Source organism: Pangasianodon hypophthalmus, chromosome 13 (assembly GCF_027358585.1).
Source record: "Pangasianodon hypophthalmus isolate fPanHyp1 chromosome 13, fPanHyp1.pri, whole genome shotgun sequence".
Classification (NCBI taxonomy): domain Eukaryota; kingdom Metazoa; phylum Chordata; class Actinopteri; order Siluriformes; family Pangasiidae; genus Pangasianodon; species Pangasianodon hypophthalmus.
This window is the reverse complement of record NC_069722.1, coordinates 16524423-16595981: the sequence shown is the minus strand read 5'-3', so window position 1 is coordinate 16595981 and position 71559 is coordinate 16524423. Positions and strand designations below refer to the sequence as shown.

The 71559-nt window shown below is 38.9% G+C and overlaps 3 protein-coding genes across 8 annotated transcripts; 2 read left to right on the top strand and 1 right to left on the bottom strand.

Moving 5' to 3' along the window:
* Positions 1–16889: 16889 nt before the first annotated feature.
* Positions 16890–21047, bottom strand: LOC113527936 (uncharacterized). Of its 6 annotated transcripts, none has more exons than XM_026916132.3 (4): positions 20909–21047; positions 19974–20646; positions 18171–18311; positions 16890–18072 (listed from the first exon to the last, which is right to left on the bottom strand). In XM_026916132.3, exons 2-4 carry the CDS (start codon positions 20586–20588, stop codon positions 17200–17202), a joined length of 1629 nt encoding a protein of 542 aa, XP_026771933.1. In that variant the 5' UTR covers positions 20589–20646; positions 20909–21047; the 3' UTR covers positions 16890–17199. The 6 variants fall into 6 exon arrangements, with proteins under 6 accessions (XP_026771933.1, XP_026771934.1, XP_026771935.1 ...); XM_026916133.3 differs by having other exon boundaries at positions 19974–20599; XM_026916134.3 differs by having other exon boundaries at positions 19974–20599; positions 20901–21037.
* On the top strand, positions 21037–28288 carry LOC113527963 (RNA-binding protein with serine-rich domain 1). The gene is made up of 7 exons (XM_026916166.3): positions 21037–21148; positions 22778–22933; positions 23136–23327; positions 23924–24029; positions 25336–25489; positions 27411–27552; positions 27771–28288. Coding segments are annotated over exons 1-7 (858 nt in total). The 5' UTR covers positions 21037–21146; the 3' UTR covers positions 27877–28288.
* A 149-nt stretch (positions 28289–28437) lies between these two features.
* LOC113528411 (arf-GAP with dual PH domain-containing protein 1) lies at positions 28438–68012 on the top strand. The gene is made up of 11 exons (XM_026916944.3): positions 28438–29876; positions 45081–45211; positions 50852–50943; positions 53095–53177; positions 59682–59794; positions 61939–62085; positions 62387–62470; positions 62699–62761; positions 63007–63078; positions 64433–64661; positions 65620–68012. Exons 1-11 carry the CDS (start codon positions 29777–29779, stop codon positions 65646–65648), a joined length of 1143 nt encoding a protein of 380 aa, XP_026772745.2. The 5' UTR covers positions 28438–29776; the 3' UTR covers positions 65649–68012.
* The last annotated feature ends 3547 nt before the right edge of the window (positions 68013–71559 follow it).

Here is a 71559-nt window from a genome sequence, read left to right as displayed (position 1 = left end):
ACTAAATCCACTAGATTCCTGACTGTCTGTTATGCTCCAAAGAATACTAATCATCTGTTGTTCATCATTCCTTCCTGCTTTTCTCTGTATTCTTCATGGGCTCCACCCAAATATTATTTATTGAAAATAACTTGGGAAACATGAGCTAAAACAAACAAACAAAAAAAATCTACATTAAAACACTGATATAACAAAAGCTTGTACAATTATATCCCTCATTCTAAAGAACCTACTACAAAGCTCCCTTAAATGCCAACCCTTATTCTCTTAAATTTGATCACTTATGTCAAAAGAGATAAAGAACCTCTATTAGGGGAGATGCAACAATCCTTCCATTCTCATTGATCCTGTCAACCATGGCCTTGAATTTAGGATCTTCAAAGTTAAATCTGCTTCCATAGACGATGGCACAGATGACATTGCAGAGAGTCGCATTAACTGGATGCATCATTGCAAATGGCTTCCCTGTAACAGTACAACACATGAATACGAACATTTGTTTGGCATATCTTTTTGTTTATGGCTGCAAAAAGACGAGAGTAGCCTATCAACCTGATGGTACTTGGTTATAATCTGACCGAAGAATCTACGAATAATTTTATTTAGGAATTGGATTGACCACTGAAAGACAGGGAGTGCTTTTGGCTAAACTAACATTTTAAATGGAATAACTCTAGAAGATCCTTATGGCTTGGTGCCCTGTCAGTGGCTAAATGATCCTAATCTGTGGCCTAGCCTGCAATGCTTGGACTAAAACTTCCATAGAAACATACAGGTCTCTTGATGCTTACAAATTTAGCATCAAGTGTGAACATTCAAGAAGTGATGTTTTACAATTGAGGATGTTGTTGCACTGAAAGCCAAGGTGCTACCCAGGCATAAACTCATTTTTAAGCTGAAGAAAGTTTAAGCTAGCTAAATGTGTCCATTATAACCAACTCCTCAGAAAAAAAACTGACCTAGTTATCTAGCTTTAGATTTTAGGTGATCTATGTGGGTTTATTATAAATTATATAAATTATATACAATATAAATTGGTCATGGTAGCTAACTAGCAAGCTAAGCCTGTTAAAGTCTTAGTTAGCAAGTCAACTTCAGTGATATGATAGTTACCAATTATCCCTCCTAATTGCCTGTAACCACAACCGTCTTCTGGAAAGGTGTCTGATTCAATAGTATGCTGTATAAACAATAGTACACTTACATTTACATTTATGGCATTTGGCAGATGCCCTTATCCAGAGCGACTTACAAAAATGCTTTGAGGTCTATCAAAAATACATTCTGATACTGGCTCACTAGGCCACAAACTAGGAATACCATCAGTCCAAAACTCTGTTGGGGAGGTAATAGACAAGCGCTCAGACAATACTTTTTCTTTTTTGGTTTTGTAAGTGCTAACTCAAGTACTTTAGGAAGAGGTAAGTCTTTAGACATCATTTGAAGACTGCCAGTGACTCAGCTGTTTGGACATCTAGGGGAAGTTCATTCCACCACCTTGGTGCCAGAACAGAGAAGTCTTGATGCATGCCTTTCTTGTACCCTGACAGATGGTGGGACCAGTCGAGCAGTGCTAGAGGATCGGAGGGAGCATGGTGCCATGCGAGATGTGATAAGTGCTTTGAGATAAGTTGTTAGCTACAGGAAGCCAGTGGGGGGAGTGTAGCAATGGGGTGGTGTGGGAAAATTTAGGAAGGTTGAAAACCAATCGTGCAGCGGCATTCTGGATCAGTTGCAGAGGACGAATGGTGCTCAGAGGCAGACCTGCCAGGAGTGAGTTGCAGTAGTCCAGTCTTGAAATGACAAGGGACTGAAGAAGCACCTGTGTGGCCTATGTGGAAAGAAATGGACGAATTCTTCTGATGTTCTAAAGGAGAAATCGACATGAGCGTGTCAGATTAGCAATGTGAGAGGAAAAGGACAGTTGATTGTCCATGGTTACCCAAGGTTGCGTGCAGTAACCTGAAGGCGAGATCAGGGAATTGTCTAGGGAGATTGCAAGATCCTGAGATGGGGATGAATCACCTGGGATGAACAGCAGTTCAGTTTTGCTGGGAATAAGTTTCAGCTGATGAGCTGTCATCCCTGATGAGATGTCTGCCAGACATGCTGATATCTGAGCAGAAACATGAGAGTCTGAGGGAGGGAAGGAGAGGATGAGTTGAGTGTCATCCGCATAGCAGTGGTATGAAAACCCATGTGAGGATATGACCGCACCAAGAGATCGAGTGTAGAGGGAGAACAGGAGAGGACCAAGTACTGAGCCTTGTGGGACACCAGTGGAGAGTCTGCAGGGAGCAGATATGGATCCCCTCTATGTCACCTGATATGACTGACCTTCCAGGTAGGAAGCAAACCACTGCCATGCTGCACCACGAATTCCTAGGCTCATGAGGGTGGACAAGAGAGCCTTGTGGTTTACTGTGTCAAACACTGCTGAAAGGTTAAGGAGGATGAGGACTGAAGACAGTTTGGCTGATCTAGCGGCATGTAGCTTCTCAGTGAAGGCCAAAAGGGCAGTCTCTGTGGAGTGTGCTGGTTTGAAGCCAGACTGATTGGGATCTTGAAGGTTGTTCTGTGAGAGATAGCAAGACAGTTGATTGTAGACACTTCATTCAAGGGTTTTAGCAAGAGAAGAGAGAAGTGATACCGGTCAGTAGTTGCTGATGTCAGAGGGATCCAGAGTGGGTTTCTTCAGGATGGGAATAACCCTTGCTCTCTTGAATAAGGTTGGTACATGACCAGATGTTATTTTTGCAGGATCTCTTCTGTTGCTAGTTTGGAAAACTGTGCCAGCGAATGAGAAGGAGAATCCTCAGTGTGCAGTGTAGGAGTTGGGGTAGGAGTGAATGTCTGGCAGATTTTTTTCAATCTTCTCATCATAAAAAGTGGCAATGTCTTCAGCAGTCAGGGAGGATGGAGCAGGAGGAGCCAGTGGGTTGAGTAGTGAAGAAAAGATGTTGTGGAGCTTGTGAGGATCTTGTGCAGAGGATTACAGCTTTTCCTTGTAGAAGGCAGTCTTAGCAGAATGAAAATTTGAACAGGAGCACAGTAAGAGGCAAGATCTGTGTCGAGTTGCGATTTCTTCCACTTTCTCTCTGCTGTTCTTAATTCTCTCCAAATACTGCGTAACACATCCGATAGCCAGGATAGAAGGGCAGGAAATCTTCCTGGGTTTAGAAGATAGCGGGCAGAGGACGTCCATGGATGAGGAAAGTGAGGAGAGGAAAGTGTCAGTGGCTAGCTCCATTGGTAAGGAGGAAAAGGAGTCAGGGTCAGGAAGGGATGATAGGGTGCAGGAAGCTAAGGAGGAAGGGGAGATAGAGTGGAGGTTTCTATCAGTGGGAGAGAAGTATTGATGGCTGGTGGTTTAAGGCAGGATAGGGAGGGTGATGGTGAAGGATACCAAGAGATGATCAGAGATGTGGAGTGGGGTAGCACTAACGTCTGTAGCAGGAAAGGTGTGGCTGAAGACAAGGTCCAGGGTGTTTCCTCCTTTATGTGTAGGAGGACAGCTGTTGAATGTTAAGGAGAAGGAATGCAGAAGAGAGAAAAGGCAAGAGGACTGGAGCTTGTCGGCAGGGAGGTTGAAGTGTCCGAGGACAGTAAGAAGGGTGCTGTCAGTAGGGAAAAGACTGAGGAACATGTCCATTTCTTCAAGGAAGGCCCCTAGGGGACCAGGAGGGTGGTAGATGAAAACAATGAGAAGGTTGAATGGAGAGGTAACTGTAACTACATGGAATTCAAAGTATGAGATGTTGAGATGAGACAGTGAGAGCGGTGTGAAGCGCCATCTCCGAGACAACAGCAGACCTGTACCACCACCCCTGCCAGCTTCTCGTGGAGTGTGTGAGAAAGCATAAGCAGAGGATAAGGCAGCGGGTGTAGCTGAGTTCTGAGGAGAGATCCAGGTCTCAGTTAGTGCCAAAAAGTCAAAAGAGTAATGGGACGCTAAAGCTGAGATGAAATCAGCTTTCTTTACAGCAGACTGGCAGTTCCAGAGCCCACCTACCACCACTGTTTCAGACTGAGACAACAGAGGAGATTAGATGAGGTTACTGGTAGTGTGGCCTCTGGTTTGTGGATGAGAGTTTCTTGGTCTATGAGAGGCAACAGCAGAAATGGGTTTGAGGCACATGTCTGCAGCCTAGTCAGGAGTGGGGTTGGTGAAAATAAGACTGAGAGGGAACTTGTAGCACTTAACTAAGCAAGAAGAATATACACTATTAAACTTGACACTTTCTAAATTTGTGTGTCTAACTGTTGCAAATTATGCTTCTGACGCTAGTGTCTGTAGCAGATAACCTTCAATATATCTTAGTAAGCCCTGGCCACAGTTCACACCTTAAGGAAGACTGAAACTACTCTTGATTAGCATAGACTACCTGACACTTCCAAACAACACAACAGAATCAACAATAATATACAATACAACAATTCTAGTGGCAAGAATCTAGATCCAACTGAGTCAAGTAGATAGTACACAAGTCAGAAACCTACCTTACCAGTAGAGAACAAATTCAAGATAGAACAACTTAAAGTATGCAGTGTTTATGAACATTTCTGATTCTGATACCCAACAGCATAACGCATTTTAGAAAACAAATTCTGGCTTGCTTTTAACTATCACTATAGTCTCCAATCTTGTTTTTGCATCCAGGAAGGACAGCTGACATGAGTGACATGTTTCACTTAGGGGTCTATACTTGGGCTTGATACCACCCATTGTAGGTCATGAAACTATTAGTTTATAAGATATAGTGATTTCAAACTTCCTATTGGTTTAACCATATATGCAGTATATAAAAATATGTCAAGTCACTGGATATTTTTATTTCTAGCTTAGCTATTTGTTTGTCATATATTAAGGTCCAAAATATAAATACGTTATGATTGTTGTAAAATACTGCCAAGAATATTGAACAAAGAGGCAACAACCCTGAACCTATATCAATACTCCATATTTCTAATGGTTATACTGATATTTTGCATATGTAGGTATTATTTATTTTTCATATTCTGAAACTGAATCTGATTTGACTTTAGCCAATTAATGATCACCAACATTACTGCTCAGCCAATTTCAAGTAGCCTTTTCTCTTTAAAGAAAGGTGCCAATGGTGGCCAGGGTGGCCACTGATTAGGGCTCTGAGCTATGGGACAGAAGTCCCTTTGGATAAAATGTGCCTGCCAAATTAATAAATGTTATCAAAGTAACAAGGTGTGAGCAATATTATGTTGCTTTGGAAAATGAATGAATGTAAAATGTGGTTAGTAATTTAAAGTTAATAATGTGGACTCTCAGAGAGTGACTGTTCACCAGTTGAAGGTGCTTAACTCTCAATTGCTTGGATTGTATCTTCTGTCTTTTTGGATTAAAGTATATGCCAAGTGAAAAATTTGTTTTGAGTCATAGAATCAATTAGGACTCTGTCTAAACTAGAGATGGCACTGATACAATAGGCAGTGTGACCTTTACTGTGTTGATATCAGCAGAAAGTGCTGGAACAGTTATCAGAGGGAAAAAAAGAATGAATCCGATCCAATACTGTTAAAAGGGTAGTCTGAAATAGTACTTGCTTGTAATGCAACCTAACATAATAATAACAGTTACCACAGTAGATATGTAAGTTATTTGCCGTTGCCTGGTGGATAAGGGGCAGTAGGCTGCTGATATAGCAATCATCTGCATTATTGTTTCTCTTGTCCAATAATCAGACATGTATAGATATACAAAAGGTATGTATAGACTGGTGACAAGTTAAATGGAAAAACAACAGTGTCTTACTAAGGTGTTGGGCCAACAAGAGCCAACAACAGCTTCACGGTGCCTTTGGGTACATTCTACAAGTCTCTGCAACAGTACTGGCAAGACCATTCTTCAAAAAGATATTCCATTATAGGTGTTCAATTGGGTTGCGATCTGGTAGTGGCCAAAGCATATGACTTATAAATGATATAATTTTCAAACTCATCAAACCATATCATAGGATAAAGATGATCATTTAGATTAACTTTATACAGATTTGCAGTGACCCTTCCCTCTAAGATGGAAAATGAACACAAACCATGTCAAAATTGCCATTAACAGCATAAAATAGCCATCAGTTTTTGCCTTGTCACCCATCTGCATGTTAAAACTTAATGCACTGATGTGATGCACCTCAGTGATGGAACTATAGCACACACTACAAAATGTTGCCCAACAACTTGTTAACTTTTCTTCAAGAGTGCAAAGAAAAAGTCTGTCTGGGGATTTATGTCTTTGTGATTCCTTATTATACAACAGTTAGTTCCACTTCACTAATCTGATTAGATGAGCTGCATTCTAAGAGTGCTTATATTTAGTATAACCACACTGGGATGTTTCACTATGTATATCACTCTGCTTGTTCACCATGTAAAATTTCCATTCTAGCAACTGTTAACTGAAACCATTACTATAGTAGAGTTAGCAACATCATCAGCAGATGATGGCAAAATATACATTTTTCATGAATATAACTTTTGACTTAAGCAAAGCAAATTTCACACTTTAAGAAGAATGTACAAATCAATGTGTGCCCAATGAGCAGCAAGCTAGCCAACTAACCGACAGGCTGTCAGTGAGTGCAGATTCTTCTACCTATAGTGGAACAAAAATGTCTATTTCCGGATTCACAGCCTTGTTGATATTCAGTATAACTGGACTCTTGCTCACGCAATATTGCTAAATTAATGCACTTAGCATTACGGGTATTAGCATTGAAGGTAGCTTTATCAAACATCATACTACCTTGGTTTTACCTTGGTTTTACTATAGTGCAATAGTAAGACATCAGGTGTCAGATATACAGGACTGTGCAAAAGTCTTAGGCACATGCAAAGAAATGCTGTAGAGTAGATGCCTTCAAAAATAATGAAATTAAATGTTTCTACATTTAAAAAAATACTATAAAGAGCAGTAAACAGTAATAAATGAAACAAAGTCAATATTTGGTGTGACAATCCTTCGCTTTAAAAAAAAGTATTCTCAGGTACAATTTGTGCAATTTGTGGTTTTACATGGTAACCATTTTACTACCATGGTTATACTATGGTACTTCAGGGTAACCATGATGCTACCATGGTTTTACTGTGGTGCTTCAGGGTAACTATGATGCTTGTATAGTGAAAAATAGCACAAAGATCAGTGAGTTAAAACAGACCAGTGAGCATACGTTTCAGCCCATAGCTTTCTTCAGTGCTCACCTAGCAAACAACAGTTCATCCCTTTTACAGACACATAATTGAAGATTGAGACCAGCTGAGCTTGACCAAGGAGAACTCCTAGTTACAGAGCTCAGTTCCAGAAAATATAATATAGAAATACACCACAAAAACACAAAAACTAAAAAGAATTAAAAAGCCAAACTTGATGATATTTAAAAAAAAAAAATGCCCTCAATAAATTGTGTAGAGATGAGGACATTGTGAAAAACTGCAGATAAGGGAGGTGGTCTGGTGATTTTGCCCAGAGAACTCCACAATCAGGAGGTCCTTCAACAATTACAAAATACCATTTACTATAGCGTTCTTCCATCAGACCCTACTACACAATTTCAAAAAGAAATCGAGACGTTTCTCAAGACAGCACATTCGTATACATTGATCTCTGACAAAAAATTACAGTGCCTTGTTAATCACTTTCCCACTAAGCCCATTTTCTATATTTTGCCCAAAGTCCATAAGGCTTTAACTAATCCTCCTGGAAGACCTGTAGTGGCTAGTAACAACAGTCTTATAGAACCACTTTCCAATTTTGTTGATTTTGTCCTGAGACCTTTAGCCACATCTCTTACCTTAAAGACACAACAGATTTTCTTGTTTCAGTGTTTGTCAGCTATTAACAATCTAGATAAAAGTTAAACTTGCCACAATGGATGTTACTACTTTATATACAAACATTCCTCATACTGAGAGTCTTTTTGCATTAAAGCATTTTTTTTAACTATGCACTGATGACAATGGTTTGTTGACTGAATTTATTGTCAAAATGGCTGAACTTGTTTTGACTAAAAATTATTTTCTTTTTGAAAACAAGTTTTATCCACAAATTGAGGGTGCAGCTATAGGTGCCACTGTGGCCCCTGATTATGCCGATTTATACCTTGGTTACCTCAAGGACAAATATATCTGGAAAAATAATCATCTTGTTTAAACCATATATTGATGATTGTTTTGTCATCAGATTTTATATAGTGATTTTAGGTCATGTGGATACCCACCAACTGGTTGGACACTGCACTTCATAGAGTTCGTTCTTCATCCATGCCAGAAAAGACCAATCAGAGCCCTAAGAACAAAAAGAATTTTTCATGTGTTTTTAAATCTACATTTAGTCCTTTGAATTCAGAGATTAAAAAGATCATTTATAATCACTGGCATATTATTCAAAGTGACAGTGGACTGATGCATCTATCCACTGATCCCCCTTTGTGTATTTATTCTAGGAATTCTAACCTCAGAGATAGATTGGTGCATGTTGATACCTCCATCATTTCCTCTGCAACCCTCATTGATGCCCAGGGGAATTTTCCATGTAACAATTGTACTTCCCGTTCTCATTACATCAAATGTAAATCTTTTACACACTTATAAAATTACGCAATTGATTACTTGCAAAAGTACACTTCATACATATAATAATGTGCCCATGCTCTTTGTTGTACATTGGCAAAACAAAGCGTATGTTACGTACGAGAATTATTGAACACATGGGTGCTATCAGGAGACAAGATCATACGTCTCTTGTGTTCCAATGTGTTTGAATCAGCTAAACATTCTTTTACAGATTTCAAGTTCCTGGGCATTGAGAGGGTCCTTCCTCATAGGAGAGGAGGGATCGAGACAAGAAATTATTGCAAAGAGAGGCTTTTTGTATTTTCAAACTAAACTCTTTAACCCCTAAGGGCTTGAATGAAGAGTTGGATTTTTCATGTTTTCTTTGATTTTTTTTTTTATCTTGTGGTGTAATTTTTGTGTTTTTGTGGTGTATTTCTATATTATATTTTCTGGAACTGAGCTCTGTAACTAGGAGTTCCTCTTGATCAAGTTCAGTTGGTCTCAATTTTCAATGTGTCTGTAAAAGGGATGAACTGTTGTTTGTTAGGTGAGCACTGAACAAAGCTATGGGTTGAATCATTTGCTCACTGATCTTTGTGCTTTTTTCACTATGCAAATTTAAAATAATAAATATATATTTTGATAGACCATTGTGGTCTGGTTTTCATTCAGTGTGCAGGCAGCCTTTGCCTTGGATTTTGAACACTTTTGTGTTTCACGCACCTGAGGATATATTTATCTCATTTGAGTGCAACTATTCCTCTTCCTAACCATGATGCTTCCATAATTTTACTATAGTACTTCTGGGTAACCATGATTCAGGGTATGTGAATATGCCATGGTCTTCATGTTGGTTTATCCTTTTTTTAAAAAAGAAAATCTTCACAGGCAAAACCCCGGGCTCATACCAAGAGTAGACATTCAGAGCTATTAACTGTCTAAACAATAAATCTAACAGGGCATACCTGGGTAATACCTGTCAGTCACATGTTCCAATATTTTTGATCTTGCAAAAATGCCAAAAACCACAAAATGCCATTAGTAATGGCTGACATTAACCTTTCACAGAGTTTGACCTAGGTTCTGACTGTGGTGGTTATCCAGAATTCATAGAACATGGTTACATGCGTAACTTAATGTTCTCTTCCACCCCTGCTAACTGCGAGGGGCGGTGTGTCGACACCTGGATAACCTATACCAGTAGGTCACGAGGAACAATCTCACTGACATAGTTATAGAAATACTCTAACCAGCACGTCTGGCACCAACAGTCATGCCACGGTAAAAATCACTGAGATGACATTTTTTCTCCATTCTGCTGGTTGATGTGAACATTACCTGAAGCTGCTGGCCTGTATCTGCATGATTTTATGCATCACACTGCTGCCACATGACTGGCTGATTACAAGTGTACAGGTGTTCCTAATAATGCATTCTGTGAATGTAAATGCATGAAATAAGCAGCAATATCTGCCAGTGGAATAAAACAATTTCAAGCTTGAAATTAGTAAAATAAATTTAGAAATAGGCTTAAATATAATTATTATATAGAAATATTAGTTAAATGTGCCTATATTCAAGATATTTTACTTGTTACACTTGCTTTTATAGTTTTAAAAGAGGTAATACTGTAATAATAAACCATATAATATCATAGTAATATCATCTTATCATGCATTACATTGCTCCCATTCAGCATGATTTTTTCAGCAAAGTGCTGGTTGTACTTATCCACTGGCTCACTCTTTTTGTGATGACATTCAACCACCTTTTGCCAAAATACAGCAGACCCTAGGCTGTAATGTAAGCACCTCTGCATTACAGTCTTACACTGCTTTAAGAGAATGGGGCTTCTCAATGCTCCTAGTGTAATATGAAACATTTATCTTAATTTTAACTGGCATCAGTACTTGAGAACACACCGATATGACATCTAAAGCATGTTTAAATTCATTTGCAAGCTGATGCATCTCCTCTGGATTCAGAGGCTCTGATTAGTTGTTACCTTAGCTTCCTTATCTTTCTTTGACTTAGCTTACTTGATTACTACTGGAGCTGCTCCAATAAAACTATGATCGAAATCAGCATAATCAGAACTATCATCACTGTCATCACTCTAGGTGGAGTGGGATATATTACAAGTATGAAATGAAATATGCTACAAGTGCTAATGTGAGGTAGGTAGGCTATAGTGCAATAGTAAGACATTAGGTGTCAGATATACAGGACTGTGCAAAAGTCTTAGGCACATGCAAAGAAATGCTGTAGAGTAGATGCCTTCAAAAATAATGAAATTAAATGTTTTTACATTTAAAAAAATACTATAAAGAGCAGTAAACAGTAATAAATGAAACAAAGTCAATATTTGGTGTGACAATCCTTCGCTTTAAAAAAAAGTATTCTCAGGTACAATTTGTGCAGTTGTATAAGGAGATTAGCTTGTAAGTTTTACTGAGCAACTTGCAGAACCAGCCACAGTTCTTCTGGAGACTTTGACTGTCATACTTGCTTCTTATTTTTTCAGCAAAACCCAACAGCCTTCATTATGTATTTTTGTCTGAAAAGTTGTCTCTTATGTAATATATTGCTTTCTTTACTGACATACAAACATTTTTCTGTAACATTTAATTTTGCGATGGAAAACTAATGTTTGGAAATCTAAAATGTTTAAAAAAATGTTTAAAAAAATCAATAATATAAAAGTAATAAAATAAACATCTTTAACAAAGTTTGTACTAAAAAAATAGGGGGCCTAAGACTTTTGCACAGTGCTGTATATATACTGTATATATAAACATAGTGCAATTATAGACCAGTGCAAGAGGCCATGAACAAAAGGTGTTTTGTGCAAAAATGTGCAATTTTGCAAGGTTTGATAGCAGCAGTATGTTCCTTAGCTGTGTGGTTCTTGACTCTACCTGATGGTAGGAGAGTAAACAGGCTGTGTCAGGGGTGGGTTCTGTCCATGATGATATTGTGGGCTCTCCTGGTGAGCCTGGTGTTGTAAATGTCTACTAGTGATGGGTAGGCTGCTCCTGAGATGGTTTGAGCAGTTCCAACTACTTGTTGAAGTCTTGCAGTCCTGAGCAACTTCCAAACCAGACTGTGATGCTGCTGGTAAGAATGTTCTCAGTGATACCCCTGTGTAGTTGCTAAGAATTTTGGTTGGCATCCCAAAATTCTTTAGCCTTCTCAGGAAGTATAGATGCTGCTGGGACTTCCTTACTAAATGTGTTGTGGGAGAAATGTGTTGAAAGTGTTCAACCTCTCCACTTTTCACAGTCTCACTTATGTGCAGTGATGCATGCTGTTTCCTCATCTTGCGTGGGTCAACAATCATCTCCTTGGTTTTGTTGGCATTTAGGGAGAGATACCATGCCACCAGATCAGCCACCTCCCTTCTATACGCTGTCTCATCACCTCCATTGTTCAGTCCAATGACTGTAGTATCAGCTACAAATTTGATGATACTGGTGTTGTTCTGGGAGGCAACACTATATGTGAAGAGAGTGTAGAGCACAGGATTTAATACACAGCCCTAGGGGGTCCCTATGCGGGAGTTGTGGTTGCTGATTCTGACTGACTGAGGTCTGCGTGTTAGAAAATCTAGGAGTTCTTCACACAATTTGCATGGAATAACTATATTCAATGTCAAGCTGCAATCAATAAATAGCATTCTCATATAGCTGCCCGTGCTCTATAGCTGTGAGAGCTATGTGGATTGCAGTGTTGATGGCATCTTCTGTGGACTGGTTTTGGTGATAACAGGAAAACATCTGGTTCCTGAGGTTGGGCAATTCTGCTTCGACCCAGAAATATCCTGCCTGTTTATCATGTGTACTAGAGAACTACTAGGAATTTGTGTGCCCTAGAGAAAAAAACTACTACAATTGGTATAAAGTGACATTTTTAGAAATAAACACCTAAAATTTGCCCATAGACCAAGACAATTTCATCCTTGAAATTAGCAAGTCTAGAAACAGGTATAATAATCTTATATTCAGTTTATTGAAATCTTATTATAGGAAATACTAGATAAATTCAGGGTGTCATGTGAAACACTACTAGAGCTTCATATCCTTGTGTGGCCTAGAGAAACGTTATAGATATGTTGCTAGCCAGGGAACTCTTACCACTGCTACTAATCTACGTTCCAACAAATGGCATTGTCTAGGCTCTATACTAGCTAATTAACTAAGGCATACTAGGGCTGTGTGTCACAGTCTAGAGAAACACTACTAGGGGTTCATGTGTCCTAGACAAACATATGGCCCAGAGAAACACCATTAGGTCTTTAATAATACTGGCTCTCTTCCCTTTAGCACTTTTTAACTTTTCCCTTTTAACTCTTTTCCAGGAGGTCTCACTCACTTTCACTTTTTGGGTCATTAAAATAAGTTTTCTGAGATAATTTTATAACATGTTTTGCTTGTCCTTTTCATGGTCTCTTGAATCAAGGAGTCATGCTAGCTTTGTGGACAAACATAAGGCTTTTTTTTAGAATTGGTATAAAGTTTGTACTTAGGATAGCCGACTACAAGGGGCTCTCAACCTTGTTCACCTCAAGGCCCACCTAGTTATAACTATCATGATGGACCTCAGTAAAACTAAACTCAACTTTTTTGCTTAAAAGTGGGGAAAAAATAGTACTGACACTGAAAACTTCAAAATTATGACCTGAACAACAGTGTGTTTGAATCAGATTGACCAATTTAGTTCAATCACAGAAACCATAATTTTGGGGAAAAAAGGACAGAGAAAAGAAATTGTAAAATTACATTTTCTATTTACAAATGTTAAGCTTGCTTCTGAGACACAAGAAAATCTATCTAGGTGGACTGGATGAGAAGCAGACTCTTAGAGTGGAGTTCAGGGTTTACTTCAATTTGTTCCTGGCCCTTAGACTTGGTTGTGGCCACAACTGAAAAACAGACTCACATAAATATGTTGTTTTGAATGAAGAAAACTTCACAGCTCTTACTGAAAGGTGATGATATTCTTTTGAAACAGTGATCCAAAAAGAGCCTATGTCAGTTTTGACATGTTGCAACTTTAAGCTGTTGTCTGATGACAGTTCAAGTAGCTGAGTTTCCAGTTCTGTGGGTAGAGCAATGTAATGAGCAGCAGGGTCAAAAGAAATGGGGTCCAAACTCCACAGATCATCTCTGTGATCCTCAGTGGATCACTTCTCTGAGTAATGTTTCATGAATTTCTCAGCAAGCTGTTTTTAAGGTGATGGGAGATTAACTAGCTAATTAACTAAGGTCTGCTAGGGCTTTGTATGATAGTCTACCTGTGGCATTTACATGTGGAAAGTTTTCCAAAAATTCCTGTTCTTTTTTTCCTATAAGCCTGGCGCATAGTTGGAGTTCCAGTTCATCCCAAAGGTGTTCAGTGGGGTTGAGGTCAGGCTCTGAGCAGGCCACTGGAGTTCTTCGACTCCAATCCAACCTTTCTTTGTGCACAGGGGCATTGTCATGCTGGATGATCGGGCCCATTAGAGCCAGTGAAGGGAAATTGCAATGCTACATCATTAAAAGACATTCTATGCAATTGTGTGCTTCCAGCTTCCAGGCCCACATATGGGTGTGATGTTCAGGTGTCCACAAACTTTTGGCCATATAGTGTTGCTGACATTATCTATAATTTTTAATCAAAACAATGTAAGTATGAGCAGCTATTACAAGTTACCAACTGAAAATATACTGGCAAACAGTAGTCGACATTTACACTCATCACAGCCTATATTATGAGGGAAAAAAAAATCACTGCACTTCGATGATTTTCATCTAGCTCCGATACCTGCAGTAAGATTTCTAAATACAGAAATGCGAACTTTTATCCTCTGCTCATTCTGTCAGTGAAGTTTGTTTAAAAAGGAGTGACTGGTTAACATTACCAAGTTAATTCGAGTGTTAGCTAAGGTCATACGGTCAATGATAAATTGTTATTAAATTTAGCTAGTGCTAGCTGCCCTGGTTTATGCCATCATTTTGCTCACATTGGTGTGCTATTTATAATATCAGCACAGTAAGCTAGCTTAGACGTACTGAAAAAACTGCAAAGAACTCCATGTATAGGCTCTCTTAGAACGGTTTACAGCAGAACAAGACATGGCTTTGTTACAGAACTGCCAGAAGTGTTGGAAGGTGTGTGCTGGAAAGGGTGTGCATGTTCATGAGACTTGACTGTCATGTCCAAATCTGTCAATCACCTTATCAACCACACCCTTTTATTTATCATCAAGTAACTCCTATAAAACACATTATCATATGGAAAAATATTGGGGGAGATATCAAGGTCAGATGAACTTGTAAAAATGACAGAACAAATAATTTATTAACTTAAAACCTAAGTTTGGCTTGGTCTCCATTCCACTTTGACAAAAGGCCAAATTGTGATGCTTAGATGACTGGGTCAGAGCACCTCCAAAATGCAGGTCTTGTGGGGTGTTCCAGGTATGCAGTGGTTAGTACCTACCAAAAGTGGTCCAAGGAAGGAAAACCTGTGAAACAGCAACAAGGTCATGGGAGCCCAAGACTCATTGAAGCGAGTGGGGAGCGAAGGCTAGCCTGTCTGGTCCGATCCCACAGAAGAGCTACTGTAGCACAAATTGCTGGCTACGATAGAAAGGTGTCAGAACATACAGTGCATCACAGGAGAAAAATCACGTATTTTTTTTAAAATCATGTGTACGGCTGAGTGCATGTGCATCACTTACCTGGGGAAGAGATGGCACCAGAATGCATTATGGGAAGAAAGCAAGCCGGCAGTATGATACTCTGGGCAATGCTTTGCTGGGAAACCTTGGGTCCTAGCATTCATGTGGATGTTACTTTGACACGTACCACCTACCTAAACATTATTGCATCCCTTCATTGTAACAGTACTTCCTATTGGCAATGGCCTCTTTCAACAGGATAATGCACCCTGCCACACTAAAAAAAATTGTTCAGGAATGGTTTGAGGAACATGACAAAGAATTCAAGGTGTTCCCCAGATCTCAACCCGATTGAGCATCTGTGGGATGTGCTGGATAAACAAATCTGATCCATGGAGGGCCCATCTCGCAACTTACAGTATTCAAAGAATCTGCTGCTAACGTCTTGGTGCCAGATACCACAACATACCTTCAGAGGTCTTGTGGAGTCCGTGGTTCTACGAGTCAGAGCTGTTTTAGTGGCACAAGTGGGACCTACACAATATTAGACAGGTGGTTTTAATGTTATGGCTGATCAGTGTATACAGTCACTGCTTTTACTATGTTGGGTTGAGTGTGCAAAATACACTATATTGCCAATGGTTTGTGGACTTCTGACCATCACACTCATATGTGGGCCTTTTCCAAACTGTTGTCACAAAGCTGGAAGCACACAGTTGTAGGTGTATATACATATATACATAATTGTCTTTGTATGCTGTAGCATTACAATTTCCTTCACTGGAGCTAAAGGGCCCAAACATGTTCCAGCATGACAATGCCCCTGTGCACAGAGCGACATCAGTGCCTGACCTCACTAATGCTCTTGCTGCTGAATGGGAAAATCCCCACAGCCATGTTCGCAAATCTTGTGGAAAGCCTTCCCAGAAGAGTGGAGGTTGTTACAACAGCAAAGGGAGACTAAATCTGGAATGGGATGTTCACATATGGGTCTGAAGATCAGGTGTCCACAAATATTTGGCCAAATAATGTATATTTAATGTTGCAGGGTGCTATTTGGAGAGAATGTACCCCTTTGTATGTTGCAATAAAGTAAATAAAATTGCATCATTAAAAAAAATAAACTAATGCAAATTTGGGCCCCACCCTCTAAAGTGTATTTTTAAATCAAGTCTGCAGAAAGGGTGGAGACTAGCAGAAATCGAGTGTGGACATAAGCAATTTTCTTAAATTGCTTGTCCTCATTTCCTTTCCTTGCTTAACTTCCTCACTTCATAGCTCCTTCCTCTGAGGATGCACTTAATGTATTGATGATTTGTTAGGTTGGTTATCTCCCTTCCTTGCAAGTAAGAGGTGTTTTGTGATTGGTGTAGCCTTGCTTCTACTTGCTTTTTCTATTCGTTCCCTAAAAATTTATATTATGTATGAAAGCAAACATCTGTGTTTGTCATTGGAGTGCTGGGGATCTCCACACCATTTTACTTTTATGATGTAGCACAAGAAAATAGACTGAATCATAACAAAAATTCTTCAGTTTGTAATTGATACTTATTGAAACTTCTAATCTGTAACTTCAGTTGGAAAGCATTTTTAACATTTAAATCTTACCATAAATTAATCACTTTGGCTTTACTGTATAGTCATGTATACGAGAAAACAGTCAGGTTTTATTTTGCCTTCATAACACTAAATTTGTATTTGCTCATTAAAGTAAAAACACACATAAATGGAGAATAAAAAGAATGACTTCAACTTTAAGATATTTAAATGTCTTTGTGAATGTACTGTGTGGTGTTTGGCCCATTATTAAAAGTTGTGTAAAAATCTTCACTACTTGTCTACTATTGCTGAAGCTACAGTACCATCAAACGATTCACTCTAAAATTTGTCAAAATTCAGCAAGGAAGATCAGAAATACAACAAACACAGCAGTATACGTAAATTTCTGCAGTCTTTTAAACATTTTCTATTTTGACAATAGTCAGGTGGGCATCGTGCACAGAAATAGGTTCAGTAGAAGACTGACTTGAAGACCTGCAGGCTTGAAAGGATCTGTCTGTGCTCGGTGAGGCCATTTCCGCTGACTTGCTGTCCATCCCTTCATAAGTGTCTGTGTGAGGCTGCGTGTAGCTGACTATCTCAGATGTGAATGTCTGTGTGTGTGACTGTGTAAATGGTGGTGAGTGTGTCCGGTTGAATGAAAGAGAGTCAGAAGATTGAAAGCCATTTATAGCAGCAGAGCTGAGACCATCTAGAGAAAATGTCTCAATGTTATCAAGAGTGGATCCATCGATTTCGTTGTACCTGGATTGGGCTTGGCTGCACAAACTGTTGCCTTGGCTGGGAGTGAAGGTGCTCTGACTGTAGGAGGCTGAGGACAATGGGCAAGAGGGCATTGTGGGAGTTGTACTGTGCTGAAAGGCACAGGATCCCTGTTTAGATGCTAGTTTCTGCAAGGTGCTGAGGATTTGCTTTTGGACCTGTGTCTGCTGGCTCTGCTCCCTCTCCAGGCGGCCCTGCTGCTCTACCATCATCCTGAGAGCTAATCCAAGACTGCGCACTTCAGAAGCCAGAGACTTGACCTGTTCCTGCAATGCACTTAGTGTTCCAGTGTCCACATTGCTCTGCTGGCTTGGAGGGGACTGCTGCTGACTGGTTGGAGCCTGGGCCCTTACGGACGAACTGACATTCTGTGGCCCAGTACTTGACTGGCCTGGCACAGGAATCCGAATGCCAACACGGGGTGACTGTTCTGTCGAGCGGGTGGGCATATTTGCCCGTTGCTGAAATCCTTGTCGAAAAAGACTGGTCCCTGGGTGTAGTCCCCTCTGGGAAATATACATTTGTTTTACAAGTATGAAATGCATTCATGCCAATATGAATATGGGGCAATGCTAATATGATGATACAAGAAGTCTTTACTCACCACAGGTCGGGTAGATGTGGGGTTGAAGGAGGATGTTTGAGGTAACATGACCTTCCTTCCTTCTGAGTATGGGAAACATGACTGATCTCTTCTCACTAATGACACAGTCTGTTGGGCAGATTGAGGGCCACTGTCCCGTACCTATAAGAAAATTACTAGGTTTGTCATGAGTTACATTATTTAATACTTGCACCGCTCCTGCTGTGATTTGTGCATTTAATGCCAGTAACATAGCAAAATCCATTATTAGTCTGATCCGAAATGTCAACATTTTCTATGACCACATATGTCACCCCACTCCAGCCCCACCTACCTTCTAACTCGTCATCATTTTCATGCACTATTATATATACTTAAGGAAATATTAATTTAGTTTTCTGTATCTGGAATCATTGCTTGAGGCCCAGGGTCTGTGTGCTGATTCTCTTTTGCTAATTTCCTTTTGCTAATATCTGCATTAGATGGACATCATCTGGGTTAAAATTATCTAGTGATGTGTCTCTTTGAAATTATTTTTGCTATAATAAGTGATTAAATCATAAAATTTTGTTATATTAGACTTACCAGTGGTATTTACCAAGTAACAGCAAATTAGAAGCAACAAGCATGTTTTCCCTCACTCAAAAAAAAAACTATAATGGTGCAATTGCGTTGTACATCGGCTTTTGCTTTGGAATTAGAGACAGACCAAGACGACATCACTTCTGCCATCATTCTACATATTTTTTTAACCATCTGCAATGGCCACTATTGGCTTAGCATATGCAAGCTTTTGTATCATTCTTTTATTAACCTACTTCATTACTATAATTTTTTCCTATTATTTCCACTCATACTATTCTTAGGTTTTGCATTCTCCCTAAATATACACTTATTGTCCACTTTAATACAAACACCTGTTCATTTATGCAGTTATTCAATCAGCCAATCATGTGGCAGCAGCACATTGCATGATATCTTGCAGGTACAGGTCAAGAGCTTAAAATAATGTTCAAATCAAACATCAGATTGGGATAAAAATGTAATCTCTGTGAAATCTCTGTAACAGATGGGCTGGTTTGAGTATTTCAGATACTGATGATCTCCTGGGATTTTCAGTCAAACAACAGTCTCTAGAGTTTACACAGAATGGTGCAAAAAGCAAAAAACAGGTGGAAACGAGGTCAGAGGAAAATGGCCAGATTGGTTCGAGCCACCAGGAAGGATACAGTAACTCATATAATCACTCTTTACAACCTTGGTGAGCAGAAAAGCATCTCAACATGCACAAAACATTGAACCTTGTGGTGGATGGGCTACAACAGCAGAAGACCACATTGGGTTTCACTCCTGTCGGCAAAGAACAAGAATCTGAGGCGATCATGGGCACAGGCTCACCCAAACTGGACAGCTGAAGATTAGAAAAAAAATCAGTTGGTCTTTTTCCAGTCTTCAACTGTCCAGTTTCATTGAGTCTGTGCACATGATAGCCTCAGATTCTTTTATTATTATTCTTATTTTGTGCATGCTGAGATGCTTTTCTGCTCACCATGGTATGCACACCACACTTAAAGTCACAGAGATCACATTTCCTTCATTCTGACTTTTGATGTGAACATTAACTGAAGCTCTTAAGCTGTATCTGCATGATTTTATGCATTGTTCTGCTGCCACATGACTGGCTGAGTGGATAACTGCATAAATGGGCAGGGGTACAGGTGTTCCTATTAAAGTGGATGGTGAGTGTAGAAACTGATTCATGATCATGTTTTTGTTTCACCAATATTCAATGAGCCCATGTAAAAAACAGAGTGGAATACATACCCTTGCTCTGTGGAACAAAGCCTTGTCCAGGAGCCTTTTCCGAGCCACAAGGACTGGGTTTGCTGGTGAGGGTGTGTACCTTCTCCTTGAAAACGTTCCAGCCATTGCTCCTGAGCCAATCCCTGAGCGTACTGTTTGAACGGCATCATGGTGGGTATTCTGTGCCAGTGAGGTAACACTTACGATTCGGACATCCTCGTCCTTCCTGTCTCCCTGCTGCGGCTCCTGGCTAGCTGGGCCTGCCCCAGAGGAGTGTCCCCTGGGTTCTGGAGCTACCCCACTCTGCCCTGAGGAGTCTGAAGGAGATGAGAAGCCAGCAACATGGGCAGCCTCACGAAGCAGATTCCTTAGTTGCTGCTCGCTCCAGCCACCGTGTCTCGGTTCACCTAGCCCCATGTCCCTTGATCCCGAGGCTGTTGTAGATCCACCAGTCCCGGACACGGGAGCATCATTTTGTCTGCCTCTTCCATGAAACTCCTTCAGGAAGAGGTAGATTGCCTGTGCGGATACTTTGATGTTCTCCAGCTCCAGCACAGCTTTGATCTTGCGGAAGCTCAGGCCCGCTTCACGCAGTTCCACCACCTTGCGCTTGGCAGCGTCATCCAGCCTGCCCATGGCCCCGAAGTCTTTTTAGAGTACACAAAAGTTTAGGGTTTCCGTTACAAGGTTCCAGCTAAGATACAACGGTACATATTACACATGGGCATTTTAACAAAGACATCTCTACATAGACAGCATAACTAACACAATTGTAATAAACGCCGGAAAGCATGCTCTTGGATGTGTATCACTAAACGAAGATCCATAAAAAGGAAAGATCCATAAAATAAAATTAAATAAACACCAGTCTGTCAACCACTAAAACAATCGTAGCCCGCTGGCTAAAATGGTACCTTGCTGCCCGTTCGTCAGTATTAGCTTCTTTACCTGCTCACCTAATGAGATGCCTCAGATCCAGATATATATGTGTATAAGAAAGAGATTTTGTTGCTCATTTCTGCTCTTATAAAATGACAAAGAAAATTAACTTGCTTAGATAAAGAGCTCAAGTGGTGAGAAACATAAACATATAGTCTATCGAAAATGTCGCACGATCTGTGACGTCATCGCGTTAGTTACGCCAACAAAAGGCGACACTAGTTTTAGCGCTAGGACGTGGTGCGCCTGAAGAAGATGTGAGTTCAAATTTAAACTGGTTACTGTCTTTAAATATTGGAATAAGAAATTGTTTTTCAGTATTAATTTAATATTTATTATAAGTTGGTAGCACTGGATAAATATAAATGAGTTAAACGATATGATGCTTTTTTTTTATTGCGGTTCTGACTAATCTATCCCGCTAGTTAGCTGGCTAGCTCGCTGTTTAGCCAACCTAGTTATAGCTAGCAAGACTGAAACTAACTGCTTATTATTACGTCTAAATATCATTCTGCATTAATAATGTGAACGGCAGAATAGTAGTGTATTGAAATACAGCTTAGTATAGGTCTGTGCTGCATAGGACAATTCCTTTGTGAATGAATGGAAAGCGGTCAGCCGTGCAACGCCGTTAGCAATTAGCGGCTAACACATTTATTTGAGAACACCAGTGCATTAATTAGTTGAAGATTAGTGATTTAGCTCGTGTCTGGTGGGCTTTTTAAATAACTTTCTAGCTAGTTTTCGTTACTGGCTAACTGAATTAACTGCCCCCGAGGCTTTTGAAGAAGGGAGGCAGGCTTAGCTTAGCATGGCTGTGGACACACTAGCTGGCTAACATGTATCACTAATGCTAAATAACACGGATGTAACATTTCTCCTTGGGTTTAGCGGTACAAATTATAAATTAGGTTATAATGCCTACTAACACTTAGGCAGATTTTGCGGCCGGTGTTGTAACACTATCAAATTGTCCTACCGAAGCGCGCATTTATCAGTTTTCATAAAACAAAACCGCAAGTTGTTTACTTTATTACTGTGACCTTATCAGAAACTGGATTCAGCAGAAAGCTGTAGGTAGTTAATAATGTAGTGGATAATGTAAATCCTCTTGCCAGAACATGAATTTATGGGAGTGCGAAAGTAAACTGCGCATGCAGCTTCGTTAGGTAGGACAGGTTTTTAGACCGATCTGGTTGGAACCAGTAATTTGACACCCAAATTGAGCAACTATCAGAGAATCCTCTTAATATATAATGGGTGGCAGTAGAGATAACATCAAACTGGTACCCAGTAATTTGTGTCTGGCCAATACCACCAAAACTGTGGATCTGATATCGGCAAAAACATTGGATATGAAATCATATAACAAATAGGATTTCTTAGGAGTTATTTTGTGTAAATATAATAAAGTATACAGTGTAAGTATTTTTTGTGTGAAAGAGTTTAACTGTGAAGTGTTTATGTTAAAAACATTTTAAATCCTAGTAGTTTTTAAAGAAAACCATGGATGCCGCCATGTTTGTCTATTGTTAGCAACAAGTTAGTCAGCTAACTGTGATGACTGTATATTTTCCTCCTCAAAACGGTGAACTATGTAGTCAGTGTCATAGATTTAACAGGTCAGTATATCTATTTTGATTGATCTAAAGCAAATACTTGTATATACAGCACAACCCATTTAAAAGGAAGACGCACTACTTGTTTACGGCTGATCCTCTGGGCAGCCATGCTGGAATTCTGAGTTGAGGGGCCATTCTCTTTGGTTTATCCTAGCGTTTGCCTAAATGACTCTAAAACTTGCCTTTCTTGTCCTAAACACATGAAAACCATATAACACATCAGTTTTTGTATTATTCATTAAAAAAATTCTATTATTTCCACAGGGCTCCATCACCTACCAAACGCAGGGAGCGGTCAGAAGATAAAGCTCGAGAGAGGGGCAAAGATAAAGCTGTGGTGAAGGAAGGTGCGGAGAAAGAGAGGGGCAGAGACAAGAACCGCAAGCGACGCAGTAACTCCACTGGGAGCAGCAGCAGCAGGTTAGATCTTTGCAGTCTGTGTCTGATTACAACTCCTTCACTTATAGTTTTTTTTTTTAGCTCCTTACTTATTTAGTATACTTTTAACTGTGTGCTGCTGTAATAGGTGAATTTCCCTGTGGGATGAATAAAGTGATCCATCCATTCATCCCTCCTTCTCTCCATCCCTCCCTCCCTCACATGGTATGTGTTCTCAATTTAGGTCTAGGTCCAGTTCCAGCTCCAGCAGCAGCTCTGGTTCCAGTTCAGGTTCCTCAAGTGGCTCCAGCTCCTCTTCAGGCTCTAGTCGCTCTGGCTCGTCCAGCTCATCGCGGTCCTCCAGCTCCTCTGGCTCCTCAGCATCACCCAGCCCGAGCCGACGTCGGCATGACAATCGCAGGCGGTCGCGTTCAAAGTAGGCTGTTCATTCAATTCTTGTAGTGCTGCTGTCATGCCTTAGTTTTAAATAAAAGTAATTAAAAGATATAAAGGTTCAGTTTTAATATCTTAAGAAAGTAACTAGTTTTCACACCTATGGTATGCTTTGAGTAGCGATTGACAGAAGGGCATATTTTAAATGGGCAATAACAATGTGAAAATTGTAAGTTCTTGTGATGTTTAATAGCTTCATGTTACTGACCTTTGCTGTGAGTTACTCTTTATGCTTTTTTGTAGAGTGAGAATGCATTTAACACAAACTTTGACTTTCCGTAACTTTTGGAAGTATTAAAATGATTCAGTTATCGCAACCCCTCGCGATATGCATATTGCAGTATTTACATTTGTGATATTTCGATACATTGTGCAGTCCTATTGAAGACATTACTCAACCCAGCTAATGATTTATTTAAATCTTTAAATAGAAACCAGTTAGCATTAAGTGCACGCAGATGGGTTCTGCTTCACTTTAGCTTTTATTCACTGTTTTCCATGGTGTCATTTTTTGGCTTCTGTTAATGTTTTGTTTTAGAAACTTAAAAGGTATTGGCTAATCTAATTATGCAATTTAAGGTCTAAGTCTCAGAAGAGAGTTGATGAAAAAGAACGGAAAAGGAGGAGCCCTAGCCCTAAGCCCACCAAGCTTCATGTTGGAAGACTGACAAGGAATGTCACCAAGGTAAGGCACACTTTACAAGGCATATAGACAAACTACAATAACATACAGTCAGGTCTGTAAGTTTTTGGACAGTGACACAATTTTTGTATACCACCACAATGGATTTGGAATGAAGTAATCAATTGTGATTGAAGTGTAGAATTTCAGCTTTAATTCAAGGTATTTAATAAAAATATTGCATTTACAGTGTAGGAATCACAGCCCTTTTTTTTTTTACAGTGTCCCTCCATTTTCACAGGCTCAAAAGTAATTCAACAACTGGTCGATAAGCAGTTTCATGGCCAGGTGTGGCCTGTTTCCTCTTTATTTCACTTCAGATTAAGGCGATAAAAGGTCTGGGGTTGATTCCAAGCGTTGAATTTACATTTGGTAGCTGTTCATGGGAACTCTCTATGTTGTCCAAAGAGGTGTCGATGCAAGTGAAGGAGGCCATCATTAGGCTGATAAAACAAAACAGACCTATCAGAGAGAGAGCAGAAAGTTCATGAATGTAAATACAGATGGCTTACCTCAAGATGCAAACCACTGGTAACAATCAAGAACAGAAAGGCCAAATTAGACTTTGCTAAAAACCTCTTAAAAAAAGATGCAAGATAGGCCTGACTAGATGCAAGATTAACTTGTACCAGAATGATGGGAAGAGAAGAGTCTGGAGAAGGAAACGAAGGGCTCATGATTCAAAGCATACCACATCAAATGTCAAACATGTGGAGGCAGTGTTATGGCATGGGCATGTATGGCTATCAATGGAACACTGGTGTTTATTGATGATGTGACTGCTGATAGAAGTAGCAGGATGAATTCTGAAGTGTATAGAGCTACTTTCTGCCCAGATTCAGTCAAATGCTGCAAAACTGATAGGACAGCGCTTCACAATACAGATGGATAATGACCCAAAACGTACCGCAAAAACAACCCATGAGCTTCTTAAAGCAAAGAAATGGAATGTTATTAAATGGCTGAGTCAGTCACCTGACCTCAACCCAATTGAGCTGCTTTTCAAGTTTAATACTTTCCATGTGTTAAATATAATCCTAGTATTTATGATTGTTAGTTTGTCCAATTACTTTTGAGCCTGTGAAAATGGAGGGGATCTGTAAAAAGAAAATGGCTGTAATTCCTAAACGGTTAATGCAATATTTTTGTTAAACCCCTTGCATTAAAGCTGAAAGTCTACTTTTCATTCACAAATTGATTGCTTCATTTCAAATCCATTGTGGCAAAATTGTGAAAATTATGTCTCTGTCCAAATACTTAAAGACCTGACTGTGTAAAATTGCAAGTCCATCCATTCTTGTGTTACTAGGATCACATTCAAGAGATCTTCTCTACGTATGGGAAGATCAAAATGATTGACATGCCATCAGACCGATGTCATCCAAACTTGTCGAGAGGTTATGCCTACGTCGAGTATGAAACTTCAGAGGATGCCCAGAAGGCCCTGAAACACATGGATGGAGGTACATTCTTCCAATTCTGTCTTTTTTCTGGGAGGAATATTTATTTGTGTACTATGTTTTACTTTAAAGAATATTAAATATTGATAGTAGGGGTGTAACAAAATTCATGTTCGACATATGGTGGTGTCTCAATACTATACATTTTTGATATTCACTTGTTACATCTATGACAATTTGAATCTATACAGTTTGCTGTCTTGAGGGGGAAAATATACAGCACTCATCACATTTATCTGGCTAGCAAAAAAAAAAAGGTTAACAAAAAAACGAACATAAAGGTGTCCATGTTTTTTACCACTGTATAGCTTGAAGACACGGAGGTCGAAAATGATGTAATTCCGTGTTCCGACTTCCCTCTTCCGAATTAAGTCAAATGCAGCGTTAGCATCAGTATACTGTACACATGTTTGGTGAATTTGGCACACTGTAAACTTTTCGCACAACCCACTGGCCATCAGCGTCGTAACTTACAGGAAAGCCGAAGTGCTCCCATACAACCAGCCCTTAAAGACTTGGGAGAGTTTTCATAGTTATTGCTGGTTTTCCCAAGGTAGTATGCTAGTGTATTAGGTTATGAAAAATAGTATGCTTAAGAGAAGCATGCTTTTTATTTTTGTCGCCTCTCCTATTTTGAGATAAAGAGGATGCTACTTTAAATAAGTCAACCAGGCACATCCCATCTGAGTTCACTATGGGTGCTTAGAATGTCTTCTTAGAACACGCTACTTCTTGGACTTTGTTCTGAATGGGCTATGAGAGTTGAGTACCAGTTTTTACATTGAAGATTCAGTGGCCTGCACAGTCCTTGGATATGAGTACTATTGAGCATCAGTTAGAAACGGCTCCTCGCAGCAAAACTGTGCATCTATCCACTTTGAAACAATGGTGCAAACCAGTCAGTTCTGTACAATGCATCTTCAGTTAGTTTAAATTTTATTTGTATAGCTGTTTTAATTATAAACTTTGTCACAAAGCAGCTTTACCCATAATCTGAATGTAGATCTAGATCCCTAATGAGTAAGCCAGAGGTGACAGTGGCAAGGGAAACCGCTGAGATGACATTATGAACAAACCTTGAGAGGAATCAGACTCCAGAGGAACCATCCTCTTTTGGATGGGCACTGTATGGTGATATTGGGTTCATTAACACAGTTAACACAGACAAAAGGCAAAGCTGAAGCCAATATTTTTTACTGTCCCACAGTTACTGACATTTATGTATACAGAAACAAATATTGCAGTTTAATGAACAGATGGACTATTTACTGAAAACCACCCCAGAGGGGCACCAACTGCTGTTCAGTTTTCAGTTTGATTTTGTGAAATTTACAGTTGCTTGTATAATTTTTCAGTTTGATTTTGTAAATATATTTCATGATTACAGCAGCTCTTAGGAATTGCTATCCAGGTCAGATTATTCTCTGAAGCTGAAAGCAGAGTATTAGGTGTAAACATTTTTTTAGGAAGTATAAGTCTTTAGGATAAGCAGGTAAGATTATTTACAGCTACAGGATGCACGTCACAAGGTCAGAAAGCTCCAGATGATGAAGCAGAATATCAGAGTCAATCAGGCAGGTCCGTCCAAATGTGAGGTTCTGGCACCAGCGTCGTACAACAGACAGACAACAGATTATTCAGTATGCACTTATCGTAGGGTGGTTTAATGGTTTAGTATTATGATCAGAGTGCAAACTGGCACTTCAACAAGCCCTCTATGACAGCATGACTAAAAGAGGAAGCCGGAAGGTAACACAGACACGAGCGTGCCCAGGGTCCCACTACTGCAGTGTCAAAATAGCTTCTGCCATCTTGTAGAACTTACAGGCAGTTGTGGTGTTCTAATGGCCAAAGGAGGCAAAAATGCTGCTACAGGGTTGTATCTAATAAACTGGAAACAACACTCTCTTCTATGTTTTTTCAGGTCAAATAGATGGTCAAGAAATCACAGCGACAGCTGTCCTCACTCAGAGGATGCGACCTGCCCCTCGCAGGCTGTCCCCTCCACGTAGGATGCCTCCTCCTCCACCCATGTGGCGCCGTACTCCACCTCGCATGAGGAGAAGGTCAGTATCTTTCTTTGGATTTATTAACATCCTCATTTATGTTATTTACTGTATAATAGGGTTATGTGGTTTCAAGACTTCCAATCTGCCATATCTTCCATTACTATTATATAATATAGAAACTATTTTTGGGGGTTATTTAAAACTGTTTTATTGCTATAATTTGTAAACTTTTAAATTTTTGTACTTTTTCCAAACACATTTCAAACTAAACATAGGTCTCGGTCACCACGTCGCCGTTCCCCAGTAAGAAGACGATCTCGCTCAAGATCTCCGGGGCGCAGACGCCATCGCTCACGTTCCAGCTCCAACTCTTCACGATAGAGAAGTCCTCCCCAAGATTTGCAAAAGCTTGTAGTTCAGTGTCTCACCTTAGTTTGTTTACAGCAACAAGGAAGACACTTAATTCTGTAGTTTGAATGGACAGAATCTACTAATTTTGATCTGAGTGATAAATGAATCCTCTTTTTTGCTTTCCTTCAGAATTTGGCCTGTATCCATCACATTTTGTTCAGTTGAGTCAATGTGTGCATCAATTTTAAGCTTTACTCTCTGTGTAGTGTGCATAAGGAAAATGTTGCTGTTCTTATTTGACATACACAGCTAGTGCCAGCATACAAGTTTTTCTTTCTATTATTGTTTTTTTTTTTTTTTTTTTAAAGTAGTTTTAAGGTTACTGGAAGCTGATTACATTACATGTCTGTATTGATTAAAATTCCAGCGTGTATTGATTAAATCTTCAGACCCCAAGTCACTTATTGTAAATAACATTGCTTTTAGACTAAAAGGCTGCAGTAGCTAACTGGCGGCTCAGTGCAGAAACCAACAGGCAGCTTTGTAAAAATTAACAACTTTCACTTTGTGAAAGTTCAGTTGTCTTATAAATGCAGTACTTAAGTTAATATTTTAAATCTTGAACTGTGTTTTTCTTCAAAACCTCATAATACAGTAGGTACACTATATGGCCAAAAATATGTGGACACCAGACCACGACACCTATATGAACTTGCTGGACATTCCATTTTGAAACCATGGACATTAATATGGAGTTGCCATCCCCCCCACAGTGGCATGCTTTACGGCACTTCAGCTGATGATTGGCATTGCGCCTAGTAATCTTGGGTTTGTGTGCAGCTGCTCGGCCATGGAAGCCCATTTCATGAAGCTTCCAACACCGTTCTTGCTGATGTTGCTTCCAGAGGCAGTTTGGAACTCTGTAGTGAGTGATGCACTAGAGGACAGGCGATTTTAGGTGCTACATGCTTAAGCACTCTGTGGCCCTGCTCTGTTGAGTTTGTGTGGTTTACTGCTTTGTGGCTGAACTGTTGTTGCTGTTAGACACTTTCATTTCACAATAGTAACACTTACGGTTAACTGGGGCAGATCGAGTAGTGTAGAAATTTCACAAACTGGCTTGTGGCAATGGTGGTACCCTATGGCAGTGCTATGTTCAATGTCACTGAGCTTTTCAGTACAACCCATTCTACCGCCTATGTTTATCTATGGAGAGTGCGTGGCTATGCTTTATGCACCTTTATGTTTTATGCACCTGTTAGCAACGGGGGTGGCTGAAACTCCTGACCTCGGTAATTAGGAGGGGCATCCACATGCTTTTGGCCATATAGTGTACATTGTAGGATATGTTAAGGATTCTTATGACGGTACGATGTCATAAGAAGTTGCCATTCGACTTAGTCAGCGATGCAGTGCATAAATGTATATGCCAGAGAAGTCGAATACTTCCAAAACCATACTGCCATTGTACTCATGTTTAAGTAGTCAGAGTTATTCTACTGTTTTGACACAGTATTTAGTATAGTGGTATATCGATACAGCAATATGCTTTGCCTTCCTCAATCTTTAGCCGTTTGAAATGAGTTAAGGCATGTTGTACGAGCACGACCGCTTGAGGTCTCTCTCAGTGAAGGGCGGGAAAAGCACGACTCGAGTGCTGAGAGAAAGTCACCAGAGACAGACAGCTGAATTCATTCGCACGACAGCTTCTGTCACCATTGCAAAGGTTTTGGGGTAATATTTTCCTATTAACTTAACATCCGTATAGTACCGTTACCTCCATCTAGGCTCCTAAAATGTGCTGTTAATCGGGATTTGCCTGACGCGCGATATTTCGAGCGAGACCGCTGGCGCTACGCGTGACATCACAGAGCCGAATCCCACCGGAAAATAGCGCAGCTTTCGGTGTTCATCAGTCTGAAAGATCCGAATGTTCAGCATGGCTTCGGAAGAAGAGGCGAACAGACGCCGGCTTCGGGAGCTTCTGGACAGACCGGGGAATGGGTGCTGCGCTGACTGCAGTGCTCCAGGTAAGATTTTCCCAAGGCAAGCAGCTCAGAAACTGCACCGGTCTGTTGGAAGGTCGTTGGCTTTGGTTTAGCGTTAATGCCGAATTCAGAAACCGAACTCAGCACCGAATAACTAAACATTCAAAATCAGGCGGTTAGACGTCAACAATCAATGCAGGCTTCGGTTTGGGTCAAGATTCCAAATCATTCTTTGGTACATCTTTAGTGTAGGTCAAGATATCGTCTTCAGTGCCCAACAATGTCAGTCTTTCTTCTGAGTTGCAAGCAAAAGAGCCACCCAGACCTTATTTACAACGACCGCGCCTAAAGCCAAAACCGACAGCCTACAATTAATCCACCTTCCACCTCTCCGAAAAGTTAACATTTTTGGCTTTATTGGTCAGACTTTCTACTCTTTCTCAACCAAATTTCTCATTCACATATAAAATCTCCAAGTTTCAATGCGTTTATAGCCTCCACTGTGTGGGCGTGGCTATTGTGTGTATTAACATTACTAAGTGCATAAATGTCATTATGTGTAAATTAAGGCGTTGAACACAGTTACCCCAGAGTCTCCCGACGTTGCTGTCTGCCCTAATGCATTTCCTTTTCATCCACTGGCGTGAAATCCAAACGCAGTTTATTTGAATGTTTTCCACCACACCTATTGACTCAGATTCCCTCTCTGACAGGACTGTAGTTGATATCCATGAAAGTGAATTTTCTAAACTGCCACCTGAATTCAAATTGCACAGTATAGCTCAGAAAAGTATAAACTATATGAAACACATTGTGCCTGTAAATCTTCCTACAGAATTACAATGTTATTAGACTGTACATAGGAAAGCTACTTTACAGATGGGTGTATAGGGAAGCCCTCTTGAGACATTAACTAGTGGGCGATGGAGTGCTTTGGAATACAAGGCTTAAGACTCCAGGTAAATCACAGGTTCTCATATTTGACAATGACGTACGTTTATCTGCGTCAGTCTGGGAGTGAAGTACATAAAGCAATTCAAAGGTCACTTCAGCTGATTGTTTGCTACCTTATCACATGCTAGTAGACCTGTAATTTAAAGAATAATATCCACAGATATTATTATCCACAGTACACAGATCCTGTGTACTGAACTAACTGTGTTTTGGTGGATCTTGGGCATGTCTCTCAGAACCACTGGCTTGTAGGCTCCTGGTAAAAAAAAAAGGGGGAAATCCTCATCTGAAACATAAAGACAATATGCAATTAAAATATATTTGGATGATCACAATATATAATATTGTAATAATAACCATTATATATAATACGCTCACTGTCCACTTTAATAGGAACACCTGTACACCTGCTCATTTATTCAGTTATCTAATCAGCCAATCTCATCAAACATCAGAATGAAGAAAAACTGTGATCTCTGTGACGTTGATCGTGGCATGCATGTTGGTATCGGAAGGGCTGGTTTGAGTATTTCATAAAATGCTGATCTCGTGGGGAATCTCACATACAACAATCTGTAGAGTTTACACGAAAAAAAAAAAAAAAAAGAGATCAGGGGAGAATGACCAGACTGGTTTGAGCTGAGAAGAAGTCTAGTATAGTAACTCTATATAGGAGGCCATTTTCCTTTGACCTCTCTTATCAACAAGGCATTTCCACTCACAGAACTGTCGCTCGCTCAGAATTTTTTGTTTTTTGCACCATTCTGTGTAAACAGTATAGATTGTTTTTGACTGTTGCTTAGGTTCAAAACCTAACTAAGCCACTGCTGGGAAAGATGAGTAACATCTTTCTTGAAATACTGGTAGCTAGCTGTACTAAATCTAAGTATAATATATATACTAAAGCTACTGTTGGGCATATTTTTATTTAATTCAGTCTCATGAAGCAGCGATAAAACATACCCACCCACAATGAAAATTAATGACCAAATGTGGGAATATCAAAAGGAGAGACACAGATATCACCCTATCCCTCTGGGAATTCACACCCAGTTTTTAAGTATCATGACATTTTTGCCATAACACCCACCCCTAAGTGTGATATCTGTATATTATAACTGTAATATTTTAAGGGTCTATCTGGTATTTTGCTCAAAAATGATATAATCAAGTTTGTGATTGGCTGAATCAATATAACTTTACATTCCACCCATGTTTATTCAGGAATGCCTGTCATTACATAAAATCAGGACATGACATTGCAAATCATGAATGAATATCTTGAAACATAACGTCTGGACATCATATGAAATATCACAGCTTATTGTGTGTTTTTTTTTTGACAAAATTTCATTTAATGTTACCCAGTCCTGTTTAAAACTGTTTATACTGTATATAATTCGTACAGCTTGCCTTTGATTAAAGGTATGCAATGTAGCTCATCAACCAACTTTTACAAAAGTTAACATTAATTGAAACATTGATTATCATTCAATCATTTCTGTTGTTTTTAGGGTTCAAACTTGAACCTATCTAAATTTGCTCACACTTCTGCCCCAGTTGAGACTTTGAACAGGTGACAAGTGGCTGCAGCCAATCAGTGTCTAAGTGATGATTAGCAGGCTTTTCTTATGCTGCACAGGAAAATGAAATAGCAATGAATGGCAAGGCAAAGGGTGTCCTGTGTAGACAGAATAGACTGAGTAGTAAAAAAAAACACAGCTTTAGTCTTAGTCTTACTTAGTAAAAATGGTTTGCAGGGACTTTCAAGTGACACCAAATATTCAATACACACAATACAAACACTGGTTGAATAAAAGGTCATTTACATTGTTTTCTTTTATCTTGAAACCACATCAAGCATATTTTCACATGGATTTTCCAGTACCAAACAACATAACCAAGATAACCAAAACCATAGCTGTGATCATCATTTAAAATTTGTGATTTGGTTACAGTTGCATTTTGGGCAGAAACTGTATTGCACTGGTTTCAGCAGCTTAGACCTTTTACATGCTACTACTACAGATGACACAATTATTTCAGTTTTAACTCTATAGCATAAAGAGTATATTTCCTATTATATTACTATAATTATGATTAGCTTGTCATGTTGGTACTTAACACTGCTGACTATGTTGTGGGACCACGCAACCCCACAGAAAGCCATCTGAATGTTATTTTAACTGAATTTCTTTTAGGTGACAGAAAGCAGAAGCTATGTATGTAGTTGGGTTGAGTTCATTTGTTGTGTCCACATATGCACAAAAATGCAGAGTCATTAATCTGAGTCCACTTGGAACACTGAAATGGACCAAGTGTGAAAACATCCTTAAATGTCTCCTTAAAATGACTGCTGTTTCGAAGGATGCTTTTTTCCAAATTGCTTCTCCAGAGTGACATATCAGTTCAGACTCCTTCCCTTTGGATTAGCTTTACCATCCAACCTGGACGACTCTGTGGACAGAAAGTTCCATTCCAGACAGAGCTCCTGATATCACAAGTGGAAGCTGTTGGAAAGTCATGATAAGCATGAAGCTGGACTCGAGGACCATGCAAGACTTTTTGATGGAAGACAGAGCTGACAGAGCAGGCATTCAGAAAACTAGTGGCCACACACCACTCCTGTGTAGACTTTCTATAAGGATGTTAACAGCAGCAAACTCAGTGGTGAAACAGGGTATGCTGCAAGAGAGATTATTTCAGTGTTGGATGAATGCTCAAGGATTGTCAGCCATATCGCAAAAAGGACTATTGGTGACTAGGCTTGTGAGCTTACATGCAATATGCCATTGTCCTATTGTCCGCCAATTGACGATAGTATGGCTTATGGATTTGGAGGGATGTAGGCTCTAACCAGTGTGTGTGAGCAGGGTATTGCTTCAGTGACACTGACTCGGGGCATAAAAAGTGGTGTGGCCAGATATATGTAGCCTGTGAACACACTACTTTTTAATAATAATAATTCTGTTAAACGAGGCAGCAGTCCAATGAACAAAGTAATCTCAGCATGAGATACGACTTGATGGTTGCATCACCAAGATAGGAATAATTTTTCCGATTAAGGATAAGAATTAAGGATATTTGATTTACAACAAATTAGGTGAATCCATGGATAGTTGTAGAATCATTTGTGACAAGAGAGAAATACACACACACATAAAACTGACAAAGTTTAATAATAATAATAATAATAATAATAATAATAATAATATATTCATCAATATAATACAAAATATAAGGCAATTGAAAATATATGCAAATGTAGTAAAAGTAATCAATGGACAAATAGATAATGAGTGAAATGAAGTTTAATGGCAGACATACACCGATCAGCCATAACATTCATCATCCAGTTTCGGTGTACTGTACATGTGCATTACAATCACAATAAAGATCTATCTATCTATCTATCTATCTATCTATCTATCTATCTATCTATCTATCTATCTATCATTAAAACCACCTGCCTAATATTTGTGGGGCCTCTTTGTGCCATCAAAACAGCTCTGACCCTTTAAGGCATGGACTTCACAAGACCTCTGAAGGTGTGCTATGGTATGTGGCACCCATACACAGCAAGCTGCACTGTGTGATCTGACACCTTTCTATTATAGCCAGCATTAACTTTTACAGCAATTTGTGATACAGTAGCTCTTCTGTGGGATCGGACCAGACGGGCTAGCCTTCACTCCCCACGTGCATCAATGAGCCTTGGGCAGTTCACCGGTTGTCCTTCTTTGGACCACTTTTGGTAGGTACTAACCACCGTGTACTGGGAACACCCCACAAGACCTGCCATTTTGGAGATGCTCTGACCCAGTTGTTTGGCCATCACAGTTTGGCCCTTGTCAAAGTCACTCAGATCCTTATGCTTGCCAATTTTTCCTGCTTCCAACACATCAACTTCGAGAACTGACTGTTCACTTGCTGCCTAATATATCCCACCCTTGACACTTGCCACTGTAACAAGATAATCAATGTTATTCCCTTCACCTGTCAGTGGTTTTAATATTATGGCTGATCAGTGTGAGTATACAGTGAGTATAGGCAGCTATTTGGATCTTATGTGAAGTGGGCAAAAGAGTTGGTCGACTTATTCTACTAACTTATTCTATACTTATTCTACTTATACTAATTATACTATTATTATTATACTACTATTCTACTACTACTATACTATAGTATATTATATACTACTATACTACTATTATTATACTTATTCTACCATAGTACTAACATACTAATTCTAGCTAAACTACCATGCCAACAATGAAGAAGGTACGTAGAAAAGCTTTATATTTACATTCTGATGGTGTCTCTTTTGTTGTTCCTGCTACATGAAGTGACTTCAGCATAGAAAGCTGTGGCATTGCTAGAGATCACAGAGAAAGAGTTCTCAATACGTCCAGCCATAGCCACGTATTGTGGAAAAGTCCTTTGTAAATTGCTGTTCACAACTGTTATCTTGACTGAAGGGCCAAAGTTCCTGCATCTGTATCTTGCAATGGTGGAGACATGCACGAGTTTGCAATGCATATGACACCAAACATGATCTAGTTGTTGAGTTCCCTGTGCCTTTGAGAAAAACAGGGGGATTACACAAGGAACCTGCAGTTGTCACAGTTGTCAATTTTCCGATTTAATGAAGAAAAGTGTTTTTGGTGACCTAACACCAGATGTTTGGATAACTTCCTGTCCCATTGTCTTCCTGGACAGACAGTCTTATCCTTAATGGCTCTGCCCCCCTTGGAGCAGAGGGGCCTGGAGTCCTGGCTGTTGGTCTTGCATGTGGGCTTCAAATGGCAAATTGTGATTGTTCTAGGCAGACAGAAAGTGGAGTTTATATAAAAAATGTTCATCCTAACTCTTTGTCAGCCTTTCTTGGTATGGTTTGTGGGTTGAACAAGAAAGGTTATAGATTAGGGGTTATATCACTGGCAAGATCCCTACACTTGCAAAACTGAAAACCCAAAGTGTTATTGGTCCTAACTAAGTTGATTTATAAAATTGAAGTAAATTATACAACATGTGCAAATGTTCTGTGTTGAAAAGCAACAGAGATACTTATTGAATTCTTGTATAGTACATTTCATTTCCTTAATTTAAGCCGCCTTCCATGTGTTAGCATGAATTTATCTGTTTAGTAGGACTACAAAATATGCTAAAAGAAAACATTATTATGAGATACAACACTATTTTTGTCAATTCTATGCAATTCAATTCAATTTTATGTGGACATTGTAGACATTGTCACAAAGTAGCTTTACAAAAATAAATACATTCAAATTAAATTAAATCAAAATAAATTGTAAATATGTGAATTTATCCCTAATGAGCAAGAAAAGGAGGCAAAGAAAAACTCCTTGAGACGATATGAGGAAGAAACCTTGAGAGGAACCCGACTCAAAAGGGAACCCAACCTCATCTGGGTGATAAAAGATAGTGCAATTATAAATAAATCCCTTCTATAACTGTGTACTACATAGATAAATAGTGCAATTGTGCAACCAGTAAATTCATTACAGTTTTCACATAAAATCCTGTTTGTTGAACCTATCCACTGTCCACTGATGGTGAATACAAAACTGCTCACGCCAACCGCAGCCCCAAAGCCACCACAGCAATTGTGGTCCCACGCCATCACAGTATGACTCACCATATGAGATCCCCAAGCCATCTCCATGGCCACCAAGTGATCCCCAGCAATCCCAATGATCTTCAGGCCGTCCATGTGTGGCCACCCCTAGCAGCAGTGAGCGATCTCAACTAATGAGAACTCCAACCAGAAGTAGGGCGTCAGGATGGATCAGGCAGGTCTGGAGAGCAGAAGGGGTCAGGATCACTAGTATCTCAGGAGTAGCATATGTAGCTTGACAGAGAGAGAGGAAGAGATTGTTAGGTAAGCTTTTGTCCTGCAGTGGTTAAGGACAATGTACTTTGCATGCAGACTGCAGGCAGGGGCTTTGGCAAGACTAGCTATGACAGCATAATTAAAAAGGAGAGCCAGAAAGACTAAAGAAATATGTTTTCAGCCTAGACTTAAACACTGAGACTGTGTCTGAGCCCCGAACACTAATTGGAAGGCTGTTCCACAACTGAGGGGCTTTGTAAGAGAAAGCTCTAACCCCTGCTGTAGCCTTCACTATTCGAGGTGCCAACAAGTAGCCTACACCTTTTGATCAACATAAGCATGGTGGATCATGAAAGACCAAATGTTCCCTCAGGTACTGTGGCGCAAGAGTGCTTTATAGGTCAGTAGTAGTATTTTTGTTATCTTCAATTATGGTGGAGACATACATAGATCTAGCAGCGCTACGAGCTTTTCTATAGCTCAGAAGGCTCTCCTTCCATGCTGTTTGAAATTTAGTTTGACGCCATCTATGTTCTAATTTTTGAGTGGTCTGTTTTAAGGTGCGTGTGTGATCATTATACCAGGGTGCTAGCTTTTTCTCTCTAATTATTTTAAGTGGAGTTACCTTATCTAGCATGTAGCAGAATGTTGATTCTAAGCATTCAGTTGCTTCAAGTTCTTCGGGATCAGACAGTGATCCAATCATAATTGTATGGAGATTATGGAGATTACTGATAAAACTCTGTGCGGTTGCTGACGTGAATGTACGTTTGACACGGTAGAGAGGCAAGGTGCATGTATTATGATTAGAACACATTTTAAATGAGATCAGGTAATGATCTGAGATAGCTTCAGACTGTGGAAATGTGACTATATTTTCTATATTTAATGCGAATGTTAGTGTTAAATCAAGAGTGTGACCACCACTATGAGTGGGTCCTATTACAGCACAATGCTGTTCTCAGAGGGTCTTCTGGGTTATCAAAATGAATATTAAAGTCTCCAACAATTAATGCTTTGTCTAAAGAAACAACCAGGTTAGAGATGAAATCCACAAATTCACAAAGGAATTCAGAATATGGCCCTGGGTGTCTGTAAATAATAATTAGCGGAATCGTCTGGGTAGACTTTTTTGTGGCTATGTATGTTATGTTGGTATAAAGAACTTCAAATGTGTTGAATTTATAACTAGGTTTATGTGTGAGGCCTAGATTATCATTATAAATAACTGCGTCACCTCCTCCTCTGCCAGTTAGACGGGGCTGATGTATATAACTGTATCCGGGCGGACTAGCTTCATTTAATGATACATACTCATTTGGTTTAATCAACGTTTCTGTTAAACACAGTACATTAAACTCCTGATCAGTAATAGTTTCATTAACAATAAGCGCTTTAGACGTAAGACATCTAATATTTAACAGTCCTAGCTTCAGATCAAAGGTCCTGGCTGTGCATTTGTTGTGATTTAATTTTATGTTAATTAAGTTACTTAAATAAACTTTCTGCATATTTCTACATTTTCATTTAGCTCGGGGAACAGACACAGTTTCAATATGTTGGAACCTGAGTGACGAATTGGTGCAGCTAGCAGACGGTCGGTTTAGCCTGCTTGTCTGCTCCCTGGCTTTCGCTCTGGATTGTCACCAATTAACTAGGCCTGTTCTGAGTCTGTGCACTATGCTGCAAGAAATGATAGCAGCACTGGGATGGGGCCAGAGCATACTACAGCATCAGACATCGCCTTCGCTAGTTTACTCACCTCTACAATGTTACTCTTAGTAACCTCTGACTGACGAAGGCGTATATCATTGTCTCCTACATGAATAACTCTCTTTGTGAACCTGTCCTTGCCGAAGACCCTAAGATTACCTGCTATGTCCGGCGCCCTGGTACACCTAACTAATACTGCTGGTGCCCCTAAAGGCCTAGCTAATTTCATGTGCCTTAAGAGAGAGTCTCCAATAACCAGAGCTCTTTCAGGTTTCTCACTGAGGAGAGCAAACCTGTTAGACACGTGAAGCGGAGAGGAGTGGTGCTTCTGTGGGTGAGCCTTAGCGTTAGCCTTGGCTTTGCGATTATGCCGCCTATTCGTCACCCATTCACCCCGCTGTGAGGGCTGTGAGTCAATACCATGACTGAGGTGAGACCCTTGAGCAAGGCACCGAACCCCCAACTGCTCCCCGGGCACCGCAGCAAAAAAGGCTGCCCACTGCCCTGGGTGTGTGTTCACGGTGTGTGTGTGTTCACTACTGTGTGTGTGCACTTGGATGGGTTAAATGCAGAGTGCAAATTCCGAGTATGGGTCACCATACTTGGCCATACGTCACTTCACTTCACTTAATGCTGGAGTTGGGGGATTGCTAACTCCGCCTAAGGCAGCCAGACTTTCTCCTACAGAAACTCTACTGCTCTCACTCTCGCTAACCCTCTCTAGAGTCTGAATGTGCACCTCTAGTGCTGCAATCTTCTCCATCAGAGAACTAATATATACTTAGCACAAATAAAGCTATTACTAATGATGGAGGAAGAATGACTAAACATCCTGCACTCAACACACTGAACAAGCTGAATGTTTGCCATGTTATTTAACATACCTTAGTCGAAGATTAGTTGATATTATTTTAGGCGGTGTGGATCCGGTGTGGATCCGGTGTGGATTGCTGTCTTGACAAAAAAAAAAACAATAGCATTCTTCAAAAAAATGAAAATACAGCAGAAAGGAAAGTGAAAAATACAGCAGATGAAAATGATAGCACAAAATTAATATTGATAAAAAAGAAAGAAACAGTATAGTTTAAATGTCAACACAGTCAAGAAACTCCCGGCAAAGATTCGAAAACAGGAACTACGTCACAGGAAAGTCACGGGATGATGATCAGTCCATTGCAGAGCACACACACAATCTTAAATCTGCAGACACTACATTTTGCAGCAGACATTTAAATTGTCCAACTTTATAGCCATTGAGATATATCTATCAGTGATTCCCAATACTATCGTCACTCATCTCTGTCCTATTGGTGACAAGAGCATGTGCGCATCCCCTGAGGCATTGGTCCACCTTTGGTGTACTCCCTGAAAGTTTTTAAAGTTTTATTTATTTATTTATTTATTAGTTGGATTATTAAAAATGTAATACTACTACTACTACTACTACTAATAATAATGATAATAAATACCAGAAATATTTAACATTTCTTTGCAGTATTTCAACTCACTAATACTACTACAGAACTCTAAACTAGCCTTAATTAAATAACAAGTGACTGACTGCAATACAATATTACAGACATTTATCAGACAATCTGTCACAGCATGAGAAGTACCATGGAACACCGTGAAGGCCATCATCAACAAGCGGAGAAGATGGAGCATCACAATGACATCACCAAGAACAGGACGTCCCTCCAAAATTTATAAAAGGACAAGACAAAAACTTAACAGGGAGGCTGCCAAGAAACCTACGGCAACATTAAAGTAGCTGCAGAAATATCTGACAAGTACTGATTACTCTCTGCATGTGACAACAATCTCTCATATTCTTCACATGTCTGGGCTATGGGGTAGGGTGGCGAGACGAAAGTCCTTTCCCACAAAAAATCATCCAAGTTCAACTAAATCACCCCAAACTATGTGGCAAAATGTGTCATGGGCTGATGAGATCAATTCCAAAAGTTATAATAAATCCATAATTCCAAAAGGTATGTTTGGTGCAAAAAAAAAGCACATCGCCAAAAGAATAGTATATCTACGGTGAAGCATCGTGGTGGCAGCATCATGCTTTACGGCTGCTTTTCTTCAGCCAGAACTGGGGCTTTTATCAAGGTGTAGGAAATCATAAATAGCTACAAATACCAGTTGATTTTAGTGCAAAATCTTCAGGTGTCTATTAGTAAGCTGAAGATGAAAAGGAATTTCCCCTTTTAGCATGACAATAACCCAAAGCATACATCCAGATCAACAAAGGAATGGCTTAACCAAAAGAAGATCAAAGTTTTTGAATGGCCTAACCAGAGCCCAGACCTGAATCCAACAAAAAATCTGTGGGGTGACCTGAAGCAGGCTATGCACAGGAGATACCCTTACGATCTGATGGATGTAGAATGTTTTTGCAAGAAAGAGTGAGAAAATATTGCCAAGTCAACTCTTATCCAAAAAGACTGAGTGGTGTAATAAAATCAAAAGGTACTTCAACAATGTATAAGTTTAGGGGTGTGCACACTTATGAAACCAGGTTGTTGTAAGTTTTTTATTTTTCCTATTTTTCCCTAAAATGTTTCTGATTGTTTTTCACTTAATTTTTATACATTGTAATTTCACGTTGAGGGCAGAAAAAAGTTCTGACATTTATCTTTGGTTATCCTTGATTTATCTTGGTTTTATATTTTTTTTTACATCACAAAACCCTGCCATTTTAACAGGGGTGTCTTTTTTTTAAGTAGGGATGTCACTAGCGGTGCTCTATAGTTAATAATCCGACTGATATCTCAGTCAGAATAAAAGATATTCTTGTGTACACTTCAGTCAGAATAGAGTAAACTGATTGAGGCCAATATGAATAAAACCTCTCTCCATCCATTCTAATTTCTAATTTCTTTAATAATCCACTAAATAGAAGAATAAAAGCCATGTAAACCTTTGTGTTTAATTGGTTTTGCAATCATAATCTGCATGGGTCATGATGCACTTCTGCTGCAGTAAAATGTTGAACATTTGAATCTATTTAAAATATTAGTGAGGTTGGATGAACAGTGGGATTTGAGGCAGATACAGGACATGATTCAAAGTTCAGCATTTAATATTCTCCAGAAATTCAGTGAGGACAGTAAAAACTTATACTTCTTGTTTTATCCACAAACAGTAACCTTTAATGATGTTAATTTTAGATGTGTAAAGGCATTATAAAATAAGCACCTTTCAAAATCTGATTTGTCCTTTTCAAGACTTTAAAATTCAATCTTGATGTTTTTAACCCACTGAAAGTTTGTAAGGTCAGGCAGAGGTGGCTCAGCATTTACAGTTCTGTGTTAAAGACAGGAAGGTTGTGAATGTGCTCTTGACCAAGGTCCTCAACTGTTCAGATAGGTTTTCTGTTTTTATGATGTTTTAATTAGTTTTTAATTTATTTGAATGGTGGCAGTTATACACCATGTATGTTACGATTGAATATTTTGGGAGGGGTTTTGCTTATCATATATTGCTTGAAAATACAGATGCATGGACACTTGTATAACATGATTTAAATGCTTTTCAGACATCCTTAAGTGGTTTGAGTTATTGGATTTTAATATTTTTAAATGCGCCCTAGTTGAGCCAATCGAATACCAAATTTAATTGTCAAAACTGATACCAAAATGATACTTTCTTTGTTATCCTTTTTCTGATTGTGATAATAATAAACAAAGCACAAATTATTGTAGCCACTGCTGATCATACATCCTATAGTGTTGATATATACTCTATGTGCATTGCATAAAATCATGCAGAAACAGGCCAAGAGCTTCAGTTAATGTTCACATCAAAAATCAGAATGGGGAAAAATATGATCTCAGTGACTTGCTTTGCCATGTTTGATCTCCTGGGATTTTCACGCACAACAATCTTAAAAAAAAAAGAAAGAAATCCAGTGAGCAGTTGTTCTACGGGCTGAAATGCCTTGTTGATGAGAGCGGTTAGAGGGGAAAGGCCAGACTGCTTCTAGCTGACAGGAAGGCTACGGTAACTTAACTTAAATAACCACTCAGTTCTACCTTGGTCCCCTCAGGCCATAGCATATTTTGCTACATGATTTGGGGTGGTTAAGATGTTGGACTTCTGATCGGAAGGTTGAGAGTTCAAATCCCAGCACAACCAAGCTGCCAAAACTGGGCCCTTGAGCGAGGCCCTTAACCCTCAACTGCTCAGTTGTATAAATGAGATAATTGTAAGTCGCTCTGGATGAGGGTGTCTGCCAAATGCCATAAATGTAAATGTAAGCAGGCTCAGATGGTTTTTTTTGTATTTTTTTTTCTTGAGAAAGGGTTTTCATATAGCCACGATACCCCATAGCACAGACATGAGAAGAATGCAAGAAAAAGGAAGGTGGAAAAAGCTCTGACATGATTTATCTTGGCTTCTTTTTTTTACATAAAAATCTGCAATTTTAACAGGGTGTATAGGCTTTTTGTATCCACTGTATACTGTATAGTGTATACACTGTATACACTACAATCAATATATAGTATAAATTAATATGCACTCATTGGTCACTTTAACAGGAACACCTGTACACCTGCTTGTTGATGCAGTTATCCAATCACCCAATCCTATGGTAGCAACCAAATGCATAAAATATCATGCAGATATAGGTCAAGAGCTTCAGTTAATGTTCGCATCAAACATCAGAATGGGGGAAATTGTGATCTCTATGACTTTAACTGTGGTATGGTTGGTGGTGCCAGATGGACTCGTTTGAGTATTTCAGGTAAAGCTGATTTCTTGGGATTTTCACACACAACAATCTCTAGAGTTTACACAGAGAGGTGCAAAAAAAACAGAAAACATCCTGTGAGCAGAGGGTCTGCAGGCTGAAACACCTTGTTGATGAGTGAGCAATCAGAGGAGAATGACCAGACTGGTTTGAGCCTACAGTAATTCAAATAAGCATTCTTTACAACCATGTTGAGAAGAAAAGCATCTCAGATTGCACAACACATCAAACCTTGAGGTGGATAGGCTACAACAGCATTTGAAGATTAGAAAAAAAAAATCACCTGGTCTTTGTCTGGCCTTCAACTGTCCAGTTTGAGTGAACCTGTGCTCAGATTCCTGTTCTTGGCTGACAGGGGAGGAACCCAATGTGGTCTTCTGCTGTTGTAGCCCATACACCTCAAGGTTGATGTTTTACGTGTGCTGAGATGCTTTTCTGCTCACCGTGGTTGTAAAGAGTGATTATTTGATTTTCTATATCCTTCCTGGCAGCTCAAACCACTCTTATCAACAAGGTGTTTTCACTCACAGAACTGTCGCTGTTTTTGGCAGCATTCTTTTTAAACTCTAGGGACCATTGTGTGTGAAATTCCCAGGAGATCAGCAGTATACTCAAACCAGCCTCTCTGGTACCAACAAAGTGTGATCAAAGTCACAGAGATCACACTTTTTTCATTCTGATGTTTGATGTGAAAATTGCCTGAAGCTCTTGACCTGTATCTGCATGACTTTTTCCATTTCTTTACTGCCACATGATTGGCTGATTAGATAACTACATGAATGTGCAGGTGTTCCTAATAAAGTGGATGGTGTGTATATATGCCTTTGGCTCATTACAGTGTTTTATTTATTGAGACACACAATATGATATAACATGATTACAGTAATATTTCACCATTTCCTTGTGTATAGTTTTCTGGGCACATGCGGTCTATAACCATTATTGTAAAAACATACTATATTTATTTGCCTATAGTGGACAATCAGGGACATTATGGCACACTAATACAGGGAACAGAATTCTTGATTCAAGTAAATGATTTTATAAACTACATGGTTTTCTCATTATTGTACCATGTTATAGCCCATTTCTGCCATATAAATGGCACTACAAATATCTATCAGTTAACTATATATATTTAAAGAATCACTCTCTATTCCCCATACATTGGGTATGTAATGTCAAAGCATATTTTTGAAGGCAACATCCCGTTTTGGGAGAAAAAAAACATTCAAGTTTACTTCTGCCAAAAAAGGAGAAAGGGCAGTAAGTCCTCCTTTTAAATGTGTGTGTATGTGTGCAGTGGTATCAGGGTCAGCTATAGATAAAATACTATAACAAAAATGGACACTTGTGGTAAAACCCAAATGTGTCAGTGTAACAGACACCACACGTTCACTAGAAAAACTGTAATGTAATGAAAAACATATTCCAGCCTGTACACTCAAGCAGATTTGTGAATAACTTCAATACAGTGTAGTTTATATATATATACATATATATATATATATATATATATATATATATATATATATATATATATATATATATATACATACATATATATATATATATATATATATATATATATATACATTGTGTGGACACTACATACTGTGTTGCATTAGGAGTGCCCTGGATGTTCTTCACTATGCTTTTGGAGTTGGGCAAGGCACTAACCTTTAACTCTAGCTTTTATCTAATGGACATCTGGTCTAAATTTGTAACCAAACAAGTTTCAGTTACTGTGCTCTACAGTTCTCTTACCACTTCCGGACCTCTTTCTTCTTCTCTCTCAGGCTGTCACAGTTAATGGCCCCCTCTGTGTTGTGTGGTTTAACTGGAAGAGGCGTTGAAATGTTTTCATATTCCCTCTCCTTGTTCTTTCTTTCTTTCTTTCTTTCTTTCTTTCTTTGACTATTTGTAATTAAAAATTCCACTTAGGTGCTTTGTCTGTGTCTTGTAGGTCCAGAGTGGGCATCCTTCACCCTAGGTGTCTTCATGTGTCAGAGCTGCTCAGGCATCCACCGCAGCATTCCTCAGATCAGCAGAGTCAAATCTGTCTTCCTTGACCCCTGGGAGAAATCAGAGTTGGAGGTATCTTTCTCTAGTGTTTTAAAAAAAACACACACACAATAAACACACAAAAACACAATACATTGTACCATCAAGTCCCATTGCTGGGACTGCTCGAAGAGTTTTGAGCTATCTTGTGCAGCTTGTGACTTTATAGTGACTTGTATTATAGTTTTGTTTCTGTACTCCAAAGCTCTGTTTTTTCTCTTCTGATTTCTTCTGCCTCCTCTACAGCTGTGAGTGTATCCATTCTTTTTTCTGTCAGAGCATTGGCAGTGAATTGCTACTGCTAACTTAGCTTTTTATCTTACACTACGTGGTGTCTGAGATAGCTGGGCTGCTGTTGCTATCTTAAGGGTGGCTCACTCCATCCCATGCTGTTTGAGCTATCTGTGCTAACAGGGCTAGAGTGTGTGCTTCCCTTTATTATCCTAACTCCAACTGGACATCCAACTGGACATTATCACTGCCTGTCCCCTGCAAACTCACGTCTACTGATCCCAACAGACTCCCCACTGTCTCTGTATCAGCCATCTACCAGATGCAGTCCTCAGCTCTGATGCCTCCTGCTAAAGTGATGACAGCAACTAGAAAGCCTAGACCTTGATTCTGACGCTACTCGCATTCAACCTGGCCAGGCTGCAAATTGCTAGTGTTTGGACTTATAGCTGATCGACACACAGAGAAAACAACTCTTTGCAAATGGGTGAAGATGTGTACCACAGATATGGCTCTGCTAAAGTGGCTGATTTTGTGATGAGGCCACACATAATGGCTTACGCCCATCAAAAATGTGGTACTCAGCTGAGACCTACAAGGATGAGGTGTCTGTCACTGCATCTGGGAGACTACTCGACTCCTGTGGTGTCCAGTAAGGGACCCAGTTCAACATCCAGCAGCTCACAGATACAGCCGACAGGCTTCAAATCAGCTGTGACCCTTAAAAGGGTGGTGGCTCACATAGGTTTGGACACAGCACCTCAACCCGCAGCAGCAAATGTACTCTTTCACTCGCCTGTCATCTCATAGTTCTACAAACCTCAGTGCAAGGATTACATGTACAGTTATATGGCAGGCTTCCTTTAGCCGTGGCTTATATGTTGGGCACTGATGGGTTTGGGCTGAACTGCAACACCCCCTGTGGATGCCTGCATTGCTTTTCTGGAGGTTTCATGAGACAACCATTATGCTCTGAGGTATGCTGTCCCAATGTAGTCAAAAATAGTAGAATTGAATTGCCTAGAAACGGTTTTCCACTGGAGAGGGATGGTCATCACGGATGCCTCTCTTACCACAGATGCCTCTCTTGCTTGGGAGCAGTGAGGTGCAACACAGGCGCAGGGGGCACACAGGCCCTCTGGTGCTGACGCACATCCTGTACTGCTTGGACAACATAGTGACGGACAGATACACTATATGGCCAAAAATTTGTGGACATCTGACCATGAGACCCATATGTGGACCTTCCTCAAACTGTTACCACAAAGTTGGAAGCACAAAGTTGTGTAGGACGTCTTTGTTTGCTGTTGCTTTACAGTTTCCCTTCACTGGAACTAAGGGGTCTAGCCCAAACATGATCCAGCATGACAATGCCCCTGTGCACAAAGTGAGGTCAATGAAGACATGGTTTGCCAAGGTTGGAATGGAAGAACTCCAGTGGCCTGCACAGAGCCCTGACCTCAACCCCACTGAACACTGTTGGGATGAATCGGAATGCTGACTGCACCGCAGGCCTTCTCACCTGACATCAGTGCCTGACCTCATTAATGCTCCAAAATCTAGTGGCAAGCTTTCCTAGAAGAGTGGAGGTTATTATATTTGCAAAAGGAGACTGAATCAGGAATGGGATTGGAAGCACATGTAAGTGTAATGGGTAGGTGTCCACAAACATTCGGCCACATAGTGTAAATCACCAGGAAGGCACAAAAATTACACAGGTTTGGTGACTGATGATTAGCCTTACTGAGGACAATTCCCCTGTGCAATCAGTGGCAGATGGAGAAGCTGGAGCGGCAGATGAGCTGTCCAGACAGCACATGCATCCAGAAAAGTGCTCCATGCACCAAGAAGTGGTGCAGCAGGGCTGAGGGCTGGCCAGGTACAGGTGGACATATTTGCTGATGCAGAGTTGGCTTACTGTTGAGTGTCCCCAAATGGCCCAGATTATTTGTCCTTGTGGGTTTGGCCTCAATCAAGCAACTGCCATGTAACAGTCTAAGAAATTATCCTGAGCATTAAAGCCCCTAGTACTCAGGTTTTGTATGCTTTCAGGTGGGAACTGTTCCAGAAGTGGTGCAAGCCTCACCAGTTGGACCCAGTGTGCTGCGCAATGCCTTAAGTTTTAACATTTTTGCAGGGACTGGTAAATAATGGTGAAATGATCAAGTACCATAATGTTAGATAAATGGCACAGACATTGCCTGAAGCTAACCATAACTATTGTAACATGCCATACAAACTCAATTGTACTTATTCACAAATCTGGGACAAGCAAGGCTTGACCTGGATGTTTGCATCACACATGGTTTTATATGTATTAGGGATTTAATAATAGAGAACATATACAAATATATTAATTATTTATAATTATTAATTACATATCATATACAAATATATTAATTATTTGGCAGAATAAAACATTACATAAATAAGAACTGAAATCTAAAAGTAGCTGTAGCTGCTACTGTATTAGCCCTTTAATCAGCCTTCAGGATTGCGCTCTTCTGATTTCACGATTTGGATAGTGTTTAATATGGATACACTCTCTAGGTGACTGAAATATGGCAAGTAGCAGCAGTCAAAAAACTTTTTTCCAATGCAAGAGGTGACATATGCCTGCAAAATCACAGAGGTGTCTATTAGGATGGGACTAAAATGATCAAACCACCACAGAGCTGGACAAAAAAGTAGGCAATTTGATCTGTTATTTTCTCTGGGGAAGAAGGAGAAAAAATAAAGACATGGCCAATCCAGATGGAAATCCTTTCTGGAGATCATAGAATAGCACCTGTAAATGAAAGAATTACCCCAGGTACCCATGTAAGTCTAATCCTGTTTGAATAAGTCTATAGCTTTCACCTGTGATTACATTTCTTTGTTTAATATTTTTTAGTAAGTTTGATTTTGGTCTCATCTGACCACCACACATGATTCCAGTTAGATTTGTGATTGTGACACAGTTCTGTTGCTGCATTTGTGGTTGTCTCTTAGGAAGGTCTGTTGTGCAACCCTTGCAAACAGCTTGATGTTAATGGCGATGGCATCTAGTAGATTATTTAAAACTTAACAGTCACAAAAACTATCTGTGTTATCTCCATGTAATACATGTAGATAGTAAATAAAGTATTCAAATATATTTAACAGCAGTTAAAAAGCATTTAATATATACATTCATCATTTAAAACTTATAGCAGTTACAACTGCTGCACTCACTTTCGTCATGCGAACAGTTTTTCTAGGCATTTCTCAGAGATTTACTGGGCCATCCAGGCACGAGTTAAGCTTGGATGGCTGGCATTGCCTTCTTCCTCTGCAAGTATTTCAAGGTGTCCCCAAACTTTTAATTGGCAGTGCATGTGCAGATATGATTTTTGGAAAGTGGGTGCCTTTAGTTAGGGGAATTAGGGAATCCTAGCTGTAGAATATAGTAGCAGTTATTTTTTCTTGGTGGTACTATTCAGGCATGACTCTGCCTTCCATAGCACTGACACTGTTTCTGCTGCAGCCTTGGCTTTGTCCCCGACTTCTGCCAATGCCAGCAAAGCCTTTAAAGGAACATGATTAATTAGAAGGTGAGGCAGCAGAGAATTTTCTAGTGCAGTAACCTAGTGCATTGAGTTATCCAGCGCTAGTATTTGCGGGGTAGTAAAAAGTTCATGTCCAAGGAGGAAACGATTAAGGCATTTTAAGATCAGAATTCTTTCACAAAACAATATGCATATATTTATAACAGACTTGGACAATAGTGTGTTTGATGCAATAGATGCATATTGTATTATTTGTTTTAATTATTACTGTTTGTTTATTTATAAATGTTTGTACAGTTGTGTTCAATAATGTCTTATTGAGAAGGCAGTAATTTTTCAAAACAAGAATTAATTATTTATTGCAGTTGATTAATGCTGTTAAAAAACAAAAAACAAAAAAACACTATTAAAAATGTTATCAACCATAGGGTCTACACACCAACGTAAGAAGGACAGAATTTTATTGAGTCTGACAGGATCTTTAACTAACCTACTTGGCTTCTGTTATCTGTGGTTTATACTTGTGCTGTTTTTTTGAACCCATGATGGCAGAATGTTCGGGTGGTTGCATAGGTGTCTGCCTTCATATTTGCACCTAATGTGAATGTGTCCACAAGGGTGCAGAAAAGGAAAAAACTAAATGAAAAACTGGCTCACTAACATGAAATGAAACACCATTTTTAGTTTCCATATAGACAAAGTTATATACAGTAACTATATATAAATAAAATATAGTTATGTGCAGGCATGCATTTTGTGTCTAGGCTGATGAACTTGACCCTTTTGTCTCTGACCCTTATCCTGCTGTACATCACCACTTTTTCTGCATGGTTGGCTAACCACACTAAACACTATAAAAGGTACAGGTGCGATGGCTTGACATGAGTATTGAACCTTTCTCTTTCAGTTTGTGATAAAAATGGAGACACTTAAACCAGCTAACAATTAAAAGAAGCAAAGAGATAAAATGTTTTCTAGGGCTGAACAGCAATCTTAATAATTAGTTTGGTATTACTGCAAATAACGACCATTACATTCCAATCATTCAGCCATTCAGATGAATACTGTTTCAGAAAGATGCCTATACACTAACCAACCACTTTATTAGGAACATTTGTACCCCTGCTCATTCATGCAATTAACCACGAGTCAATGATGTGGCAACAGTGCAGTGCATAAAATTATGCAGATAGAGGTGAAGAGCGTCAGTTAATGTTCACACCAAATATCACAATGGGGAAAATGTCTCAATGACTTTGACCATGGCAGGGTTGTTGGTGCCAGATGGGATGATTTGAATATTTCAGAAACTGCTTTCAGAAATCTTCTGGGATTTTCATACACAACAATCTCTGGAGTTAACACAGAATGTTGCAGAAAACCATTCTTTACAATCATGGGAAGCAGAAAGCATCTCAGAATGCACTGAACACACTGAACTTTGAGGCAGATGGTCTATACTACAGCAGAAGACCACATCAGGTTCCACTCCTTTCAACCAAGTACAGGTATCTGTGTCTACAGTGAGCATAGATCCACCAAAACTGAACAGTTGAAGATTAGAAATCCATTGCAGATTCATGTGTCATTTGTTACTGAAGTTTCTAGTGTGAAATAGAATAAGTGTGCTTATGAATGTGGCAGCTGTATCCATTCAGCCCTTTAGTGGAAAATGTCACATGTGCTGTACACACGTGCAAACACGCGCACACATACGCACAAACACACACACATACAATGAGAGAGAGAGAGAGAGAAAGCTTGATGCACCCTGCCTCACCCTGTGGCTTGTATGGATTTAACTGTAAATGTATATCTGCTCCATTCTCTTGTCTTTAACTTTTGTTTTTCACACATTTTATGTAAAGATAGAAGCTGTTATACTTCATGGCATCTCACTGTCTGTCTCTCTTAGTTGATGGCCTCCATCGGCAACAGTTCTGCAAAAGCCAAATATGAACAGATGGTGCCAGCGTTCTATTACTCCCCAACACACACAGACTGCCAGTGAGTAAAGAGCTAGTGTTCTTTATATGCCTTTTGTCTTCTTGTGTAATGACTGTGTAACCATTTACCATGCTGAATTGTGCTGTAGGAATAATCCAACCAAACTAGTCTGTTTGTTAGATGCTAATAGGAGCCAGAGAACATGATCAAACAAGTTCAAAACATGCATCAGTATTTATGCCAGCAAGGTTTTCAGTATTCACAGTACTCACTACTCAGTTCTCAGAGTCACACTACTCAGGTGCTAACAGTAACAGTACAATGATAATACAATGTTATACAGATGAGAAGAAATAGTAGCCTAATATATTGAATATGTTGAAGCTTGTCAAGAAAAGTACTAGTCCTGGTGATCACATTAGTTTGCATGACTAAAGTTTTGCCCTCCGTAATTGGCCACGAGACCGCAATAAGTTTTATTTGTTTGTTTTGTCTACGTACTTACTAAAGTTTGTGCACAGTTTTGTTTAATGTGCCCATGAGACTAAATCAAGGTCATTAAATCATTGTAATCTGTGTCCATGATGTTTGTACAGTCATCTGCTATGGTTTTGTACTCAATTTTAAGTAAGCGTAGTTCATAATTTTTTCATTATAATTAATGAGCAGTGTATCGTTATTGTGCAAAAAATGTGGACTTATGTTGTAGGTCAAAATTGTATAGAAATAAGACTCCAGTTTTGGTTTTGCTTGTGCAAACAGTGTAACGGTCTGACCACCTCTTAAGGCCAGAGATAATTCCAAGATCTGAATAGTAATGTTCACAAATTAACTCCTCACAAAGCATGCTTAATTCAAGTCTATTTAGATATGAAATGGTAGATTTTTCACTGGGCGAGGCCAGGGTCGTCAATAGTACTGTCATCAGGAAGAAGGTAACTTTGAGCAGTGATAAGTAGTTCTTTATTCTCATTAATTCTTACATCCAGATAATGCCCATTGTGCTAGCCTTTTTGGAAAAAAAATATTAGTTTTAGCCAGTTTAACTCAGGCAGTTAGGCAGTTTTAGTCAATTTAATTCAGCTTGGAAAATTGCCCTCTCCAAAAGGGCAATTGTGAAGTGTCTGCCTGAGATCAGTGATCTATCTATAATGTACAATAGACACACCTACCCACCCACCTACACACACACACACACACACACTGCAACTGTAGTCTTTTCTATATTAGCACAGGGTGGAATTCACCTCGCTTAAGAATACTGTCTCATTGATAATACTGTCACTGTACAGTCCTACTGTGTCTTTTGTGTACAGTTTCGTTTATGAAACTGCTGTGGTTAATTTAGGCACGCTAAACAAATGCAGCTACAACCGAGGCAAAAAGTAGCGTTGGGTTCATGAGGTGCAAAATCTCCAAAACAAAACAAAAGGAGTGTGTGTGCATGCATGTGTGTGTGCATGCGTGTCTTATATACAATGAATGACAACTTATGGTCCTTCTGGTACCTTGTCTCCCTCCTTGATACCAAACTCTGGTTGGTAAGTGTTAAACTGTCATTGTTAGGTTAGCAAAGACTAATGGTTTGGTACTTTTAATGCACTAATTATATGCGTAACAGCCACAATTTGATATATTCGCATTTGGTAGGTCATGCTATAAATGCTTGTTTATAAATGTAACATGCTATAAATGCTTGTTTAGGAATAGTATTATAGCAGTTTTGTATGACAACTAAATTAGGTAGCCAAATAGTTTATTAATGTGTTCTTTGAGACACGCTAGTTTCAGCTGGAATTAATTGACAGCACCTGCATTTACCTGGTAGTGTTCTCAGTGTGCTACTGCCGAATTTTGCAGTGAGTGCAAATGCCAGTATTTATTTGAATTACTTGCTGCTTAGCTCCCATTTTTGTTTTCTGCTTTACTATGATGTTGGGTCATGGCTGGGCAGATGTAGACGGTATTACTGGCCATAACAAAGCTACAAAGTTACAGACTGTTTACGTAATTATTAATGGTGTGGATTTTGCACATGCAAATGTTTTACTTGGAAAGGCAATGTCAGTAGGGCACAAATGTAATGCCTGCATAAGGGCCCATCATATAAAAGTTCTGCCCCTGGTTATTAAAGAAAATGCAAAGACCAAAACTGCTTCTGGGATGGAGTGATGGCTAGAAGAAGACTATGAAATGCCTTACCCCCCACAGGCTGCTGCGGGAACAGTGGATCCGAGCCAAATATGAGAGGAACGAGTTTATTTATGTGGAGAGACAAGAGCCATACTCAGCAGGTAAGAGAATATTCTGTCTTTTCTCTCTAATATCTCTCTATGATTAATACTCTCACATACCCACTGACATGCACACTCATCATGTCTTTTGTTTCATCTGTCTACCATCTGCTCATCTGAGAGCCTGGATCCATTGGTTACTACTGTGTCTGTGTGTGTGTGTGTGTGTGTGTGTGTGTGTGTGTGTGTTCTGTTGCCATCATGATGAGCTGCATCTCAAATGTTAAAACTCTGACTTTACATTCAAAAGTATTGTGAAAGGGGAAAAATGCGAGTTTCAGTTGTTCAAAGTATCATTCCTGGTGTGTCATCAGCCCAGAAGAGGTCCTCCTGGATCAAAGAAAAGCAGTGTCCTTTCATTTTGGAGGTCGACGCATCCGAGACAGGGGTCGGGGCTATATTGTTTCAGCATTTTTTGAGAAACCCAAACTCCATCCTGTGGTCTTCAAGAAACTGAACCCTGCTGAACGAAACTATGATATCCGCAACCAAGAAGTCCTTGTAGTAAATTTTTTTGCTGGAAGAATGGTATCATTGTCTAGAGGGGCAGCAACCTCTTCACCATTTTTAGGGATCACAAGAACCTCGAATATCTCAAGAAAACCAAAAGGCTAAATTCATGCCAAGCATGCTGGCATGGTCTTATTTTTCACCAGGTTCCATTTCACTCTGTCCCACTATCCTGCAGCTTTTCCCTGTTTCCACACAGAATCCACAGATGTGTTCATCATGCCCCCCCTCTTGTTTTGTGGGAGCACAAACTTGGGACATTGACCAAGAACTAACTCGAACCCCACTCCACGAGGTGCAGACAGCATGCCCTACAGGCAAGACCTATGTATGTCCCTTCTGCCCAGAGAAGCAAACTCATTACCTGGGCACATTCCTCCCCTGCTACAGAAAACCCAGGGGTCCAAAAAACCCACCAACTCCTCCAAGGCATATATTGGTGACAAAACATGCTTTCAGACATCCACACCTTCATCTCATCATGTTCTACCTGTGCCCAAGCCAAGTTTCCCAGAACTCTTCCAGTGGGCAAGCTGGTACCCCTTCCCATACATCAGGAACCATGGTCCCACCTAGTCATAGATTTTATCACTGACCTCCCCATCTCCCTAGGCAGCACAGTAATCATAGTGATCATTGGCCGTTTCTCTAAATCTTCCCACAGCCTTTGAAACAGCAGAAGCCGTATTCAACCATGTTTTCAGATATTTTGGCATCCCTGAGGACATTTGAGCGATCAGGGAGCACAATTCGCATCCAGAGTCTAGAACGACTTTATGGAGAAACTAGGAGTGTCCAGCAGCCTCATATCCAGTTACTACCCACAAGCCAAAGGCCAAGTCGAAAGAGCCAACAAGGAAACCAGATTTTTCAGAAATTTCTGTGCTGACAGCCAAGAGGATTGGGCATAGTTTCTGTCACGGGCCAAGTACTCCCAGAAATCCCTGCATCACTCAGCCACTCACCTCACCCCTCTCCAATGTGTGCTGGGCTTCCAATCCCCCTTGTTGCCATGGAATGCTAACCCTACTGATTCACCCACAGTTGACGAATGGTTTAGGCAGAATGAGCAAGTGTGGGAAATCACCCACCAACATCTCGAACAGGTAGCCCAGACCAACAAGGAATTCACGGACAGACAAATAAGTGAAACACCCTGTTACGAACCTGGAGATCAAGTCTGGCTGTCCACAAGGTTGTTTTGTCAAGTCAACGCCAGAATCGATATCGGACCCATTTTCCCAGAGGACACCACAGCCTACAAATGTGTGACATGGAGTACAACTCACATGACTCACACCCATTGTTACAATCACAGTCACCCGATTACTGATCATGCACACCTGAGTTCAATCACAGGTGCATACTCACACACCCACACTATTTAAGCACTTTCACAGCACTCACTTACTGCAACGTATCGTCCTGTGTTTATTTGCCAGATATACAGAGCCTTCGTTTGCTGTGCATGCGTTCCTGGTTATTGATCCTGTTCTCATTCCTAGTTTTGTGATTCTGGTTTTTGCCCTGTTTTTCCTGTTTGCTGATCGCCTGACTCTGTGCCTGTTTTTGACTGGTTTTGCTTCACATTTTGAATTTGTCTGTCTACCTTTTAAATAAAGTGCTCACCTGTAATTGCATCTACTCCTGCCACCTGACAGTCTGAATGTGACTTCCAAGAACATATTCAAAATATTAGCATACAAGATCCATCTTTGATATTTCTAATATTTGTAAAATAATTGAATGAAACAAAAGAGTAGCTTGTGACTTTTTCTCGTGACCCCATTTGTAAATCAAGGAACCCCATGTGGGGTCATGACCCCTAGTTTGGGAACCCCTGTAGTAAGCTTTCTGGCTTCTGCATTCTGCACTGGAGCTTGTTTATCCACCTACTGCAATATCCAGACAGCAAGGCATGAAACTCAGAGGTAATAAAGCATGAAATGGTAATATGGTAATTGCAGTTCTTATCTTAGCAATGTTTCTGAGATGAAAAAGGCTAGCATAGTATTATTATCTACATGAGCTTCATACTAGAGACTGGAGTCAACAATCACATCAAGGTCATTAACTGCTGCTAACTAAAAGGCCATAAAAAGTTACTAAATAATCAGAAAGCTTACTTGTAGCTGCCTGTGACCCTAGTAGAAGAACCTATATATTGACCGAATTAAATAGAAAGAGGTTACTCAATATCTAGTGGCTAATGTCCTAGCAGAATGTCACTTATTCTTTTTGTCTGCTGCTTGGCTCCAGGTTTGGATTCTCACAGATTAACTAGCACTGTCATAAGACTATGAGGTAACTTACATGAAATGAAAGCGGCACCATCCCAAGTGGGATGGATACTGACCCATAGTAGAAGACTTTCCCTCAAAATTGGCCCAATTATCAGTAAAGCCCACATTGTTTCCAGAGCACCACTTGGACATCCAGCAGTTCAGTGACCATTGACATGTTGTACTTGCATTGTGTCAATGATTCCAATCCTTTGTTTTGCTATTTCCCTTCTGGTTCTGGTATAGTTTGTTTAATTTAAGATATAGTCCTTGCCTAGTTAGGTTGCCTGACATTGTTTTTGTTTTGAGTTTGTCATGCTCTTTGGATTGTCACTTGTCACCTTGAATTGTTTGGTGAATAAGAGTCATTTTCTTAAATCATAACTCAATGAAATAGTTTGTAAGAATGAGCTTTTTACAGAGTGCAGTTATTTGGGAAGAATGATAAGGGTGCATCCATTGTTCTTGGTGAACACACACTGCTTGAGGCAGCAGCATAGCTGAGTTGCCTTATCTTTGTTTTTTTTTGTTTTTTTAACGTTTTCTTGTGACTGTCTGCTTTGTGCTCTACTCAGTGCTGTTTTGTTTGCAGGCAGTGAAGAAAGTGCATCAGTATGATTGCTGCCATTTTTGTTCCACAGCGGGTTGTTTTGCTCTTTCCAAATCCCTTGGAGTTCTTTAGTCAGTGATATGTCAAAGATTTCACATTGGAGGCTTGTTATCAGTTTATTAATAACTAAAAAAAATACCTAAATACATCACTGCAGAGCAATGTAGAAATCCTTCCATCCATTTCATTGCTTTTTTTTTTTTTTTTTTTAACATTTCCTTGGTGACTTCCCCTCACAACTTGTGTAACACCTATATCACACAAGTGGCTACTAACAAGGGGGAGGAGGGGACAACAAGAAGCAAATTTTAAAAGAGGAACGTACTTACCCACAGTAGTGAGCATAAACATTCATAAAATGATTTCTTTGGTGACTTGCACACTAATTTTATTTTAAATGAGATACAGAATGGTATAGTTGGTTAAACAACAGTACATTTTGAATTCATGTTTTACTTCTTTTTATAACAGCTTTGTCTGCCATTTTTTCAGAACCAGAAATGCATTAGATCACTATGAATTCTGGGCCAATTCTGTTCTTGAAGTCTACATCTCTGTTGGCTCGATCCTTTGTCCCTCCAAGGGGTCATCTATCAAAGATCATTTGACTTAACAGAGTAATGGAATGGTGGGGATGGTGCCACCTGGGGGCTGTGGAGATGGCTTGGGGATCACATATGGGGAGCTGTACTGTAATGGCTTGGGACTGCGATTGCTGTAGTGGCTTTGGGGCTGCAGTTGCCACGAGCAGCTTCGTACTCAGGACTCCATCAGTGGACAGTGGATAGATTTTAACCAGCCGGACTTCTTGCAAATACTGTGATGAATTTATTGGTTGCACAAATGCACTATTTGTCCATATAGTACACAATAGAAGGGATTTATTTATAATTGCACTATCCGTTGCACCCAGATGAGGATGGGTTCCCTTTTGAGCCTGGTTCCTCTCAAGGTTTCTTCCTCATATCATCTCGGGGAGTTTTTCCTTGCCACCGTCGCCACTGGCTTGCTCATTAGGGATAAATTCACAGTGATAAATTTAAATATTTACAATATATTTTTGTGAATCCATTTATTTCTGTAAAGCTGCTTTGTGACAATGTCCATTGTTAAAAGCGCTATACAAATAAAATTGAATTGAATTGAATTGAATTGTAAGATGTTAAAAAGTATTAAACAAAAAAAGTCTAGGTCAGACATTTATGCTGCCTCAATCTTTATTACAGACAAGAGAGCAAGAATCATTATTCAGCTCAGCGGCGTGTATGACTTCAGCACTCCAACAACGTGTTTGTGTGTGTGGTGTCCTTATACTGAATTGCCTGGACACTGTGCCGAGGAATAGTGGGTCTTTTCTATGGCCGTATTAGCCAGTATTAATTTATCTAGTGAAATCAAGCAATGGCTTCTTACCTGCTTTTCCAGGCTCTTTTGGTGTGTTGCTAACAGTGATCATGTAGCTCACAGGGCTTTGACTTGCTCTCTGCACTGTCATTAAATATTTAAGACCCTGTTTCAATGGGGTCTGAGGCAGCACATTCAGCTAATGGTAGTGTGATTACATCTGCAAACAGGCCTTGATTGCTAAGTGATATCATGACAAGTACATTTATGTATACAAAATAATATGATAAAAAACAGATTTGGCCAATAATTTGACATGGATTTTAAGTAATCTGATCATGTGAAAATGATACACTTAATAATGACATTTCATTTAGTAGCATTGCTACAAGTAGTGAAGCTATTAATTTTATTTGCAGTGATGAGGTGGTAGCATTGCTAAGTATTTTAGCAGAGTTGATAAACAATAGCACATGATTTCATTTTCATAACATACATAACACTTTTTTAATACATTGCATATTTTGGACGGAAGCACAATTGACTTGAAGTTCTTTAGGAGTGTTAATGTTCCAAAGTCTGTTTTCTTCAGATTGTCTCTGAAGACTCACTTAATCACTCTCACCTGTTTCGTGTTTCATCCTTTATTAGTACCCCTATTTAAGTTCTGAGTTTTCTGTGTTTAGGTGCTAAGCTTCTGTTGTGTTTAGCCTGTTGTGTGTTGAACGCTACGGTTCCCTAGCACTCATTTTTCAGTTCTACCTATGATTCTTGCTTTTACTTCATTTTTGTTTGCTCTTTTGTTAATAAAAAGACTGTGCTTGCATCTGTCTCCATTACCTGACAGCAACCAACCAATTTCTGTGTTTTTCTTTAATTAGCCTTTGTGTCACAATAAGAAAATATTTATTTTTCACCTTCAAATATTATATATAGAGTTATTACATCACTATTAAAATTACATCACTATAAAATGTTCAAGGGGGTGAATACTTATGTAAGGAACGATAGATAGATAGATAGATAGATGCATGCATAAATACATGGATGTATGAAGAGATGTCTGTGACAGTATCCAGCTGGGGCGTAGGCACTTCTCTGTATGTATGTGTGTGCCAAAATTCCTGCCTGGCTAAGGTTTTTCCATGGGGAAATGAATGTAGTCAGAGAAAGAGAGGGACTGTGAGAGCAAGAGAGTGAGTATGTATAAGTGAGAGCTTTCTCGGTTGAATTCTGCAGTATTAGATGCCGTCTTTTCCTCCCCCTATTAATGCTGTTGCTCCAGTATTAGGGTAAGCCAGTGTGTATGTTCACTGTGTGACAACCCATCTAGGCTTTCTGTACTGAAACTAAACTTAACAGCTCCTGCAGAACAAATGCTACATTCTCACATTGTCTGGAAATGTCAAAATATACATGTAACTAAGCACAGAAATATACAGAAGACCATGTATACTGTTTATGCATAAGTGTTTTGGTGGTTTGGTCTAGGGTGGTTCAACAAGTTGGGAAGGTCTGAGCATATAAGTGTGTGTGGACCCACTACTGATTGCCCACCTCCCGAAAAAGCTATAATGAATAAATAATTCATGGATGTCCAAGGAAGACATGCTGTGCATAACTCTCTCTGAATTTGCACTGAATTTGCATGTATGTGTATGAAGATTTCCACTGTTAAATGAAAAGACACCGCAAACTTTCTTCCTTTCTTCCTTCCTTCCTTCCTTCTTGTGACTCCTGTTGTTACTCTCTTCACAGGTTACCGGGAGGGGTCTCTATGGAAACGGGGACGAGACAACGGCCAGTTCCTGAGTCGAAAATTTATTCTCTCAGAGCGAGAGGGAGCAATGAAGTATTTCAACAAGCACGATGTGAGTTTTTCTCTCTTTTGCTCTCCATCTTCCTTGGTGATCTCTGTGTGTGTGTGTGTGTGTGTGTGTGTGTGTGTGTGTGTGTGTGTGATTAGACACAGGTCAAAAATACCAGTGGAAATGTCGAAAATGCTGACATTCTCATCATCGTGGAACGTCTGACTCTGCCCGCTTCTCCTTTCTTGTATAGTCATGCTATTAAAAGGCTTTCTTCAATTGGTTTTTGCTGTTACTTTCACAACCTTGTACATTACAAACTCAGACTAGAGAAGACTGTACTCACTGATCTCTTCCAAAGGTGTATGAAGTTGACATATGAGATTGTTTAACAGAGGTTTTCAATATTTTCATTGTAATAGGTTAACTGAAGGATTTGTTTGAATTTAACACCATTGTAGCATTATAATATTACGTTCACGTTAATCTGGAATTATAGAACGCAAAATTTTCTGAAAGCTCCATTTTAAGTGTGTGACATGACATTATAAAAAAGTATGACTGAAATAAAATGGCAGTGGTTTCCATATTGAAAGGAAGAAGTATAATGTCAGCATTTAGCTCTATACTTTTCTGTACTTTTTTTAGTATTGACTTCTGAATGAAGATGGTAAGTTTTTGTGTGTTTCCATAGAAAGAACAAATTTTCAAGTCCAAGGACATGAACAGCTTCAAGTAGAATATCAGAACCATCTTCTTGTAATTACCGTAATTGTGACATGACACAGATGCTCTATAATTTGTTCTGTAGAACATTAAAATTCTCGTCAATGAATACAATACAAATAAACACTCATTTATCAGTATTTTAGTGAAGATTAGAAAAAAAAATCACCTGGTCTTTTTCCAGTCTTCAACTGTCCAGCTTCGGTGAGTCTGTGCCCATGATAGCCTCAGATTCTTGTATTTGGCTGACAGAAGTGGAGCCTGATGTGGTCTTCTGCTGTTGTAGCCCATCCTCTTCGAGGTCTGATGTGTTGTGCGTTCTGAGATGCTTTTCTGCTCACCACAGTTGCAAAGAGTGTTTATCTGAGTTACTATAGACTTCCTGTCAGCTCAAACTAGTCGGGTCATTCTCCTCTGATCTCTCTCATCAATAAGGTATTTCAGCCTGCAGACCCTCCATTCACAGGATGTTTTTTGTTTCCTGCACCATTCTGTGTAAACTCTGTGGAGATTGTTGTGTGTGAAAATCCCAGGAAATCAGCAGTTTCTAAAACCAAATCCTAAAACCAGCCCGTCTTGCACCAACAACCATGCCATGGTTAAAGTCACAGAGATCACACTTTTTCCCCATTCTGATGTTTGATGTGAACATGAACTGATGCTCTTGACCTGTATCTGCATGATTTTATGCATTGTGCTGCTGTCACATGATTGGCATGATTGGATAACTGCATAAATGAGCAAGTGTACAGGTGTTCTTGTTATAGTGACTGGTGAGTGTACATTCATTTTTAGCTGGCAGACGTACCCATGTAAAAACAGCCAAATATCAAATGTAAACTGCTATAAGATATTTAAGAATTTGCTATAAGATATTTTATGAATTTAAACATTATCAGAAATATGGTTCTCCTATTTTTTTTTTCAAGTATTTTTAATACTGCTCTTATCATTTGCTGTCTCATTCACATTTACACTAATAAACCTTAAATCCTCTCAGACATTTTTTTCTGTCTGGTAGTACCTTGCTTTCCACTACAATACAGTATATTGACCCTTTCCACTGGTAATACTTGACTTGGTGGACTGCTGGGGACATACAATGCTTTGACATTTATCTTTTGTGTACCAGGTATCTCAAATCAGCATTACATTGCCACAACAAACTAGAACTAGATATAAATTCTGCTTAACCTAAACAGGACTCAAATATAGGAATTTTTTACTCAAATTTTACATTGCAGTAAAACAATTAACATTTTGTTGATAGCGAAATAAAAAAAAATTAATGTTCTATGGAAAGTTTTATTTAGTCCACTGTAAAATTACCTGCATCTTTTATTTACACATACACCTGTCATGAAAAGGATCTATGAATGTTAAATTGCTTGAGTGGAATTAAGCAGAATAATTTTGAGGGTTTAATGTAAATATGGGTCTGTGTGAGAGTGTTGATATTTATGTGGATATCACTGTGGCAGGCTAGGGAGCCCAAGGCCTTGATGAAGATCCAAACCATTAATGCCACCTTTCAGCCAACCAAGATTGGCCACCCTCACGGGCTCCAGATCACCTACCTAAAGGACAACAGCACCAGGAACATTTTTGTGTACCATGAGGATGGAAAGGTTAAGATACATCCATGATGATTAATTTTCCAAATGAGTATTCTTTACATGTTGAAGAAAGTTATCTTAAACTTAGAGTACTTATTATAGAAACATTTTGTCAGTGATATATCTATCACATATTGCATATTTAGTAACTTGAGCTTAACTGACTGAAATGGCAGTTTGTGTTTTGCTGTGAAGCAATATGTGAGAATTTATTTTAACTTTTGACTCCCACTGCTGGTCATGGGGAGAAATTACATGTTAATCACTGATGCAGGCAGCAAATTTTTTTACATTTTGATGCATGTGTTTTTAGGAAATAGTCGACTGGTTCAACGCTATACGAGCTGCTAGGTTCCATTACTTACAAGTTGCTTTTCCTGGAGCCCCTGATACTGAAGTAAGTAAACCCCAATAAATACACACAGTGCACAATGCACAAGCAATTCATAGAAATACTAGAACATCTATTACGCCATCTCCCCAGGCCAGTTCTCTTTATGGGAACCTGAGGTTTTGTGGTTGAAGCCTTGTTTTTAAGATAAGCCTGTCACACATTCTCACAAAACTTTTGTTCACATCCTTTCTCTAGAGTCTAATGAACTGGCTTTTTATCTTGCTTGTCTAGCTGGTGTCCAAACTGACAAGGACCTACATTAAGGAGGGTTACATGGAGAAGACAGGTCCAAAGGTTGGAGCTTCTTGATTCGATTGCGGACCTAAACCATGCTTGAGAATTTGACAGCAGTTTTATGAACCTCAAGCTGTTCCTCAAAGCAGGAAAATAAGAAAATGTATAGAAGAAGGGAAGTGAACAGTGACTTGTTGATAGATTAAGTTATTTTAAATAATTAAGGTAAATGAAGGATTAAATGAAGGAATTAATTAACCAAATATCTGTGTGTTTAACTGTGGCTGTCTTATATACTGTTCTAGCAAACAGAGGGTTTTAAAAAACGTTGGTTCACCTTCGATGACAGGAGACTCATGTACTTTAAAGACCCTTTGGTGAGCAGCAGTTTATGATGATTATTTACATGTCCTTGAATATGCACTCACCATCCACTTTAATAGGAACACCTGTACACCTGCTCATTTATGCAGAAATGCCTTGTTGATGAGAGAGGTGATTTTATGCATTGTGCTGCTGCCACATGATTGCTGCATAAATGAGCAGGTGTACAGGTATTCCTATTATGTGGATGGTGAGTTTTTGTTTTACAGCATAATGTAAAACAAAATATAATATTTTGTAAAATATAAAGTTGCATCTGCATTGATCTTATTGAGTGTCAAAACTTCATTGCTCAATATTTTAAAGTCATAGAATTGTCAGATAGAACCTTATTATTATTATTTTTTTTTAAATAATTGTACAGTTCTTAATAGTCTGCTTCCTAAATCATTCTATGCCATTGTAAGCAATGTTAACTTTCATGGTGCATTTACATGTTGTTCACTTTAGTATTCACCTGTTAGATACACTAATTGCTGAACTAGAATATATGCATTTTATTTCAAAACAAGAGTATTACTTGAAAAAAGTAGCACTCATTTGAATGAAATCAGTCCTCCCCTCCCTTCTATGTTTTTTAAATAGAGGTTATTTTCTTCTAGCAACTCAGAGATTTACTGCCTTTTTCCTCTTAGTACCTGAATTAATCAACTGGTGTAATTGTCATTATAGAAATTATGATGGCTAGAAATAGCCAAGAAATAAGGCCTGATCAAAATGTGTGCAATTTAGTAATGTCCACTAGATGATGTTGTGTTTTGTTGTAAGTGCTGCACCAGATGCAGTTTGTCTTGAAGCTAAATGATTGTTGGGATATTTATAATGTGGTACTCCTGACCGCACTGGTTAACCCATATTAGGCTAGGGATAACTAGCCTACGGTAGCAGCCCCGTTGGACCCCATTGCCAATTTGAGTGTAATCTGAGCTGAATGAGATATTTATACACCACCAAGTCAATCAGATTAGTAGTGGTTTGCACGTTTGCCTTGCATCTCCAGGGTTGGGGGTTCAATTCCTGCCTCCACCCTGTGTGCGCAGAGTTTGCATGTTCTCCACGTGCTTCAGGAGTTTCCTCCCCAGTCCAAAGACATGCGTTGTAGGCTGATTGGCATCTCTAAATTGTCTGTTGTGTGTGTGTGCGATTGTGCTCTGCGAAAAATAATTATCTGTCAATAGGAAACTCCACATTCACTGAATGGTTATTTTTTAAGTAATGTAGACACTTGTTAAACAAGTTAAAATCTTATGGTATAGCTTATTATAAACATTTTTCACAGTCTTAGATATTGTGAGGCCTGATACCCATTTTACCTCACTAATGCTAACACTCTAACATTCTGTATAGGATGCCTATGCACGAGGGGAAGTGTTTATTGGCAGTAAGGAAAGTGGCTACACGGTAGTACCAGGCCTGCCCCCCTCCACGCAGGGGTACCACTGGCAGTTTGGCGTCACCATTGTGACACCAGACAGAAAATTCCTCTTTGCCTGTGAGACAGAGGAGGAGCAGAAAGAGTGGATAGCTGTATTTCAGAGCGTCATCAACAGACCCATGCTACCACAGGAGTATGCAGGTGACCTTCCATTTACATGCTTCACTTTCAGCCTTATTATTTCAAGGTCTTGAAATAATGGGACCATTGGTATTAAATACCTGTTAGCTTTGTATTTTGTTGTTATTAACATTCATTGTGCATCTTTCCTTTCTCGCTTCTCAAATTTAAAATGATTCATCCTCAAAAGATCAGCAAACAATCCTAATGCTGTGTGCACTCTCTGAGAGCCTATGTCATGACACTAAAACAGATACTCTAGCATATTTCAACCATTCTCTATCCACTACAGCTGTAGTGTGTCTTATTACCATGGCCAATAAGATTTCTTCAGAAGATTTCTCTAAAACAGTGGAAAACATATTGACTCGAAATTAAGCTCAAAATCTGTATAAAATCTTTCAGATAGAACTCTTTTCAGAATGTGATTGGTACTGTAGTTTGTAATAGTATGTTGATGGATACCACAAGAAATAGATATATAAATGCTAAAATAATTTTGACATTACTATATTTACCATCAAACAATATTTTGCTTTGTACCTTATGGAAATATAGGGTATTTTTGCCTGTGCATGACAAATTGCATTCTTTTAAGTAAATAGTGTCTGGGGTCTGGGAATACAGAATTTAGTTTTTCTGACACTGTCTCATATTTGGAGAGTCACTATGAATCTTTTGGATTTACTCGGCCTACTATAAAGACCAATACTGGCACAGTATATTTTGTTTCTGTATACAGCTTGAAGCATAGACACATCCTGTTAGAATTACCCATTCTAACTGAGCTACTAGGCCTGCTTAGATTTTTAAAATCTTAGATTTTTTTTTCTAAACTTGGAAAAAATTCCTTTCCCAACATCCAAAAAATACTGAAGAGTCACAATATCTTTAACAACAGCCCTTCATGCTGCTATACAAATCGATAAGGCAATAGTTCCAGACCTAACTGTTTGCTTTCTGTTCTTGCCAAATGCAGTGGAGGCGCACTTCAAGCATAAGCCCTGACCGTTTCTGGGAATCAAGAGCTCAGAGATGCTATGAAAGCCTGTAGCAACGCACAGCACCAATGCCTATCATCACGGGGCGCAGAGAGAGACAGCGACGAGACTGCAGCTCCAGAACACTCAGACTGGGCTGACACAATGACTGTGCAAACTCTGCTTTAAAATACTGCACACTAGCACATCCATGTTTCATCCCAGCTGCTTCAAGTAAATCATAATTCATAATCCTTCCTGGCAAAGATGTCATTTGATGGTGACATTAAGTAAAAGTGACACAGAAATGAGCAGGGGCCTCATTTAGAAGATTTTGCATGAACTCCAGAGTGAAGGTGTGCATACGCACAAAAACCAGGAAATTGCGTGCGCAAAAATAATTATCTGAATGTTGAAAAAGATTTATAAAACCTTGCATATGCACACCTGCACACAGTTTACTTTATAAATCACAGTCTTCTTGAAAATATGCACAGGTGAAAAAGCCTCCTCTCCCGCCTGGTTCCTGCCTACAAATATCCATAAATAGTCAATGCAAATGACCTCATACATATTTAAATGTCAGGTGTCCCATTAGTTTTTGTGTGAGGTAGTGCTGACAGTGGCAGAGAGAAAAGCAAAAAAGAGGAATATTGAAGAATGCGAATAGGAAAGGACACAATAACCTCCGTTTAAAACTTGATAAATAAAATTGAAAATTTTTTTTAAAGGGATTATGTCCAAAATACCAATGAAATTAAAAATCTAGAGATGTGAATCGATTAATCGAGTTGCTGGTTAGGGGTGATGAGGACCAGGAGCCCATTCTGCTGTGCCATTTTGTAGAGCACAGAATACGCCCTCCAGCAGACCTTTTCTGGTTGGTGTAGCAGTCTCCCACCTGAAGCAGTACTCCTCGTGAGAATACATATATTCATTTATAGAATTAAATTGCAACATGAGCGCAGACATTTACTCTGATTACATTAGGAAACTTGGACATTGCTGCGATTTGCATTTTTATGTTGGCCTCTTCACTCACCGTGTAAAGAACTCTGATGTACTGAATTGTCAACCAATACAGCTGACATGATAGAGCTTAAGGATGGCTGGGGTTGTTAAGATCAGTAAGTGGACAGGAGCATGTTGGTCTCTCAGCACATAGTTCCAAGAGAATGGCTCTTGGAAATTTAAATCTGCTCATTAGCCAGTCATCCTGGCAAGGAAAATCTTTGTGGTATCTAAAATTTGTGCTTTGTTGTTCTAATCTTATTGTTCAGTTTACATGGTCTTCTAACAATACCAAAAAACACCATTGTACCATAGACAATGCATCATTATCTAGCCTATTTATATCATTATGTAGTTTATTAATAGATCTATAAATGTGTGAAATTACTTCACACATTTACAGATTAAACTGTAGACTGCAAATTGTTAATTAAGGAATAAATATCAATACCTATAAACAAACTAATTAACCAGTCTACACAAATAAATAAACAAACTCATAAAAATAATGTTATGCTTTAATGCTTCTTATGACCAAGTAGCCTGTATGCCGTTATTATGGAGCTGCATAATTTGATATGAAGTGTAATAAGTGAAAGCTGTGAATTGCACATTGAGCTGTAATTCTCTACATATCCTGAGGGTGTCTCTAATGCCCACTGTTTCTAAAATGTTGTGGCTGGCTCTACGCGTGTGTCAAAGCTTCCGTAAATATACGCCCAATTTCCTGACAAGTATTTCTTTATAAATCTCGGTTTGTGTGTAGGAAGTAGCGTATGCACATTCCATATCCATTTTTGTGCATACACAGTCTTTATAAATGAGGCCCCAGGTCAGAGCAGATCAGTAGAATGGATTACATTTTGACTGGATTACATTTCAAACTACCGTAGCCTCTATTGCCTGAGACAGACATGCAAACATTCCAGGTCAAAGTGTCCAGTGAAACTCCTCATATTTATTTATTTATTTGTATGTCTACTGTGTTGAGATGAGAGTCTGGTATACTTGTGTGAGCACTGAAGAAATGCATTAAAAGAAAAATAACAATTGGACTATGTAATCAATGTAATACACTTTAGAAAATTGCTGAGCTTTGTGTATAATCTGTGCATAAAATTATTTTAATGAAAAATGTATGCCCGTGTGTATGTGTTATCTGCAAATTACACAGTCTTCATGAGATAGCACTACTGTTACAGGTCTGAATGGCACTTCATTCATTAACATTCATTATAAGTTGAAGTTCACCATTTTTAGGAAATCTAAGAATCTTGAGATTGCAATTTACACTTTTATTAAACATAAATTATTGCACAACAAGAAGATTCATGTCTCAAAAAGATCACAATGCGTTACTAGTATGCAGTTTATAGTTACAACCAGAAAGCAGAAGATACAAATATTATGTTTTCTTTCCATGATCCAAGTAAACAAGTTGAAAAGAAAAAATGGCTATAAAAATAAAATATAACTAGGTAAACAGCACAATTTTTTTGTCAACTGGCAAACTTTTCAGAAAAAGCTTTAGGTGCATATGCATATACAGTATGCATTACATTCATGTATCTTCACAGTCCACATAGACACATCACTTAATCACACTAAACAGTGCCTATACAAGGTCTACATACCCCACAGAAATGATCTGATGTTCCATTAAGGGTTAACATTAAAACATTTTTTCAACACATGATAACTAGCACCATGCAGATTATAACCCATGACTAATATGTACTAATATTAACCAAAGAAAAAGAGAATAAAAACCCATATTTTAACAGTTTTTAAAAGAGCTTTGGTGTAACCAATTGCTTTCCAAAAGCAACACTAATCTAAGAGCTTTCCAGAGAGAACAGAAATATGACACATTCTCCCTTGTCTCTAAAATGTAGTTATCATCTGAGTTCAGAAGCACAACAGACTTCTACCTGCACTCAGCTGGAGTGAGTCTGATTAGGTTTGTCAAGACTATTACTGAAAAGAAGTAGATGGAATGATTATTCTAGTGATTAGTCCCAGTTTACTAATATCCACTGAATACTTTAAGATGTATTATCATTAGCTGTAATTTGGAATAAATATACAATAATACATTTGTTACACATCTGTGCATAAGTAATCAATATTGTATTGTAATATTGTAATAATATCAGGTAAAACCTAACTGACTCTGACAAATTGACAAATATATGACAAGAAACAGCAATAAATGACAGTGACAAACACCAGTTAATTTTTCTTATGCACTGATGTGTAACAAATGTTATATTACTATATTTTACTCTAAATAAAAACTAAAGCTAATGCATCTTAATGTATCAAGTGAATACTAGTAAATTGGGAATAAAGTAATCACTAGAATAATCATTCCATCTACTTCGTTTCAGTGATCTTGACTGAACTAATTACAGTGACGCTAGCTGAGTGCAAGTAGTAGCCTGCTGTGCTCCTGAGCTCAGATGATCGCTGCAGGGATAGTGATGATATGAGGTGTCTGCAACAATATGGATGTTAAGTATTGTAATATATTGTCTAACTGACTGTCGGGATGTGCAAAGATTAATGAAACCCATGAAAATGGTTTATGTATTAATACAAATATATGCGATGGCTGGCAAGTAGCACCATCAAAACTGTATATTCATCGTCAGAAAAAACAGAAACAAGATACCAGTAAGATGGATAACCAGAAGAATGGTAATAATTTTCATTCAATTTTAGAGAATGTGATAATGTTTTACTGCATTCACTTTTCAAAGTTGGTCGGTTCAGCCCAAATGTGTACATTTCAAAAAGGTGTATAGAATTTCTATAGGCACTGTAAATTCCATAGAATCATACATAAAATATAAGATAAATGTAGAATTTTCCATAGTTTCAGTATACAATTTGTTTTTAAAACCCTGTATAACACTTTACAGAATGATTTACAAAATGACAAGGTACTAACACTTGTTTACATCTATGTAGCTTACTTTTAAATTAAGATTTTCTTTGTGATTTACTTCCTTGCCTTAGTATTAAAGGTTAATCTACATAGTTGTTCTATGTGACTCAGAATATATTTATATCACAAAGACATAATACTTAATGTACTTACATTTATGTAAAGTATTATGTAAAATTAACATGAACTGCTAACAGTGGAGATAAGAAAATACACAATACTTCTCAAAATATGAATTATGCAAAATATATAACTTTCAGCTTTCATCCATAATATAACTTTAACTGTTAGAATTTCTATTCACAAAGGACAGAGAATAAAAAGAAGCTTTTGTTACTTTTTGGCACTAAACTACATATCTATATCTATCTATCTGTTTATCTATCTATCTATCTATCTCTCTAATATATATATATATATATATATATATATATATATATATATATATATATATATATATATATATATATATATATATAGTGAGAGAGAGAGAGAGAGAGAGAGAGAGAGAGAGATAGACAGAGAAACAAAATGTAAAACTGAATTAACTAAATGATGATAGCTATTTTAAAATTTGGCAAGAAACATAACAAACAAAAAACCCTAACACTTTAACATCTACACAAACAAACAAAAAGCAAAAAAACCTTTATTGTAGCTTTACCATGTACAATGTATACAATAATTTGTCAAAAACAACCTCAGAAAACACCCTTATTGTAGCTTATGTGCTCAAAGCTCCAGAATATGAGCTTTGGAGAAAATGCCTTTCCAATTAAATGCTGGTGTCCAAACATGGCTGTGATATAAAACTGGTGTGACAGTTATGTTCCCCTTGGTCACACTCCAATACATATCAACTTTCGAACTTTGAACATCACATATCACACACACCCCTCCAATCCCATATTCAGAGTGTCATGGTACCACGGAGTTAATGGATTGCTTTTGACAGCACTGCATGTGAGTATGTGTGTTGTTCATGTCCATTTCAGAGTTATTTACACTGAAATGGTTCAACAGAGCAATGACATGAAAATTAATATTATGTAAACTGTACACCATCAAGCAGGTAGACTGATTACTTATTTAGCATGCTGTATTCAGTACAGTTTCATATATCAGCAAAAACTGAAAGAAGTATGATACAATATAAATAAAAATTCAACGCACCCCTGTTAAAATTGCAGGTTTTTGTGACGTAAAAAATGAAACCAAGATAAATCCTGTCAGAACTTTTTCCACCCACAATGTGAAATTACAATGTACAAAAATTAAGTGAAAAACTATCAGAAACATTTTAGTGAAAAACTATCAGAAAAATAGGGGGAAAAAATGACAATAACCTGGTTGCATAAGTGTACATATCCTTTTGTAATTGGGGATGTGGCTGTGTTCAGAATGAACCAATCACGTTCAGTCTCGTGTCCAAAAGTAATTATCATACAGCTGTCATCAGTTAAATAATTCTGATTAACCCCAAATAAAGACCAGCTCAAATCAATCAGGAGAGGGGTATAAAAGAATTTCCAGGGTATGGTGTTCTTTTGGTGATGCGCTTTTTTTTGCACCAAACATATCACCAAAAGAACACCATACCCTTGGTGCAGCATTGTGGTGGCAGCATCATGCTTTAGGGCTGGGGCTCTTATCAAAGTGGAGGGAATCATGAATAGCTATAAATACCAGCCGATTTTAGTGCAAAACCTTCAGGTGTCTGCTAGTGGGCTGAAGTGGGCTGTGCACAGGAGATGCCCTCACAATTTGATGGATCTAGAATGTTTTTGCAAGCAAGAGTGGGAAAATATTGCCACGCTGATAGACTCTTATCCAAAAAGATAAGAGTGGTGTAATAAAATCAAAAGGTGCTTCAACAAAGTATTTGTTTAGGGGTGTGCACACATAAGTTTTTAAAGTATAAGTTTTTTATTTTTCCTTTTTTCCCTAAAAAAATTTCTGATTGTTTTTCCAATTTATT

Excerpts from the sequence above, each read along its gene's own strand:
- LOC113527936 (XM_026916132.3), bottom strand. The coding sequence starts at position 20,588 with ATGGGCAGGCTGGATGACGCTGCCAAGCGCAAGGTGGTGGAACTGCGT. Across the intron at positions 18,312-19,973 it reads CTTTGTTCCACAGAGCAAGG|GTACGGGACAGTGGCCCTCA; the intron begins GTATGTATTCCA and ends ATTTTCTTATAG. Across the intron at positions 18,073-18,170 it reads CCACATCTACCCGACCTGTG|AGGGGACTACACCCAGGGAC; the intron begins GTGAGTAAAGAC and ends TATATTTCCCAG.
- LOC113527963 (XM_026916166.3), top strand. Across the intron at positions 22,934-23,135 it reads ACTGGGAGCAGCAGCAGCAG|GTCTAGGTCCAGTTCCAGCT; the intron begins GTTAGATCTTTG and ends TTCTCAATTTAG. Across the intron at positions 23,328-23,923 it reads CGCAGGCGGTCGCGTTCAAA|GTCTAAGTCTCAGAAGAGAG; the intron begins GTAGGCTGTTCA and ends ATGCAATTTAAG.
- LOC113528411 (XM_026916944.3), top strand. The coding sequence starts at position 29,777 with ATGTTCAGCATGGCTTCGGAAGAAGAGGCGAACAGACGCCGGCTTCGG. Across the intron at positions 29,877-45,080 it reads CGCTGACTGCAGTGCTCCAG|GTCCAGAGTGGGCATCCTTC; the intron begins GTAAGATTTTCC and ends TGTGTCTTGTAG. Across the intron at positions 63,079-64,432 it reads TGTACTTTAAAGACCCTTTG|GATGCCTATGCACGAGGGGA; the intron begins GTGAGCAGCAGT and ends CATTCTGTATAG.